Source organism: Aotus nancymaae, unplaced genomic scaffold (genome assembly GCF_030222135.1).
Source record: "Aotus nancymaae isolate 86718 unplaced genomic scaffold, 86718_ANA_hifiasm-v0.15.2.pri h1tg000029l, whole genome shotgun sequence".
NCBI classification, from domain to species: Eukaryota; Metazoa; Chordata; class Mammalia; order Primates; family Aotidae; genus Aotus; species Aotus nancymaae.
In genome coordinates, this window is record NW_026988442.1 from 56,950,092 (window position 1) to 57,022,180 (window position 72,089).

Consider the following 72,089-nt stretch of genomic DNA (forward strand, 5'->3'; position numbering starts at 1 on the left):
GGACATATACTATGAAAATATTTATCTATTTAGGCACAAATTTTATAACATGTATGATTTGATATACAGTACATACAAATAATATTGTCCCAAAGTATTTCCATTGCATTTACAGTTTGGTTTTGTAAGATGTCTTTTTACCTTCCTCCTTTTTTCCTCTCCTTCAGTCTTACTTCTGTTGTTCTGCATTTTGATTTTTATTGATAAAGAAAAAATAAAAATTTTTAAAGCATGTGAGGGTTGGTAAGTAACCCTAGGAAAGCCTAGATGCAACAGAATTTTCTGATTTTATCTTTAGTATATGCTGCTGAAAATTTATACTAAGAGAAATTAATACTTGGAAGACTTTATTTCCTAAGGCCTTGGTGACTCTTTCTGGGGTAGGAAAATACATTTTCATGGTACTTTAATGAATATACGTGTAACTCTGGTGTGTGAAAAATGAAAAAAAAAAAAAATTAACCCAGAGCCTTGAAAACTGGTTAGGAAATTCCTGAGAAAGCAAATGTAATTGTGGGTTCAACTTTGCTTGAAAGTAATTTTTCAACTGCAATCAACTTTTTTTTTTTTTTTTTTTTTTTTTTGAGACGAAGTTTCGCTCTTGTTACCCAGACTGCAGTGCAATGGCGTGATCTCGGCTCACCGCAACCTCCGCCTCCTGGGTTCAGGCAATTCTCCTGCCTCAGCCTCCTGAGTAGCTGGGATTACAGGCACGCGCCACCGTGCCCAGCTAATTTTTTGTATTTTTAGTAGAAACGGGGTTTCACCATGTTGACTGGGATGGTCTCGATCTCTTGACCTCGTGATCCACCCGCCTCGGCCTCCCAAAGTGCTGGGATTACAGGCGTGAGCCACCGCGCCCGGCCGCAATCAACTTTTAACTTCCATAAGAAAGGGGACTGAAATGCAAAGAAAAGTGTTTAATCATGAATGTTAAATCAGGAAGTTACCTAAATGATTATTTGATCTCATATTTTTATTTCGTTAATGATAAAATTGTGATCTATTTAATTAAGTTAGATAAAAACTATCTGTTGATTCTGTGCTTTTCACTGTGATTCTCACTCCTTGCTTATTTTACAAGGCAGTCTTTGTAAATTTCCTTCCCTTATTTATGATGTTTTCTCTAATTTATAAAAAAAATTCTACAAACTATCTTATTAAAAATACAATTAGTGATAAAATATTTTAACCAACAGCGAATGTTAGTTTTAGAAATAATACAAATAAAAAGAAAATTTTATGGCTGTTTCCTGGAAAATAGGAAAAATTATGTTTATTGAAAAAAGAAAATGTTTTGTCAAATGCATTAGTTCGTGACTTATATCACTGGTTTTCATATCAGAGAAAAATAAATATCCTACTTTTTTTAAGCAATTCTCAGATCTGGTAACCTAAAGTTTTATCCTGGATTATAGCAGAATTTCAACAGCAGCAGCAAATGTAATTGTGAACTTTATATATTCTTTGTGGATTATCCATTAGATGGCAATATTATCATATAGAGTTGAAATTTTGAAGCTACTTCTATGCAATGCTGAGAAAGATAGTACTGCTTTTTTTATTTTCATAGTTCTAAAATAAGATTTTTGATGGATGCTACCTTATAGTTTCAGGGCGATTGTGTGCAAGACAATGTTGCTGTGTGGAGTAGACATGCTCTGTTTGAAAGCCATTTTATAAATTTATACATCTTACACAAGACCTCAAATACTTCTATCCATTTAGACTATAGTTCAAATGATGACTTCAATCTGGTAATTTTTTAATACAATTTGGTCAACACATAGTGAGATATATCTGTGCTGTAGAAGTGGGAACTCTAGATGATGACCTGTTATTCCACTCAGTGAAGATAAAAAAGTCTTTCCTTATAATTTTTTTAAAATAATAAAAAACAGCAAAATTTCAAAAAAAGAAAAAGCAGTGGTACATAATGTAATAGTGCTTGGCTACTGTGAATTGTGTGACCTTTAGACAAATACCTAAGTCCTATGGCCTCAGAAAGAGTACCGCTCAAAATGAGGTCTGTGGACCAATGCCTTGATCACCTGCATAAGCAGCACCGGCAACACCTGGAAGCTTATTAGAAATGCAGATTCTCAGGGGATGTCCAGAACTGCTGAACTATACATTCTGTGAATGCGACCTAGCAATCTGTACATTAACACACTCTCCAGATGATTCTTATGCCCCTAAAGTTTAAGAAGTTCTGCCTTAGAGTTTCCACTTGAAATTAGGGATGAGACTATGTTTCTGACTGAAGTCACTTCCAGCAGTTCAGTTAAATGCCTTGTTGATTATAAGTGTATAAGGAAGGGGATGATGATGATGAATGATGTTGAATAACTGTAATAAAATTAATGTGATTTTATTATCTAACTTACTGATTGAGTTACATTTTAATATGTCAGAGGCATAATAAGATAAAACTATTCTTTTAATAAGAAGGTGTTCTAATAGCAGATGTACATATTTTAATTCTTAGGACTAATTCAGTACCTTCTGTAAGCACACGCTCTTCTTCCTTAATTGCATTTTTCTTTTTTTGAGAGACAGGGTCTCCCTATATGCCCACACTGCTCTCAAATTCCCAGGCGTAAATGGTCCTCTTGCCTCAGTCTCCAGAGTAGCTGGGACTATAGGCATGCACCAAGGCACCAAGCTTAAACTTTATTTACTTATGTTTTTTAGATTATGATAGATTCACATGCAGTTGTAAGAAAGGATACGGAGATTCCATGAACCATTTATCCCAGTTCCCCTGAAGATAGCATCCCACAGAAGTACAGCAAAAGTTTACAGATAGTATATTGATATAGATACAGTAAAGATAGCTATACTCACTTCCTTCTTTTCCTTCCAATGTTCTAAGTGGATTGTTTACCTTTCTATTGTTGCTTTTAAAAACTGTACACATATTCTACATAATAGTCCTTTGCATAATACCTAGTGCATAAATATTTTCTTCCACTCTGTAATTTATATTTTCGTTCTATTAACAGGGTCTTATCCAAGGCAAAAGTTTTTAATTTTGATGAAGCCCAACTTAGCAATTTTTCCTTTTATGAATTGTGCCTTTGTTGTAAAGTATAATAACTTTTTGTCTAGCCCCAGACTTTCAAGATCTTCAACTGAAGGTTTCATAGTTTTACATTTAAGTCTTATTATACATTTTGAGTTAATTTTTGTATAAGACATGAGACTTCTGTAAAAGATTTTTGACATAATATAAATGTAATTTATATGTAATATAATGTAATATAATTTACACATATAAATGTAATATAATTCACAGATATAAATGTAAATTATTCCAGCACCATGTGTTGAAAAGGCTAACCCCTAACTGAATTGGTTTTGAGCATTAAAAAAAAATAAACAATAAATTTGGATGATAATAAGGAGGGTATATGAAACTGAACAATAAATTTTTAGGAAGTTATTAGAGAGGGACCAAAAGACATGGATTAGGGCTGAGAGTACATTTGTGTGTTTCATGCCAGTTTGTGTTCTTTATGAGAGCTAAAGAGGAGGGAAAGAAAGAAATACCTTTGAAGGGGGACTAATCAGGATTAATTAATTATACAAAAAAGTAGAGAAAGAAAGAATATAGTGCGATAAAACTCTATGATCTGCTTAGACATATGCATTCAGGGAGCCATCAGGAATTCTGGTGAAGGTGGGTAAGCATCTTCCTCCTTTATTGTGTACTAGATGTTCTCCAAGTTGGAGCACCAGACAATGTTTCGAGATGTGAGATGGAAGTGAAATGAAAAGTCTTTTATTTTGCTTAAATTATCTGTAGGTGCAAAAGACTCTAAAATATAAGTAGTATAAATAATAGTAATTCAATTACTATAACACATGTTTAGAAATATAATATTACTTATTTTTGAAATTCACTCTCTTCCTTGCCTCGTCCATTCCTTTCTCTTCCTGATAACGTGAAAAGCCACACCACTGTTCTGAATTGTGTGTTTATGATTCCCTTGCCCTTCATCGTAATTCCATGTGCTCTTTTCCTATACTTTACATAGTTCATTTTTATATGTACATGATGAAATTAGGCTTCCCGTATTCTTCTATAACTGTGTTTCTCAATCATATCTAAGATTTTAAATATGTTTTGTTGTTGTGCGTAGCTGTAATGCATTCATTTTCACTGTTGTATCACATTCTAGCCCATAAATACAGGTGAAACTTTTAGGTCATTCCTCTTTTAGTGGATAATAATGTTCTTTCCAGGTGTCTTCTAATGTATGGCCATTGATATTATTAAGCAGATCTCTTGCAGCTTATAAATAGCAAGAACTCCTCTAGGGTGTATTCTCAGGAGTGGAATTTCTAAGTGTTTTGCATATCTTCAAATTTATGACAATTTTTTTCCAGGCTTGTTTTTACATATTACATTATCGTAAGTTATTTGTTCTTCTGAGTGTTCCATGTCTTTTCCAATAATTGACATTTTCAGGCTTTAATATTCTTGCCTATCTAGTATACATTTGAAATGACATCTTATTGTGGTTTAATTTTTGATTTCTAATTTCCAATTTGATTAAAGTAAAACTTTATTATATTGGTGCAAAAGTTATTGCAGTTTTTGTCATTACTTTTAATGCACTAACCTAATAGTTACTAGTTGTTGCTTCCTATGTAGACTCTCAACAAGATTTTTTTCTATTTCTTAAGTGAATCACTTATCTTTTTCTTATTGAGTTACAAATATTATTTATTTATAATATATATAATATGATACACACACAACCATTTATATCCATTATAACTTAAAATATGTTTTCCTGATTTATTGGTTGTTTTTCAGTTTGTTTTGCTGTCTTTGTATGAGCAGAATTCCTTAATTCCCAAACAATGACCTGTATGGTTTTTGGTTTAATATATTTTTAAAGAAATCCTTTTTAGCCCTGAAGCAGTAAGTACATATTCCTATACTGTCTTCTCAAAGTTTTAGAATTTAGTTGTTCAAAGCTTTAGAATTTAGTTGTTCACATGTAATTCTGTAGTTAAGATAATATTTATTTTTGTCTCTGACATCAGGTAGTGGTTTAGTTTTTTTTTTTTTTCTATACGGACAATTCTTTGTTCTAGCAACAGTTATTAAAGTTTCTATCTAATACACAGTAATTTAGAAAATCAGCTCTGTTTTAATCAAGTTCTCAAGTTTATATTTCCAAATAATCTATTACTGATCTTTATTCTGTGTCCATGCATCTATCTGTCTTGCCTTGGCCAATACTACGATTTAATTTTTGGCTTTATAATGACATCTAATACATAGTAAGGTGAAGTAATTTATATTGTTCCTTTTCTTCCTTAGTGTCTGTTATTATCAGTTCATTTTATTCTATGTGTATTTATAGATTCAGTTTCTAAATTTCTATAAGAAACTGTTGTTTTCAAATTGCATTTGAATCTATATTGAATTAAGAAACAATATTTTATTCAAATATTTAGTTTTAAACCAATGAGCATAGTTTATTAACTGAGGTTTTCCTTATTTGAGTTTTCTTGAATGTAATTCTATAAAGTTTTACAACGTTTTAAAAAATATCTTGGATATTATTTGTTACATTTATTCCTAGATATTTTATGTTTTCAATGCTACTAAATAACTTAAATCCTTAAAAATTATTTGTTTCTGGTATTTGGAAATACACTGCTTTAAAAATTAAACTTTTCATTGATATATAATACTCATACATGAGAGAGTACAAATAAGTGTGGAGTTCAATAATTTTAACAATTGAATTTTATGTGTTGACTTTTAAAAATCGAGTAATCTTGTTAAATTATTTTTAATTTTAATAGTTATGTTTTCAGTTTTTTAATTTAATTAATTTATTTTTAATTTACTTTAAGTTGTGGGATACATGTGAAGAACTTGCAGGTTTGTTACATAGGCGTACACGTGCCATTGTGGTTTTCAGCACCCATCAACCCGTCATCTACATTAGGTATTTCTCCTAATGTTATCCCTCCTCTAGTCCCCTACCCCTGACAGGTCCTGGTGTGTGATGTTCCCCTCCCTTTGCCATGTGTTCTCACTGTTCAACTCACATTTTTGAGTACAAAGAGGAGCTGGTACCATTCCTTCCGAAAGTATTTTAAGCAATAGAAAAAGAGGGACTCCTCCCTAACTCATTTTATGAGGCCAACATCTTCTTGATACCAAAAGCCAGCAGAGATATAACAACAACAAAATTTCAGACCAATATCTCTAATGAACATCAACACAAAAATCCTCAATTAAATACTGGCTTACTGAATCCAGCAGCACATCAAAAAGCTTATCCACCACGATCGAGTTGGTTTCATCCTTGGGCTGCAGGGCTGGTTCAACATATGCAAATCGATAAACATAATCCATCCCATAAACAGAACCAATGACAAAAACCACATTATTTTCTCAATAGAGGCAGAAAAGGCCATTGATAAAATTCAACACTCCTTTATGCTAAAAACTCTCAATAAACTAGATATTGATAGAACGTATCTCAAGATAATAAAAGCTATTTATGACAAACCCACAGCTAATGTTATACTGAATATGCATAAACTGGAAACATTCTCTTTAAAAACTGGCACAAGACAGGGATGCCTTCTTTCACCACTCCTGTCAACATAGTATTCTGGCCAAATAACTTAACTTTAAAGTTAATTTTTAATCCCAAAATATTAAATAAATTATTTTTTCTAATATTTATTGATGATCCATTATAATCTCATCATACTGGATTTGAACACTGTGCTAAGCATTGGAGACAGTTCTAGTCAATTTAATTAAACTATGTATTTTGAAATGTATTCTTGTGGTTAAAAATATGTTTTATTTTTATCAAAAAATCACTTTTTATTTAATTTTATGTATTTTTATTATTTTTATGTATTTTTTTATGTATTAATTTTATGTATTTTTATGTATTTTATTACCATTTTTTATCAAAAATTTTACCACTTATATTCAGCTACAAAGAGTAAGCCATTAACTCATATATTTTAAAAAAATACTTCAGATTAATTTTCTATCTCAGCAGGCATATAGGCAGGAAATTCTTAGTTGATCTTTTCCCCTGCATTTATTGCTGCTGGGAATTTGTCATCCTTCCTGACTCATAGACTCTCAAGATATTGTCTACTCTCTAGTTCCCAGTAGTTTTCTTCTTCTTTTAAATTTTCTCTTGAGCTCTATTTTGCAACTAGATCAATTTTGCTGTCAGCAGCTTGTCCTGCCACTATAGAGAACGTCTCAAATAATGTACTTTTGCCATTAACCCTACTTCTGTGTAAATTTAAGTTTCTTCTAACATACTTTAAATTTTTACAATCAAATAGTATGTTTACTTTGTTTACCTCTTTTCAAACTATTATCTTCTAGTTTATGCCTGGATTAGAGTACAGATCATTAATTTTCTGAAAATAAAAGTGAAATTCTAAATTACTTTTTCATGCTGATATTTTTAATACATAGTAGTCATTTACACTAGGCTTTATTTGTTTTATCTTATTTATTTAATGTCCCCTGCCTTATTCCAAGGAGGATTTAAATTACTTTAGGAGTTTAGATAATTATTTTTTAGTCTTGTCCAGAATAATAATCTTTGGGGATACCATTATTTTTCTGAAAAGTACAATCTGTGTTCCATAGACCTGACTTGAAAAAGGCCTCATATAACACATCTATTATAATATTTGGATTATAGTACTGATTTTGCATATGTATAGATATCCACTTCTTCATTTTACATGTTAATTATATACCAAAAAAAACTTATAGTAAAATGAAAGCAAACCTCTTCAAAATGCACTTTTCTATTTCCCACAGAGACCAATTAGTTTTATTATACCAAGACATTCCTGAAATTTATGTGAAAACATTGAAAGATGAGTTATCAGAGAGAATTGCAACTCATTCCCTCCGGATTTAATTATAGGATATAACTCAAAATACAAGGCAATGCCTGTGGAAGAGAAGCAAATCTCTTTGGATTTGAGTAGAAGTTAGCTGTGTCACATTTCTCCTCTTTGTATTTCACCTGAAAATGTTCATTAATTTAGAAACTACACTATTTTTTTTGACAAAGTACATATTACATGGTACCTCCCTGATTGTAATATTCATTAGTTTTATATGTCAGGACTGTTCCTGAAGAAATGGAATTGCAATAAAACTACAAACCAATGGTTGATTTTATAGTCAGTTACACGTGTCTAAATCAACTACTGGCACTTTCATTTATCATATGCCTTAATTCTCCTTTTCACTCTTTCCTAAATTGTTGTATTTTCTTAACTGAGTTACTTAGACATATTAGTACCACACTTGAAAACCTTTAAAGTATCAGGATGTGTTTCTCTTTACAAATGTTAAGCTTATTGTTAAATAATAGTACGTTATTATACACAACTTTTTGCACCCTTTAGCTATTCTCTTCAATGTAACATAAAATCAGAATTGCTTAAAATAACACATTGATGAACAATCATACACAGATACGCTTTTTCATCAATCAACTGCAGAATAATCACAGTAAACAAAGTCATCAATATAAAAAACTGGAACAAAAATAATCTTGTCCATAAAAATCCTAATACTACATTTTCTTCTTGTTTTTTTTCCTTTTTAGTTCTTAAAGACAAATTAAGTTCTTAGAGACAAATTATTTTGAGTTGAAAGAAAACTTATTTATTCTCATTTTTATGTGTGCAAGGGTTGGCCGAAAATCGCTTGGACAAGGTGAATGGTCTCTTCGTGTTCCATTATGAGACCCAGACAACGTAGGATGTATTCCTCTCCTGGCAAACCAACCATAGCATCATAATAGAATCCAAGCCCTGTCTCTACTTGCAGCAACCTCATTACCTTCTATTAGCCAAAGTAGGTCACGTGGCCAATCTCAACATTAGCACAGGAGGAATTCTATTTCACTCCCAGTAAGAGAGAAAAGCTATTTCACTCCCAGTAAGAGAGAAAAGAAAGTAAAATTTTCTGAAAAATAATCCAAATGATCATTTGTATACATTTATTCTGTATTCTCTGCCTTGACTCTGTATTGTAAAATATGGTTTTGCTTCAAGACTTTTATTCCATAGATGTCTTATTCCATCAAACTGATTTTTGTTGTACTGCATGATTTCTTCGTTTTGTTTTTTTTTTTGAGACAGAGTCTTGCTCTGTCACTAGGCGCCAGGCTAGAGTGCAGTGGCATGATCTCGGCTCACTGCAACTTCCACCTCCCGGGTTCAAGCAATTCTCCTGTCTCTGCCTCCCAAGTAGCTGGGACTACAAGCATGCACTACCACGCCCAGCTAATTTTTGTATTTTAGTAGAGATGGGGTTTCACCATGTTGGCCAGAATGATCTCAATTTCTTGACCTTGTGATCCACCCACCTCAGCCTCTCAAAGTGCTGGAAATACAGGCGTGAGCCACCGCACCCGGCCAGGTTATTTATATTGTGATTATAAATATACAGTAACTGTTCAATGTTATTAATCTAAAATGAATACATTTAATGAGCTTCTTTTCAAACATTTTTACTCTCCTACTTTTTCTTTCATTCATGAATGTATCTGTTACATTCATTTCAAGAACCTGTTTTATGTTAGACTATTTACAACTTCATGAAAATATGCTTTGAACTGAGACAGCTTTGGAGATTCATGTGTGACCTCACCAATAATTAATTTAGAATTCTCTTACCCTAAACTAATATTGAATTATAGCTTTGAGAATCTATTTTATCTGTCTAACTATCTTCTATCTATGCCTATTCTCCTCATACTTTATATTTTTTAACAAGTATGACTTTTAAAGATACAGTCTGGTGATATGGCTTATATCTAGATGAGAACAATCATATAATTTAATTTTTCTCCATTTTGAACATTAAATGATTCTCAAATAAAATGAAGGTCTATATAAATTCTGTTCAAAGCTTCTACCAAAGATGGAGCTTGTAAGTAAGCAAATCAAAATATGTAGTTCTTTGTCAGGTAATTATTATTTTGCTCTTTGTAGGTAAGAGAGACAATATATTTTGGAGAGGCAATTTCCAAGGTAAGTGGTGTTTTGCTCCAGAAAATGTGATTTATAATGTGTAACTTTTATAGAGATTTTCCTGCTCATTGTTTTTCATTTGAGACGTTAGACGAACCATTACCTTTTGGATCTTTCTCGCAATTTTTGGCACTAGTACAATATTCTTGATGAATCTTTCCCTGGGCATAGAATAGCACATGGAAGGGTAGGGAAATTTTCTTATGCACCATTAAATTGGAGATTCTTGAAAAGAGTTATACTTTTTCTAAGCTTCTGCTTTAACTAGAAAAATGGTTTCTCTCCTTTGTGGTACCTGTTCTTGATTGACTAAGTAGTTGTCGAATATTTGGTTACTGGTGATATTTACTCCAGCCACAGTCTTCAGGAAAAAATGAGAAGCAAGTGTGATATTCAGGAATCTGCTTACTTTGTTATCTCCTCTTAGTAGAGATTTTCCAAACCCATTAGAGAGGGATTATTGCTTGCATTTTAAGGATTTTAACATCTCTCATGGCTCTAATATATCATATAGTATTCTAGAACCAGCCCAATAAAACAGAAAAGGGATGTCCAGTCCTTTCTGCTTCCATATATGAGTAAAGCAGTGGTATTAAGATGTAGTCACATAGAGAGACGTACCTTCTGAACTTGAATGAAGGAGACAATATTGATTATTAGAAATAGAACAATCTGGCCAGGTGTGGTGGCTCACACGGGCAATCCCAGCACTTTGGGAGGCGAAGGCAGGCGAATCACCTGACGTCAGACTTTGAGACCAATTTGGCCAACATGGTGAAACCCCATCTCTACCAAAAATACAAAAATTAGCCAGGCATGGTGGTGCATGCCTTTAATCCCAGCTACTCGGGAGGCTCAGGCAAGAGAATTGCTTCAACCCAGGAGGTGGAGGTTGCAGTAAGCCGAGATCGTGGCATTGCACTCCAGCCTCGGCAACAGAGAGCAATTCCATCTCCAAAAAAAAAAAAAAAAAATCACAAAAAAGCAAAGAAATAGAACAATCTAGTGTCCCAGTGCAAAATAGATTCAGTGATATAATATGAAGATTAGGAAGAATGTCATCTTTCATAACTATAAAATCTATGTTGGTCATATCTTTCTCCTGTTATTACAGTTTCTCTCTTATACACAAACTTACATTATTTGTCTATTGTACTCATCAGATGCTAAATGAGACAAAGATATAAGAGAGCCATTCACATACTGATGTTGATACTGGCTATTTCTAGTTTCTAAAATTCCCAATTTATGTAAATCTTGGCATTTCCACTCGTCTCTTGCAATTTTGCTTAAAGTTACTTCTTTCTTGCTGCTTTCCCAATGATTATAAATTACTAAGAGCATCAGTTTAAATTATGTGTTATTTCTGCTAAACATACATACTTCCATTGCTACGAAAGTTATATTACCAAGACGGCCAAATAGAAGCTTCCACCAATTGTCCTCCCCACAGGAATATGAAATTTAACAACTACCCACACAAGAAAGCACCTTTCTGGAACCAAAAATCAGGTGAGCAATCACCTGGTTTTAATTTGATATTGCTGAAAGAGACACTGAAAAGAATTGGAAAGATAGTCTCGAATTGCTGATACCACATCTCTTCCATTCCTCAGCAGAGGCTGCATGATATGGATAATCTGTATGCTTGGGGAGGAGAAGTGCAGTGATTGTAGGACTTTGCATTGGAATTCAGTGCTGCCCCATCATAGTGGAAAGCAACACTTTGTAGAACTCAGCTGATGCCCACAGAGGAAGCATGTAGAATAGCTCTAGCTGAAGAGAAATTGTCCATCTTCTTGCTTGGAACTTGAGTTTCAGCAAGCCTCACCACTGCAGGCCAAGGTGCTCTGGTGTTCTAATTAAACTTGAAAGGCAGACTGGGTGGAGTGGCTGACTGGGGGCAGTAGCTCAGGCCTGTAATTATAGAACTTTGGGAGGCCAAGGCGAGTGGATCACTTGAAGTCAGGAGTTTGAGACCAGCTTGGCCAACATGGAGAAAACCCATTTCTACTAAAAAATACAAAAAAAAAAAGGTCTGGACATGGTGGCGTGCACCTGTAGTCCCAGCTGCTAGGGAGGCTGAGACAGGAGAATTGCTTGAACCCATGAGGTGGAGGTTGCAGTCAGCTGAGACTGTGCCACTGCAGTCCAGCCTGGGAGACAGAGCAAGACACAGACTCCGTCTCAAAAGAAAAAAAAAAAAAAGAAAGAAAAGAAAAGAAAGAAAGGCAGTCTAGGCCACAAGATCTGTAACTCCTAGACAAGTCCTAGTGCTGTGTGAGGCTCCGAACCAGTGGATGTGGGAGACAAGTGACCTAGTGAGACACCAGTGGGGGTAGGCGGAAGGAGTACTTGTGCAACTCCTCTCCCGACTCCTGGCAGCACAACTCACAGCTCCAAAAGAGATTCTTTCCATCTGCTTGAGAAAAGGAGGAGGAAGAGTAAATGGAATTTTGTTTTGCAACCTGGATACCAGTTCAGTCACAGTAAAATGGGGCACTGGACAGAATCAAAAAACACCCATTTCAGGCCCTTGTTCCTCGTCTTTTACATATACACGGTGAAAAGGAAAGAAACCCACTGCTTTGAAGAGAAAGATCACATTCTGACAGTTATCACCTACGTACTAAAGAGCCCTTGGGCCCTGAATCAGCAGCATTAGTCAGTTAGTATATGCCATGGGCCTTAGATGACACTCTGAGATGTGCTGGCTTCAGGTGTCACTCAGCATATTCACAGCTGTGGTGGCTATGGGGAGACATTGCTCTGCTTGAGAAAAGCAGAGAAAAGAGTAAAGTGACTTTGTCTTGCAGCTGCAGTGGGGCAGAGTACCAAGTGGGCTCTTGGGGTCACCAGTGCCAGGTATTGGCTCTGGAATGGCATTTCTGGACCTTCCCTGGACCAGAGGGGAGCTCACTGCCCTGAAGGGTAAATCTAGGCCTGGAAACATTTGGCCTGGCAATCAACACCTGACTGAAGAGACCTTGGGCCTTGAGTGAACATTGGTGGTAGCCTGGCAGTATTCCCTGTGTAACGGTGGTGGCAGTGGCCATAGAGCAAGGATCCTCTGCTTGTGGAAAAGGGAAAAAAGAGGATCCTCTGTTTGTGGAAAGGGGAAAAAAGACAAAATAACTTTGTCTTTTGGCGTGTCAGCTCAACCACAGTAGAATAGAGCACGAGATAAATTCCTAAGGTTCTGGACTCCAGACACAGGCTCCTGGATGGCATCTCTGGACCTACCTGGGCTTGGGTTATGGGGGACTTTCCACCCCAAAGAAAAAGAGACAAGCCTTTTTGGCTTTGTCATCTGCTGATTGTAGAGCCCTAATATTTTGAACAAACATCGATGTTAGTGAGGTAGTAGTTACAATGGGCCCTGGATGAGATCCAGTGCTATGCTGTGCTTTCTTCAGATCTGACACAGTGCAGTCCCAGTGGTCGTGGCCACAGCACCTTGGATTGCCCCTCCCACAGCTCCAGGCTCCGCACAGAGAAAAATACATAATTTGTTTGGGGGAATGTAAGAGAAGAGAACAAGAATTATCTGATAATCTAGAGAATTCTTCTGGATCTTATAAAAGAGTATTAAGGTGGTACCTCTGAGTCTGAAAGAACCAAGCATTACTGGGCTCAAGGTGCCCCATAGTGCAGATACAGTTGCAGTGACTGAAGTTGTCACTTCACCCAGTTCTCTTTGAATATCTGGAAAGCCTTCCCAAGAAGTTAGGCTACTACAAATAAGCTCAGACAATGAAGCCCAGACAATGAGGACAACAGAAATTCTCGACTCTTCAATGCATAGACACTGACACATATCCCAAAGCATCAGGGCCATCTAGGAAAACATGATCTCACCAAATAAACTAAATAAGGCACCAGAGACTAACCCTGGAAAGATAGCTGTTTCAGGCAGAGAATTGAAAATAGCTGTTTTGAGGACAATCAATGAAATTCAAGATAACACACAGAAGGAATTTAGAATCCAATCATCCAAACTTTACAAAGTAATTGAAATAGTTAAAAAGAATCAAGCAGAGATTCTGGAGCTGACAATGCAATTGACATACTGAAGAATGCATCAGCAACTCAACTGAAGAATTGATCCAGCAGAAGAAAGAATTAGTGACTTTGAAGTTAGGCTCTTTGAAAATACACAGACAGGAGAGGGAATAAAAGAATAAAACAGATTGAAGCATGTCTACAAGTTCTAGAAAATAACCTCAAAAGAGAAAATCTAAGATTTATTAACCTTAAAGAAGAAGTAGAGACATAGGAGCAGAAAGTTTATTCAAAGAGATAATAAAACAGAATTTCCAAAACCTAGAGCAAGATATCAATATTCAAGTATAAGAAGGTTATAGAACACAAGGAAAATCTGACCCAAAGACTGCCTCAAGGCATTTAATAATCAAACTCCCAAAGGTCGAGGATAAAAAAAGGTTCCTAAAGCAGCAAGTTAGAAGAAACAAATAGCATACAAAGGAAATCCAATACATCTGACAGCAAACTTTTCAGTAGAAAGCCTACAGGCCAGGAGAGAGTGGCATGACATATTTAAAATGCTGAAGAAGAAAAAAAAAGATTTGTCCTAGAATAGAACAGCCAATGAAAATATTCTTCAAAAAAGAAGGAGAAATAAAAAACGTCTCAGACAAACAAAAGCTGAGAAACTTCATCAACACCAGACCAGACCTACTAGAAATGCTAAAAGGAATTCTTCCATCAGAAAGAACAGAATATTAATGAGCAGTAATACATCATCTGAAGGTAAAAAACTTACAGGTAATAGTAGGCATGCAGAAAAACACAGGATATTATGGCACTCTAATTGTGATGTGTAAACTACTCATATCCTCAGTAGTAAGATTAAAAGATAAACCAATTGAAAATAAAAACTACAACAACTTTACATAAACAGTACAAGGGGATATAAATACAAAGAGCAATAGGTTAAAAAGTGAAAAGACAAAGTGTAGAGTTGTTATTCGTTTTCTCTCTTCTTGTTTGTGTATGAAATTCATGTAAAATCATCAGATTACAATAATAAATATTATTTGCAAGCATCATGGTAACTTCAAATTAAAAAAATACAGAGGATACACAGAAAAATAAAAATCAAGAAACTAAATCACATAACCAGAGAATAAAGAGCAAGAAACTAAATCATATAAACACAGAAAATCACCCTCACTAAAACAAAGACAGGAAAAAAAAAAAAGGAAGACAAGACAAGAAAACAATCAGAGCACAAATAACCAAATGGCAGGAGCAAGTCTTTAATTATCAGTAAGTAAGATGATATGATCTTACATTTAAAAAAAACCTAAAGATTATACACAAAAACTATTAGAACCGATAAACTCAGTAAAGCTGTAGTATACAAAATCAACATACAAAAATTACATTTCTATATGCCAACGGTGAACAATCTGAAAAAGAAATCAATAAAGTAATCCCATTTGAAATAACTACAGATAAAATTAAATCCCAGGAATAAAATTATTCAAAGAAGTGAAAGATCTCTACAATGAAAACCGTAAAACACTAATAAATAAATTGACAAGGACACCAGAAAATGAAAAAATACTCGGTGTTCATAGATTGGAAGAATTAATATTGTTAAAATGTCCATACAGCATTGAATCTGCTGATTCAGTGAAATCCCTATCAAAATGCCAGTGACATTCTTCACAAAAATAGAAAAAAAAAAACTGTAAAATTTGTATGGAACCACAAAAGACCCAGAAAGGCCAAACATATCTTGAGCAAAAATAACAAAACTGGGGGAGTCACATTACCTGATTTCAAATTGTACTACAGAGCTATATTAACTAAAGCAGAATACTAGTGGCATAAAACCAGACCCATAGACCGATGGAGCAGAATAGAGAACCCAGAAACAGATCCATACATCTATGGTGCACTCATTTTTAACAAAATTTCAAAAACATACACTGAGGGGGAAAACAGTCTCTTTAATGAATAGTGTGGATGAAACTGGATATCCATATGTAGAAGAATAAAACTAGACCCCTGTCTCTTGCCATATACAACAGTCAAATCAAAATGGATTAAAAACTTAAATCTAAGACCTCAAACTATGCAGTCACTAAAAGAAAACACTGAGGAAAGCATGTCATTGGACTACACAAAAATATCTTGAGCAATTCCCCACAAACACAGACAACCAAAACAAAAGAAAATGGACAAATGGGGTCACATCAAGTTAAAAAGCTCTACACAGCAAAGAAAACAATCAACCAAGTGAAGATACGACCCACAGAATGGGAGATAATATTAGCAATATTCATCTACGAAGGTATTAACAACTGGAATATACAAGGAGCCCAAACAATTGTATAGAAAAACAATCAAATAACTGATTTAAAAATGGACAAAAACTCTGAATAGACATTTCTCAAAGGAGGACAAACAAATAGTAAACAGGTATATAAAAAGGCGCTCAACACTATTGATCATCAGAGAAATGAAAATCAAAACTAAAGTAGAATACAGTCTCACCTCAATTAAAATGGCTTTTATTAAAAAGCAATAACTGATGTTGTCCAGCATATGGAAAAAGAGGAACCCTCGTACACTACTGGGAGGAATGTAAATTACTACAACCACTGTGCAGAACAATATGGAAGTTCCTTCAAAAACTAAAAAATGTAACTACTATATGATCCAGCAATTCCACTGCTAGATATATACTCCAAAGAAAGGAAATTAAGATATTGAAGTGATATCTAAAGTCCCATGCTAATTGCAGCACTATTCTCAATAGACAATATTTGGAAGCAACCTATGTCCATCAACAGATGAATGGATAAAGAAAATATGTACATATACACAATGGAGTATGATGAAAAATGCATTTCTTGTATTTGCAACAACATGGATGAAACTGGAGGTCATTGTGTTGAGTGAAATAAGCCAGGCACAGACAGACAAACTTTGCATGTTCTGAATTGTTTGGGGGAGCTAAAAATTAAAATAATTGAACTCATGGAGATAGAGAGTAGAAGGATTACCAACAGCTGGGAGGGGTTGCATAGTGGAAGATGTGGGGATGGTTAATGCATACCAAAAATAGAAAGAATGAATAAGATCTAATATTTTTGATAGCATAACAGGGTAACTATAGTCAATAATAATTTATTTATACAGTTTTAAATGACTAAAAGAGTATAGTTGGATTGTTTGTAACACAAAAGATAAAGGGTTGAGGTGATATATATTTCATTTACCTTAATGTAATGATTGTTATGCATTGCATGGCCATATCAAAATATCTCATGTGTTTCATAAGTATATACACCTAACATGTACCCACAAAAATAAAATATAAGAATTTAAAAAGGCAACTCTACAATATCAGCCTATTTTTACTGTATGTAAAGAGATGTCATAAAAGAAAAAAAAGAGCAGATTAAATTACATTCTGTTTATTTGTGTGTTAAGTGCAGTTCAGGTCACTTTGCCTTACTTTCATTTTTTCTAGCTCTGGTAATATGCTTGGCAAATGTCAGTTACTAAATACATACCTGTTGAATTAAAATGATTTAATCTATAAAATTGGGAATCTTGAAAACTTTTATTTTCAATTTTGAGTTTACTAATATTCATCCTACTCATAATTGCTTTTTCTTACCCTGAGCATTGTTCAAGATCTGTTAGAGTGAAAAGGTAGGAGGAAATACCATTTAAAGAAAAAGGAAGAAAAAAATAGATGTGTATATCTTGGCTACCTGTGAAGGATGTAAACATTTCTTGTGTGTAATTAGAATTTTAATTTTCAAAAATCTGAGCCAGAGAAATGGAGTTATGGGACAGCTCACACAAGTAAGGACAACTGAAGAACTGCTCTTTGAATAGCATGCAAGTAAAAAAAGCCAATGTGCTAGGGTAAGCAAGGTGGGGGAGGGTGTCCTGAAGATGAAAATATTAGAAACTATAAAGAATTAGCTATTTAGAGGAATGCAGAGGTACAGCAATATAGCATAACGTAGGTTATATTGATTCATTTTTAAAGAACTTCTAAATAGCAAATAAACTATCGTCAGAGTGAACATACAACCTACAGAATGGGGAAAAAGTTTTCCAATCTATCCATCTGGCAAAGTCTAATATCCAGAGTATACAAGGAACTTAAACAAATTTACGAGCAAAAAAACTAACCCCATGAAAAAGTAAGCAAAGGATATGTACAGACACTTCTCAAAAGAAGACATTCATGCAGCCAACAAACATATGACAAAAAGTACATCACTAATCATTAGAAAAATGCAAATCAAACCACAATGAGATACCATCTTACCCCACTCAGAGTGTTGATTATTAAAAAAATCAAGAAACAACAGATGCCGACGAGGGTGCCAAGAAAACGGAATGCTTTTACACTGTTGGTGGGAATGTAAATTAGTTCAATCATTGGTGGAAGACATTGTGGAAGATCTCCTCAAAGATCCAGGAGAAGAAATATCATTTGACCCAGCAATCCCATTACTAGGCCCAAAGAAATATAAGTCATTCTTTTATAAAGGTACATGCATGTGTATGTTCATTGCAGCACTATTCACAATAACCAAGACATGGAATCAACCCAAACACCCATCAACAATAGATTGGATAAAGAAAATGCAGCATATGTATCCTATGGAATACTATGCAGCCATAAAAAAGAATGAGGTCATGTCCTTTTCAGGGGCATGGATGAAGCTGGAAGCCATCATCCTCAGCAAATTAACACAGGAACAGGAAATCAAACACCACATGTTCTCACTCTTAAATGGGAGCTGAACAATGAGAACATTTAGACACCTGGTGGGTAACAACACACCCTGGGGCCTATCAGGGGTAAAGAGGAGGGAAGGCATAAGAAGAATAGCTAATGGATGCTGGGCTTCATACCTAGGTGATGGGTTTATAGGTGCAGCAGACCACCATGGCACATATTTTCTTATGTAACAAACATGCACAACCTGTACATGTATCCTGGACCTCAAAATAAAAGTTGAAAATTTTAAAAGTATAAAAAAAAAGAAGTAAAATTTTTAATCATTGTTGACTTTATATTTGTAGAGATTGAATAAAGTTAGAGTTTTAGAAGCTTGCTCAGGCTTCAGGCATTGACATTTGAGGAGATGGAAATAACATTCACATAGTCATGGATCATGGGCCACATAGATCATCGTATCTTTCTATAAATATTGTTTACTTTTTCATGCCTGCTAGCAAAAATTGATGGAATCATTTTGGAACTATCAAGTGTTATAGCTTTCGGGGTATGGTACTTGGACATATTTAATAGAAAATCAGAAACACAGGAATGGAAATACAAAATGCTCTTGTACATTGGCATGTTTGTGGGTCATCAGTTTCTAGGATATAGTAAAAGCAAAAGAGTATAAGAAGACTAGGAATTATCATATTGTAAAATGGAGCAAAGAAGAAATACCTTATAGAGGGGAATAAAATCAAGTGGCCAGAATAGTAGGAAAATATACAGAAAAAGTTGATATTAAATCATCAGCATCAAATTAGGCCACATATTATAGAGGAATTAAAAATGGTCATTAATAATTAGAATGTAGCAAGAGGGATTTCAGTAAAATTATAATAGAAATCAAATTTCAGTGGTTGTAGAAACTAGTAGAAGAAAAAATAGAAATCAGAACAGTGATGGTAAGACTATTAGAAAATACCGATGCTTAGAGGGCATTAAGGGAAAAAAAAAGAACCAGTACACTACTCCCTGTATATTTTCATTTTAATTATAATTTTCTTTGCATTGAAAACTAGTATCTAGATAAAATTCTATGCATCGCTAACACCATAGAAAAAAAAGAGTGAAGCAATTAAAAAAAATATGTTTGAGGTTAGTTTGCCAATTAGCCAAAAAATACAATAGTATTTCTACTCCTAGCTGAAAGACTAGATTCTTATGACAGGGGTGCCACAGAGAGGAATCACATTTATCAGAGTGAAGAAAAAGCAGGTAAAATGAAACTCTGAAAGTTTTACTTAAAGTTTTAGTATTACTTTGACTCTATTTGCACAGTTCAGTAGCTAAGTATATAACTCATTTGTATAAAATTAATAGCACCGTCTTTCTCTTACAACACTGAAGTGACTGTTATATTTTCCCAACTAATTTTCTGTGGTTGTTTTACTCAAAAAGCACTTGAATGAGTGTTTGATTATAGTAGGTATTATGTTAAAAATTGAGATTGTATGTGAAAACATATACAATAGTCTCAGCCACCCTGAAACTTAGAATGTTGAAACATATTCATAATTAACAATAAAAGTGTGTGAAGAGTTCCACTGGTAAATGCTATGTAACTTTATTTTTATTTTAGCTTTTTTGTTTGGTTTTTATATATTTTTATTTATAGTTGACACATTATAATTGTATATGTTTTGTGAGTACAGTGTAATGTACTGATACATACGTATATTGGGTAATGGTCAAATTAGGGTAATTAGTGTATCAGTTACCTCAGACTTCCATTGTTCCTTTGTGATGAGAATATTAAAAAATTTTCTCATCTAGCTCTTTTGAAATATACATTATTGCTAACTATAGTTACACTACTGTGCAATGGAACTCTAGAATTTATTCCTTCTATCTAACTGTAACTTTGTGCCAATTGACCAAATTCTGAAACTTCCCACCCTCTTCAGTCACTACTACTCTACTCTACTCCTATACCAGATCAAATTATTTAAACTCCACATACTATGTGGTAATATCATACAGTATTTGTTTTAGCGAGCTTGGCTTATTTCATTTAATATAATGTTCTCCAGGTTCATACATGTTGCTGCAAATGGCAGGATTTCATTCTGTTTTATGACCGAATAGCATTCCATTGTGTAAATATAGCATATTTTCTTATTCCATTCATTTGTTAATGGACTCTTAGGTTGATTCCATATCTTGACTGTTGTGAAAAATGATGCATTAAACATGTGTGTGCAGACATCTCTTCAACAAACTGATTTAATTCCCTTTGGATATATACTCACTAGTAGGATTGTTGGATCATAAGGCAATTCTATTTTTAATTTTTTGAGGAATTTCTATATGTTGTTCATGGTGGTTGTACTAATTAACATTCCAACAAATAGTATATAAAAATGTTCCTTTTTTCATATCCCTGCCAGCATTTCCTTTTTTTGGACTTTTTGGTAATAGCCATTCTAACTGGGATGAGATGATACCACATTCTTTCAATTTGTATGTCCTTTAAGATTGGTTATGTTGGGATTTTAAAAATGTACTTCTAAATTTGTTAGTCTCCTTTTGACAAATGCCTATTCAGATTATTTGCACATTTTAAAATCATATTATTTGTTTGTTATTGAGTTGTTTGAATTACTTTTATATTCAGAATTTTAACCCATTGTGTGATGCATAGTTTAGAAATATTTTCTCTTATTTTCTAGGTTGTCTCTTCGCTCTGTTGATTGGTTTCTTTGCTGGCAGAAGCTTTTTAGTTTAATGTAGCCACATTTTTCTATTTTTTGGTTTTGTTGACTGTGCTTTTGTGGTCTTTTTCCAAAAAGTCACTTCCCAGACCAACTGCCCTACTAGGTGAAATGGTTTAGGACCTTGGTCTGGGCAGTTACTTTTTGAAAAAGACCTTGAAAACTTCTAGTAGTTTTATGGTTTTGGGACTTACATTTATGCCTTTAGTCCCTTTTTAGATGATTTTTTAAGTGGTGAGAGATAGTTTCATTCTTCTGTATATGGCTATCCAGTTTTCACAGAACCAATCATTGAAGAAACTGTTCTTCCTCAATGTGTGTTCTTGGCATTTGTCTCAAAGACCAGTTGGGTGTGCATGCACGAATTTATTTCTGGGCTCTTTATTTCATTCCATTTTTTTCTAATTTTAGTCTGTTTTTACACCAATACCATGCTGTTATAATTACTATAGTGTTCTAGTGTATTTTGAAATCAGGTAGAGTGGTGCCTCCTGCTTTGTTCTTTTTGCTTAAAATTACTTTGGGTATATGGAGTCTTTTATGGTTCTACATGAATTTTAGGATAAGTTTTCCTGTTTTTGTTAAGAGTTTCATTGATATTTTGATGGATATTTCATTGAATTTATAGATAATTTTGGGTAGCAAGGACATTTTAACAATATTTATTTTTTGAATTCATGACATAAGATATTTTTCTACTTATTTATTTTGTAGATTTTTTGTAGTTTTCACTGTAGATATCTTTCACCTTCTCAGTTAAATTAATTCCCAGGGATTTTATATTTTTGGTCACTATTGTCTTTGTTTGTTTGTTTGTTTCATTCTGTCACTCAGGCTGGAGTGCTATGGTGCAATCTCAGCTCACTGCAACCTCCACCTCCCAGGTTCAAGCGATTCTCTTGCTTCAGCCTCCTGAGTAGCTGAGATTAGAGGCACGCACCACCACCCAGCTAATTTTTTTCTATTTTTAGTAGAAACAGGGTCTCCCCATGTTGGTCAGGCTGGTCTTGAACTCCTGAGCTAGTAATCTGCCTGCCTTGGCTAGGATTACAGGAGTGAGCCACTGTGCCCAGCCTGCTCACTATTGTAAATGGGATTGCCTTCTTAATTTCTTTTTCACTTTCAGCATGTACAAATAGTATTGATTTTTGTATGTTAATTTTGTGTCTTGCAATTTTATTGAATTTATTAGTTCTAACAGATTTTTTTTTCGTGGAGCCTATAGGATTATATATATGTAACATCATGTCACCTGCAAACAGGAACAATTTAATTTCCTTCTTTCTCATTTGGATGCCCCTTATTTCTTTCTCTTGCCTAATTCTGTGGCTAGAACTCTTACTGCTATGTTCAGTAAAAGCAATCAAAGCAAGTATTCTTGTCTTAGTCCATATTTTAGAGTAAAAGCTTTCATCTGTGTTCAGTATGACACTAGCGGTGTTTTTCTTATATGAGGCTTTACTGTGTTGAGGGACATTCCTTTTATACTTAATTTGTTGAGAGTTTTAAGATGAAGGGAAGTTGGACTTTTTCACATGCTTTTTCCTTGCATTTATTGATATAATCATGTGGTTTTTGTACTTCATTCTGTTAATGTCAATGTCACATTTATTGGTTTGCATATTTTGAACTATCCTCGCATCCCTGGGATGAATCCCACTTGTACATAATGAATAATCATTTTTGGAGTGCTATTGGATCCTGTTTGCTACTGTTTTGTTGAGAATTTTTGCATCTGTGTTTTTCAAGAATATTGACTTGTAGTTTTTTTTTTTTTTTTTCTGCTTCTTTGTCTGGTTTTGGTATTAGGATAATATTGACCATGTAGAACGAGTTTAGAAGTATTTCTATTCTTCAATTTTTTTGAAGAGGTTGAGTATAATTGGCAGTAGTTATTATATACATGTTTGGTAGAATTTAGCAGTGAAGTCATTATGTCCTGGTTTTTTATTTGATAGGAGATTTTCTGTTACTGATTCAATACAATTACTCATCATTGGTCTATTAAGCTTTTCTATTTCTTGATAATTCAGACATGGGAGGTTGGATATGTTTCCTAATTTGTTCACTTCTGAATTTTCTAATTTTTTGAGGTATATCTGTTCATAATAGTCTCTTATAATCCTTTATATTTCTGTGGTATCAGTTGAAGTTTCTTCTTTTTCATCTCTGATTTTAATACTCAAAAGTCTTCTCTTTGTTTCTTAGTCTAGCTTCCAGCTAAAGGTTTGTTTTTTCTTTTAGAAAATAAATTCTTCATTTCAGTGATCTTTTGTATTTTTGTATTTCTGTGTTTTTTGTTCATTTCTGCCCTGATATGTATTGTAATTTTTGTCTACTAATTTTGGGCTTGGTTCGTTCTTGATTTTCATTTCTTGAGGTACAATGTTAGTTTGTTCACTTGAGCTATTTATTTATTTATTTTTGCTGGAGTCTCACTGTGTTGCCCAGGTTGGAGTGCAGTGGCCTGATCTTGGCTCACTGCAACCTCTGCCTCCCAGGTTCAAGTGATTCTCCTGCCTCAGCCTCTCAAGTAGCTGGATTACAGACACCATGCCCAGCTAATTTTTGTATTTTTAGTAGAAATAGGGTTTCACAAAGTTGACCAGCCTGGTCTCAAACTCCTGACCTCAGGTGATCCCCCCATCTTGGCCTCTCAAAATGCTGGGATTACAGGTGTAAGCTACCACTTCCCTCCTCTTTTTATTGGTCGATGTAAGAATTTACTGTTATGAACTTTCATTTTAGAGATGCTGTTGCTATAATCCTATAGATTTTGGTATGCTATGTTTCCACTTCAGTTTGTCTCAAGAAATGCTAAAATTTTGAGACATTGGTTGTTTGGGAGCATGTTGTTTAATTTCAATATATTCCTACAGTTTTCAGATTTGTATTTTATTCCATTGTGGTCAGAAAAGATTCTTGATTTAATTTTGCATTTAAAAAATTCACTGAAATTTGTTCTGTGACCTAATAGTCTATCCTGGAGACTGTTTTGTCTTCTATTAGAAGAATGGATATTCTGCAGATGTTAGATGGAATGTTTTGTACATGTCTGTTAGGTTCATTTGGTCTGGAGTGCAGTTTAATTCTGAGGATTCTTTGTTGATTTTCTGTCAGGATGATATATCCATTGCTGAAAGTGGGGTGTTAAAATTTGCTACTATTAATGTACTGAGGTCTATCTCTCTTTAGGTTATTAATATTTGCTTTATATGTTTAGATGCTTCAATGTTTTATGCATATAAAAATTGTTACATATGCTTATAATTACATAATGACCTCTGTTTTTTACTATTTTTGACATAAAGTCTGTTTTATAAGATATAAATATAGCTACTCTTGCCCTTTTTGGGTTCAGTTTGCATGTATCTTTTCCCATCTCTGCAATTTATGTGTATCTAGGTGAAGTGAGTTGCTTGTAGGAAACATCAAACTGGGTCTTATTTTTTATACATTCAGCCACTCTGTGTCTCTTAAGTGTAGAACTTAATCCCTTTACATTCAAGTAATTATTGTGGGTAAGGACTTAATCCTGCCATTTTTTTTTTCATTTTCTAGTTGTTTTGTAGATCTTTTTTTATTTTTTCCTCTCTGTCATCCTTTCTGATTAAATAGCTTTATTTTCCCTAATACTGTATTTTAATTGCTTGCTTTTTAATTTTAGTATATTTATTATTATTATTTTTGCTTTGTGCTTACCATGACGATTACAAAAACATCTTATAGTTACAACAAGTTGCTATAAATTGGTAACAGTTAAACTTTAATTGTAAGAAGAAAAAAACCAACAACACACACACATACATACACACACACACACACACACCCCTGTACACTTCAATTCCATTTACCCTCCAATTGTAAAATGTGAACTTTGGATATCACATTTTACATATCTTTATAATGCCTATCTCTTAACAAGTTAATGTAGTTATTATTATTTTTAATAATTTTGTCTTTTAGTCACTAAACTAAAAATATAATTGTTTACATAACACTAAAATAGTGTTAGAATAAGTATTAAAGTAAGTACAATTTTGTCTATATAGTTACTTTTACCAGTGAATTTTTTACCTTCAGATGTTTTTCTGCAACAGGTTAGCACACATTTCTTTCAGTTTTAAGAACTCCCTTCATCATTTCTTGTATGACAAGTCTAGTAGTAATGAATTCCTTCATCTTTTGGTTGTCTGGGAAAATATTTATCTTTCCTTCATTTCTGAAGGATAGCTCTGTTGGGTACAGAATTCTTGGTTGATGGTTCTTTACCCTTCTTCATCGTTCTGAATATATTATCCCGTTTCCTCCTGGCTGGCAAGATTTCTGCTGAGAAGTCGGCTGCCAGATGTATTGGAGCTACATAATATAGTTTTTGCTTCTCTTCTCTCACTGATTTTGGGACCCTCACTTTGTCTTTGATCTTTAAGAATTCGATATGTCTTGAGGTGGTCTTATTTGGGTTAAATCTGATTACTGACCTTTGATTTTCCAGACCTAGATATTTATATACTTATCTAGGTTTAGAAAGCTTTCTAATATTTCTTAAATTAGAATTTTACATTTTGTCTTTCTTAACTCCACCTTGAAATCCAATAACACAGATATTTGCTTTTTGATGTAGCATCATAGATTTCATAAGCTTTTTCTGTTATTTTTTATCCTTATTTATTTCTTCTCTCACTGTGCATTTTCAAATATTTTATCTTGGAGCTCACAGATTCTTTCTTTTCTTTGAACAATTCTGCTGTTGATGCTCTTTACTGGATTATTTACTTTAGTCTTTGTATTTTTCACTCCAGGATTTCTGTTAAATTTTTAAAAATTATTTCAACATATCTGATAAGTTCTTCAATCATTTCTCTGTGTTTCCTTGATATTCACTGAACTTCCTTAAAACAGGTATTTTGAATTGTTTGCAAAATCACACATCTCTGTAACTTTAAGGTCAGTCTCTGACTCCTTATTCTGTATGTTTGGTGAGGTCACATTTCTTTATGTTTACGGACATGCAATATGTTCTTCACATGGAGGAATGCGATATTTTAGTCTTCATATTCTGGGTTTGTGTCTGACCTTCTTCTGTGGGTCTTTTAGAGATTCTAAGCAGACTGTTATGTTCCATGAGCCCATGGACACTGCAGCTGTCTCAGCACTGGAGGGTGCTCTAAACTCATGTTTCTTGTGAGTCTTGCTAGGGCTCTGAGATTGGCACGGTTCTGGTTATTCCATCTGGGTTTTATCACCTGTGGAAAAAGCAGTGAGGGTATCTAGACTGGCCAGGACCCTTGCCTGGAAGCCTGTTCCAGAGGCTCAAACAGGTGTGTCTCCCAGAACTACTCTGTACACTTGGGACTGCAGAGAGAGCACCTTTAGCCAAGACTGGACCTCCAAGATCTGCTATGGGATAAAAGCTAGAGAATGTGCCCAGGTGGCCTATGTGGATGAGCCTTTTAGTAGTTCCTTGCAGAGGCAGAGGTTTTCAGACTGCAGAAAGTGGGGCTAGAGCTGCGCCTGTCCCCGCTCAGGATCTGCTGTTACATAGAGGCTGTTCAACCCTAGCATATCTCATTGGTTCAGTTGAGTGCTTGTTTCTCAGCATGCCACTTCACAGGTGGAAAAGATCCTCCAACTGCAGGGAAAAGGTACAAAACTGAGACTGGGTCCCCTGAGGATCAGCTGTGGTGCAGAGGCTGACAATCCTTTTACATTATATAATTCCAGCAGAAAAATCATGTTAGGTTGAGGTCACCTGTCAGGGTAGGTATGGTGGTGTACACTTGCTATTTAAAGTATGCTATAATTGTGATAGTTAACTTTGGGACTGAAAGTTGAAACTGACTTTCAAGGAGAGGAGGTCACACTAGGAAGGATAATCTTAATTGGAGAGTACAGAGCTTTTTTGTGGTAAATTTAGGAATTAAGTAATATAGATCTGAGTGTGGTAGTGGTAGAAATTAAAAAAGAAAGTTATTCAGAGAGATTGAAAGGAAAGAGAAAGGTTCTGAGAACTATTCTGATAGGGTGCATGAAGAAGAGAAAAAAGTAAATGATGACTCTAAGGAATTGAGACTGAATGGATAGATGACAAGAAATCAGATTTTTTTGTTGTTATTTTAGGCTGGAAAAAAACAATTTTATTTTAACCATTTAAATTTTATGATAAAAACAAGATGTTATGTAGAAATGTTCAGAAGAAAATCATATCAAAGAAAAATACCTCACTGACAGAACTGATTGCATGACATACTTCTTACCAGCAAATTTTACTACTAATTAGTGAACAAATATAAGAGGACTAGCATTTCTTGTCACAAAAAATGAAAATGTCAAGGCTCAAGGTACTTGAATTAGTTCAATGTAATTCTGCATAGTCAATATAATTATTCATAGTAATATTATGGCCTTTGATGTTTAATTCTTACTATTTGGGGAAACTACATCCTTATTTAGCAGTCATTTTTCTTTGAGCTTTATAGCTAGTTTGCAGGATCCCAGCACTTACTAACCACTGCCTAGGTTCTCTAATCAAGACTTTTCTTGAAAATCTTTCACTGTGTGCCTTCAAACAAACATCCATAATGTGCTAATTTAAAGTTATCTCTATATTTAACTTGCATATAAAATATTTAAAGACAATGTAACAGTATATGTTATGCATAATGTGAAGGTAATTAGAAATACATAGATGAAACATCAGAGCAAGAATGGAATAGGTAAAATTTAGCCACAAAGGAATAATTACAACAAAAATAAAGGTAGAAATGTGATGCTGATAATAATAATAACAAATTATTTACTATAATTATTTCCATTTTGTAATTGAGGAAGCTGGAGTGTAAGGAGCAGATTGAGAAACTCACATAAGTTTTTAAAGGCTATCTGGTTCTGCATCTTAAATTCTTCACTGTCTCCGTAACATAGCATCTGATGGCACAATGTAGCAGGGTTCAGACCTCACTATGTTAGAATCTGTCCAGCTGCAAGTAAAAGGAAACTTGACTAATGGTGCTATACACCATAGTGGCCCATTTTCCTCATGTTTCAGAAATTCTAGAGATAATTGGTCCCATGCATGGGCCCAAGTCTTTTATAAGTTTCCACTCTACCACCCTCAGTGTGTCACTATCATCTCTCCTTGTGGCCATAGAACATCACTGTAATGGGTACAGTTGTACACAGTCGGGTACAAAATCAGAATGAAAGAGGTTAGGGACCTCCGTTTCCTTCTCCTCTCCTTTCTTCTCTCCTCTTTTCTCTATTTTTTTCCTTTCTTCTCCTCTCATAAGCCCTCTCCTCTCCTCTAAGCCCTCTCCTCTCCTCCCTCCTCTTTATCTCTGTTTCTCTCTCTCACACACACAGACACAAACACATCATGATGGAAAACCTTTGACTCCCCAAAAATTATGCTCTTATATTTTTATATTTCCTGGTCATAAATTGCCTCCTAACATGTGGACGAGCGATGGGAGGTGGGTATTGGTTGTTACACAGCAAACGTTTATTATCTCTCTGGTGATTTTTAGCTTCCAAAGGGAAAAGTATTTACTTAGAAATGTGGTTAAGAATATACACTTTAGATCCATAATTCCAGGTGTTAAATTCCAGTACCAAAGCTTATAAAGGAGTAACTTTGGAAAATTTAGATAAATGCTCTGTTCTTCAGTCCTTTATTCTGTGGATTTGGATAATAACGACACATCTAGTAAATTGGTCCAGTAAAGCAGCTAGTGCTGTTACGTATTAGTTTTGTTTGTTACTATTACTGTTATTATTCAAACATATGTCACTTGAAATATATTAACTGCATGTTCTATATGCATTTTCTTGCTTTTTCAGTTAAGGTCAACTTCAGGTGAAATCTACCACTGAATCTTGTCTTTATTGCCATCTGATACTTTGCTCAAGCTATATATATAGACTTAAAGTTGTGGTGTTTTAAGAGTTTATCAAGGTATGGAGATACAGCAGAAAAGAGAACTAAGAATGGAATTCTCACATCTTGAGGCTGGGAAAATCTAGGCCAAAAATTGATAACAAAATTTCCAAAGGTAGATTATTTCAGTGCTGGAAGATAATTTGAATCAGAGGCACTGAAGAGGTTGAAGAAATAAAGGTTTAGAATAGGCCATTAAATTGCATTCTGCAAGTTTGTGACACACTAGAGAACACTGATTCATTGGGGATATAAACAAATTTGAAGTTAGTTAGTTAAAAGTAGATTTAGGGAGCTAAGTGAGAGAAAGTCATTCCTGAGAAATCTTCATAAACAGTAGTGCTTTCAGGAGTCAGGATTGAGGGGAAGGTAGGATGTACAGAAGATATGATTCAGCTTTCACAGAGAAAGGTGGTGGCAAAGGAACTAGTCAGATGCCCTAGTCCTAGTCAGAAGACATAAGCCAGAGATGGACCAGTTCCTAAGTGTGACTAGGCAGTGTGACTTGTCATATGGCAAACAAGAGTTAAGACTGATGGGAATATAAATTGTAACTTGAATGATCAAATCTTAGCAAGTGCTGAAATTCATGGCTCACCTCTGTTGGATTAGATATTATTAGTTCTGAAGTTGGAGGAAGACAATCATAATTGTTACCAAGATATCACAGCTAGAAAACTTCACCGGGCTTACTATTCCTAGGGTTTCTAATACTCTGTGGCATAATTGGCTCAGAAACCACCATGGACCTAAAACTGTAAAAAATCATCTGTAATCTTAAAGAAACTGAAAAATGACAGTGCAAAAAGAGATAGATTTCTTTTCTCACATACACAAGACAGATCATTTTATATTTAGAATGAAATTTGTGAATTTTCTGGTTGATGACTGAATAAAACAGATACGATGAGTAGATTTGTGATTGACATGAATGCTAATCTTATACCAAGTAAGTTGCCTTACATTACAACAGAAAAACATGAAAGGTCATGTTTGATGAAAATCAGCTTTGGAATAATCCACAGTTCATGAATAATAACCGTCAATAAAAGTAAATGTAAATCACAGAAATGTTACCAAGAGAGGGAAGTAAGCATCAGTGTTTGATATGGTAGTCTATTAACTGACGTAATGGAAACGAAAAGCTTCTATTGAAACACATCTCTAGGAAGGAAAATGGGCCAGGTGTTCATAGTTCCTCTGTCATTTAAATTAACTCACAGAGATTGAAAGGACAGTGATTTCTTCAACTAAATATGTACATTTATTTAACAAATGTTTAGAAAAGTCAGAAAAAGGAAAAGTCAGAGAAAAGTCAGGGTGCCTCATTTAATTTCATTTTCCTTATTGGTGTTGATTAGGATTTACCAACTTTCACATTTGGGCTAGTAAATTTATCCCTTTATTATTTTTTGAGAAGAATCATTCAAATTTCATAGTGATAAAATTTCTTATACTTTTTTGCATTTTGAGTACATTTATCTTACTAATAAAAGGTGAATAAAATAGAAATATTTAACTTAATTATTTAACATTAAGTACATATCCTTATGATTACCACCCAGAACAAGAAGTGAAAGATACTGCTGGCACCTCAGAACTCTCTTCTCCTACCATGTATACCTTCCTTATCACATTCTACTCATTCTGTAAAGGTTTCCATTCTCCTGAATTTTATGTTTTTTTAAAAAATCGCTTTGCTCTTGTTTGGTTTGGTTTTGTAAGAGAAACCCATATTATTAGTTTTGCCCATTTTTAAGCTTTAGTTAAAAGAAATAATGAAGTATATATACTTTTGTGCCTGTTTTTTTTTTTTCTCTGTTGAAACGAACAGTAGTTCACTATAGGGCTTCAAACAGCAGACCTGCGCAGACAGAAGACTCAGTGAATTTAAAGTTAGGACAACTGAAATTATCAATTTCAAGACTTGTAGAAAAAAAGAATGAGAAAAAATGAACAGGGCCAAAGGGAATCAAGAGACACTACCAGCACTACCAAAATACCCCCTGTGTAAGTCCCAGAAGGAGAAGAAATTGAGAAAGAGTGGAATATAATAATGATCATACACACACACACACACACACACACACATCTATATTCATGATATAATCATCATTATATTAACATATCTATATGAATGCACAGACACCTAAATATATAAAGCATAATGACTGAAAACTTTCTAAATTTGAGGAAGGCAGCTATATATATCCAAGGATTGAAATGGAGTTTAAGAAGGATAAATTCAAAGATATTTATACAAATAAATACTATAATCAATTTGTCCAAAATCAAAAACAAAGGAAGCCCACCACCAGAAAACATTCCCTAGCAAACTCTATGAAACGTTTAAAGAATTAACATCAGTCCTACTCAAACTCTTCCAAGAGAATAGAAGTGGAGAGCACATTCCTGACACATTCTATGATGCCAGAATTACCCTGATATCAAAGCCAGGCATAGTTACCACAAGAAAAGGAAACTACAGATTAATATACATTATGAATACAGATGTAAAAAACACTCACCATAAAACTTGCAATCCTAATTCAAAAGCACATTGTAATTATTATAAACTATGACCAAGTGGGATTTATCCCAGGCATGCAAAGTTGTTCCGCATGTGATATTAATCAGTGTTTTGTACCACATCAGTAGAATGAAGGAACACACACACAAACATATACATACAGACACAGAATCATCTCAATAAATGCAGAAAGGCATCTACAGAATTCAACACTCCTTTGTAATAAAAATACTTATCAAACTAAAAATAGAAACTTAACATCTTGAAAGGCGTTTACCAAAAATCCTATTATACTCACTGATAAAAGACTGAAAGCCTTCCCCTAAGATCAGAAACAAGATTAAATGCCCATTATCCCCACTACAACATTACACTGGAAGTCCTAGATAAAACAATAAGGCAATTGTATGAACACCATTGCAATCAAGTTAGAGAATATTTCCATCACCTTACAAATTCCCTTGTGCCCTTTTACAGTAAATCCGTTTCCACAAAAGCCATGTCCTGACAACACTGATTTATTTTCTTTCCTTCAATTTTGCCATTTTCAGAGTGTCATAAAACTTGAGTAGCCTAGAGTTTGGCATGATGACTTGACAAAATGCATTTAAGATTCATCCATATTGTCATCCACATCAGTGCTTTGTTTCTTTTTATTGTACAGTGGTATTCCATTGTGTAAATATACCATAGTTAATTTGTCCATTAAACAACTGAAGAACACATGTTCTAAGTTCTGGCGATTACAAATACAGTCATTTTAAACATTAGACTACAGATACAGTGGTTTCCTCCTTATCAGAGCGGGCTACATTCTAATAACCTCAATGAATGCCTGAAACCATGACTAGTACCAAAGCCGATATATATTATGGGTTTTTTTTTTTTAAATTATACTTAAATTCTGGAGTACATGTGCAGAACTTGCAGGGTTGTTGCATAGGTACACACATGACATGGTGGTTTGCTGCCTCATCCCCCTGTCACCTACATCAGACATTTTTTCCAATGTTTTCCCTCTCTAACGTCCCCACCCCCTGCTATCCCTCCCCTAGCCCTCCACCCCACAACAGACCCCAGTGTGTGATGTTCCTCTCTCTATGCCCATGTGTCCTCATTGTTTAACACCCATCTATAAGTGAGAACATATGGTGTTTGGTTTTCTCTTCTTATGTCAGTTTGCTGAGAATGATGGTTTCCAGATTCATTCATGACCCTACAAAGGACATGAACTCATCATTTTTTATGGCTGTATAATATTCCATGGTGTATATTGGCCACATTTTCTTTATCCAGCCAATTACTGATGGACATTTGGGTTGATTCCAGGTCTTTGGTATTGTAAACAGTGCCACAGTGAACATACATATGTGCATGTGTCTTTATAATAGAATGATTTATAATCCTTTGGGTATATACCCAGTAGTGGGATTGCTGGGTCAAATGGAATTTCTATTTTTAGATCCTTGAGGAATCACCACACTGTCTTCCACAATGGTTGAACTAGTTTACACTCCCACCAACAGTGTAAAAATGTTCCTATTTGTCCACATCCTCTCCAGAATCTGTCTCCAGATTTCTTACTGATTGCCATTCTAACTGGCATGAGATGGTATCTCAATGTGGTTTTGATTTGCATTTCTCTAATGACGAGTGATGATGAGCATTTTTTCATGTTTGTTGGCCACATAAATGTATTCTTTTGTAAAGTGTCTGTTCATATCCTTTGCCCACTTTTTGATGGGGTTATTTGTTTTTTCTTGTAACTTTGTTTAAATTCCTTGTCGATTCTGGATATTAGCCCTTTGTCAGATGGGCAAACTGCAAAAAATTTTTCCCATTCTGTTGTTTGCTGGTTCACTCTAATGATTGTTTCTTTTGCTGTGCAGAAGCTTTTAAGTTTAGTTAGATCCCATTTGTCTATTTTGGCTTTTGTTGCCAATGCTGTTGGTGTTTTAGTCATGAAGTCCTTGCCTATGCCTATGTCCTGAATGGTGTTGCCTAGGTTTTCTTCTAGGGTTTTTATGGTGTTAAGTCTTATGTTTAAATCTTTAATCCATCTGGAGTTAATTTTAGTGTCAGGAAGGGATCCAGCTTCTGCTTTTTGCACATGGCTAGCAGTTTTCCCAACACCATTTGTTAAACAGGGAATCCTTTCCCCATTGCTTGTTTTTGTCAGGTTTGTCAAAGATTGTAGACTTGTGGCATTACATCTGAGACCTCTGTTCTGTCCCATTGGTCTATGTCTTTGTTTTGGTACCAGCAAGGCTGGTTAAACATATGCAAACCTATAAACGTAATCTATCACATTAACAGAACCAAAGACAAAAAACCACATGATCATCTCAATAGATGCAGAGAAGACCTTTGACAAAATTTAACAGCACTTTATGATAAAAACTCAATAAACTAGGTATTGATGGAACATGTCTCAAAATAATAAAAGCTATTTACGATAAACCCACAGCCAATATCGTACTGAATGGACAAAACTGGAAGCATTCCCTTTGAAAACTGGTACCAGACAAGAGTGCCCTCTCTCACCATTCCTATTCAATGTAATATTAGAAGTTTTAGCCAGAGCAATCAGGCAAGAAAAAGAAATAAAGGGTATTCAATTAGGAAGTCAAATTGTCTCTGTTTGCAGACGACATGATTGTATATTTAGAAGACCCATCATCTCAGCCCAAAATCTCCTTAAGCTGATAAGCAACTTCAGCAGTCTCAGGATACAAAATCAATGTGCAAAAATCGCAAGTGTTCCTTTACACCAATAACAGACAGAGAGCCAAATCATGAGCGAACGCCCATTCACAATTGCTACAAAGAGAATGAAATACCTAGGAATACAAATAACAAAGGATGTGAAGGACCTCTTCAAGGAGAACTACAAACCACTGCTCAACGAAATAAGAGAGAACACAAACAGATGGAAGAACATTCCATGTTCATGATTAGGAAGAATCAATATCATGAAAATGGCCATACTGCCCAAAGTTATTTATAGATTCAATGCTACATCAAGCTACCATTGACCTTCTTCACAGAACTGGAAGAAACTGCCTTAACCTTCATATGAAACCAGTAAAAGCCCTCATAGCCAAGACAATCCTAAGAAAAAAGAACAAAGCTGGAGGTATCATGCTACCTGACTTCAAGCTGTACTACAAGTCTACAGCTAACAAAACAGTATGTTTTTCTGAATATATACTTATGATAACATTTAATGTATAAAATAGGCATAGAGGGATTAAAAACAACTAATAATAAAATAGAACAATTACAATAATATACTATAATAAAAGTTATGTGGACATATCTCTCTCTCTGTCTCTCAAAATATCTTATTGTACTGGACTCACTCATCTTGTGATGATATGAGATCATAAAATTCTTATGTAATGAGATAAAGTGAGGTGAATAATGTAGGTGTTGTGTTATAGCACTAGGCTACTACTGATTTTCTGAGTACAGGTAAAACCATGGAAAGTGAAACTGAGGATAAAGGGAAACTAATATAGTTTGTGTTAATATATGCATGATTTCATCTATTTCTTCTTAAGTGAACATTGATAATTTATGTCTTTAAAGTTAGTCCCTTTTGTCCAAGTTATCAAATTCATAGGCATAAATTTCTTCATAATACTCTCATCTTTTTTGGTATTATATGCATGATATATATTTGTTCTGTAATTATTCTAATACCTTTTTAAATTATTTTTTCAGACAGTTTAACGTTTACATTCAATTACACTAATTTTTTTTTCTTTGCTGTGTTTCTTAGCAATAGACTTCTTTGTGTCATTTGGAAATTTGATTTACCAAATATTTTGAAGAATATTTTCCCTTGCTGTCCATCTCAACCATATTTCCCCTTAAAATTTCAGGTGGTTCTGTGGTCATTATTATTATTTTTGGGACTGAAGCGTTGGTGATTTAGGCCTTCTGCATCTCCATGGATTTTGTAATTTTAAAATAACAATCAGACACATTATAGCTTTAATTTCTGGTTGCATGGTTATATATCCTTTTTTCTATGAATATGTTGCCATACTTTATTATGAGCCAGAACCTCAAGAATTGGTTCCTAACTGCTCTTTTTATATATTTTCATGAACTGGAGACCCCATCAGCAGCCTCTCCTTGGAGGACATAAGCTTTCAATTCTCAGTGATTTTTGCTTTCCACCTCAAATGGAGCAATTTTTGTCCACATTATCTCACATTATACCACATGTGACCAGAAGTTTAGTTTTAGTTTCCAAAAATCCCCACAGATCATTCATGTAAAATAGTTTGTTCAGTGTCAAGTGCATGGAAATATTTACCTTTCTTTTTGAAAGTCATATATTTCTAATATTCTTTTGATTTGTTATCTATATATGTGTAAAAGAAGAGTTGCCTTAAAGTATCTCATAGAGCCATGCTAGTCAGTTCAAATTCTGTTATTTACTAAACTTTCTAGTCACAAATTTTGTTAAATTGAGACGCTGCTGGAAATGCTGTGGTTATAAGCATAGCAGAATAATGTAAAGCAGTTTAGATGCTATTTGGACTGTGCACATAGGTTAAAAACGAAAATAAAGGAAAAAACAGTTATTTGCTAGAAAGGTAGAAAGGGGAAATATTATTAAACAAATGAACTGATTTAAAAAATAAATACTGATGATACCACTTAACAATTTAGAATTTGTGAGTATAATTATGTCAATCACTTTGAATAAAACCATTTAGAAAATGTTCTAAAGGAAATAATTCTTTAAGAATCAGAAAACTATTGGAACAAAGGGAGACATGAGGCCAGATATGAATCATGCTTCTTTTTCCAAAGAAAACTAACAATAAGGATAGTTAATTAGATAGAAGATAGCATCCCAATTCTATTAAACTAATATATTTGTACTTATAGCCTCATATGAATTCCTTGCTTTTGTCTAGAGTTTTATGAACCTTACTGTTTGTGAAAGTATTTATGTCAGTAATGTGGCGATAGAGTATATTACATCTTTTATGCATAAAACCTTTGAAGAAAAAAGGTTTTTTTTTTTAGTTTCTGGGTTTTACTTAATAGAATACTTTATTCAAAATCTAAGGCCATTGCCACAGAAAGCAGGAGAGCCTGAGAACTGCATGGCTGGGTCTGGTGTGGTTACCTCACACTGCAGCCACAGCCAACACCAACTCACACCAGTTGGGACCCAGATGGTTAGCCTACCATGGAGGCAGCCATTGCTACACCACACCGGTTGCCGAGGGGCCTGAGAATCTACTAACTTGCCTGGCTGACTGCTGCCACTACAGGCATTTGAGCAAGCCATCAGGAGGCTCAAAAACCAACCCACTTGTTCCTGCTAACAACAATGCCAGTGTACACATACCTGGAGTCCAGGATCAGATCAGCTCACTGCTGCCACCACTGGGTCCCAAGACAAAGCCTTCCAGCATCCCTTCCCCCAGCAAACCCTCACCATAGCCTACACTAATAATCACACCCTAAACCAATAAGAAATCACAGATGCCTCTGATACTGTTTACAACTGAAGAATTCATACAGAGACTATACTAAGCCAAAGGGCCATACCCAACCAACAACATTAATACATCTTTAGGAAAGTATCCTCTTCTGTGAAAATAAATTCAAAAGATTGGAATAAGTAACTACTACACCAGTACTACACCAGATGTGCAGATAATAATATAGTAATGTAGGGATAAGAAAGCATGAAAAGCAAGGAAAAAAAAAAAAAAGACACATCCAAAGGAACACAATAATTCACCTGCAACAGATAGCCAATTAAAAATAAATGCACGAAATCCTGAAAAAAAGAGTTCAAAATTATGATACTAAAGAAGCTTAGTAAAGTTCAATAGAGTCCTGAAAAATAACGCAATATTTTTTTGTTTTTTTGTTTTTATACATATATATGTGTGTGTGTGTGTGTGTGTGTGTGTGTGTGTGTGTGCATGTATAGATATAGCAGAAACTCTGAAACTAAAGCATTCCTTGAATAAAACACAGAACCCACTTCAAAGCATTAACAATAGACTGGACCAAACAGGAGACAGAATTTTAGAAATTGAGCACAGGAATTTTGAAATAATTCTGTAAACAAAAACAAAAACAAAAAGAATGAATAAAGTCTGCGTGATATATGGAATTCCACAAAGCAAACAAATATAGGAATTACTGGTATCCAAGAAGGTGACAAAAGGATGAAAGGGTTTGAAACTTATTTTATGAAATAATGGGTGAAACCTTCCCAAAACTGGCAAGGGATTAAGACATCCATATACAGGAGGCCCAGCAATCACCAATGAGATGTAATCCAAAAAGTCTTCTCCAGGGCACATTATAGTCAAACAGTCTAAAGTAAATAACAAAGAGAACATCTAAAAATAGCAAAATAAAAGCATCTGTTTTCTTATAAGGAATCCCCCATGTCACCCAATTTGAACTGGCTTACTTCCAAAATACAGGTAATAATGCATGCTGGTGAGGATGTAAAGAAAAGAGATCCCTTATACACTTGAGGATGGGAATGTAAACTACAATAGCCACTATAGAGAACAGATGGGAGGTTTCTAAAAAATTGAAAAGTAGAGCTGTCATATGATCCAGGAATTCCACTGTGGGTCTATACCCCACAAAAAGGACATCAATGAATCAAAGAGACATCTGCACTCTCATGTTTTTTGTAGTTCTGTTCACAATAGCTAAGATTTGGAAGCAACCTAAGTGTTTATCAACAGATGAACAGATAACAAAAATGTGGTACTTATACACAATGAATTACTATTAAACCGTGAAAAATGAGATTATATTATTTGCTACAACATGGATTGAAATGCAGGTGAGTATGTTAAGTGAAGTAAGCCAGGCACAGAAAGACAAACATTGCATGTTCTCACTTATTTGTGATATCTAAAAATCAAAATAATTGAACCTGTAAAGATAGAGTATAGGATGATTACCAGAGGCTGGGAAGGGGCAGAGAAAGTGAGGTGGGGATGGTTAATGTGTACAAAAGACGGAATGAATGAATAAAACCTAATATTTGCTGGTAAAAGAGAGCGACCATAGTCAATAATAATTTCATTATACATTTAAAAGTAACTAAAAGGGTATAAATGAATCATTTGCAACCCAAAGGATAAATGTTTGAGGGAACGAATGCCCACATCTTCCATGATGTAATTATTATGCACTGTATTCTTGTATCAAAATATCTGATGTACCCCATAAATATATACACCTACTATGTACCCACAAAAATTAAAAATTACAAAAAGAAGGCAAAAGGTGGTGGCTTACGCCTATAATCCTAGCATTTTGGGAGGCTGAGGCAGGCAGATCACAAGGTCAGGAGTTTGAGACCAGCCTGGCCAACATGGTGAAATCCCATCTCTACTAAAAATACAAAAATTAACCGGGTGTGGTGACATGGGCCTGTAATCCCAACTACTCAGGAGGGTGAGGCTGGAAAATTGCTTGAAACTGGGAGGCAGAGGTTGCAGTGAGCTGAGATCATGCCACTGCCCTCCAACCTGGGTGACAGAGTGAGACTCCATCTCAGTAACAAATAAATAAATAAATAAACCCCCATCAGACTAATAGTGAACTTCTCAGCAGAAACCTCACATACCAGGGAAGAATGGATATATTCAACGTGCTAAAAACAAACAAACAAAAAAAAAACTGCTATGTAAATGGACTACATGCAGCAAAATTATCTTTCATATGTAAAGGAGAAATAGTCTTTCTCAGACAACTAAATGCTGAAGAAATTCATCACTACTAGACTTGCCTTAAAGGAAATGCTCAAAGGAGTTCTAAACCTGCAAATGAAAGGGTGACAGTTATTATGAAAACACATGAAAATATAAAACTCACTGGAAAGACTCAAATGAGGAAGAGAAAGACTCAAGTAATACTACTGCAGAAAACTAGGAAACCACAATGATAATCAATAAGAGAAAAAGAAAGGAACAAAGAATATACAAATCAAGTAGAAAACAATTAACAATATGAAGGAAAAAAACCCTCACATAGCAATAATAACTACGGAGGTAAATCAATTAAGTTCACTTAAAAGATATAGTATGGCTGAATGGATTTTTAAAAATCCAATTATGGGTCGGGCGCGGTGGCTCACACCTGTAATCCCAGCACTTTGTGAGGCCGAGGCGGGTGGATCACGAGGTCAAGAGATCGAGACCATCCTGGTCAACATGGTGAAACCCCACCTCTACTAAAAATACAAAAAATTAGCTGGGCACGGTGGCGCGTGCCTGTAATCCCAGCCACTCAGGAGGCTGAGGCAGGAGAATTGCCTGAACCCAGGAGGCAGAGGTTACGGTGAGCCGAGATCGTGCCATTGCACTCCAGCCTGGGTAACAAGAGTGAAACTCCATCTCAAAAAAATAAAAAAATTAAAAAATTAAAAAATAATAAAAAAAATAAAAATCCAATTATATACTGCCTGCTAGTAATGAGCTTTACCTGTAAAGAAACAGAGTCTGAAAGTAGGGGTTGGGAAAAGGTATTTTATGCCAACAGAAAACAAACATAAGCAGGAGTAGCTATGTTAATATCTGATAAAACAGACTACAGGTAATAAATAAATAAATAAAGTTATTAGATAATGATAAAGGATCAGTTCAGTAAAATAATATAACCATTATAAAATAATGCACCCAACACTGGAGGACCCAGATTCCTAAAGCAAATATTACTAAATCTTAAAAAAATGACAGGTTTGAGTACAATAATAATGAGGGACTTCAACACTCCCTTCTCAGCATCAGAGAGGTTATCTAGACAGATAGCCAACAAAGAAACATTGAACTTAAACCAAACTTCAGGTTAATTTGATCTCACAAGCATTTAGAGAACATTTTATTCAGCAATTACAAAATCTACATTCTTCTCATCAGCACATGAAACATTCTTCATCACTCAATGTATGTTAAACCATGAAACAGTCTCAACAATTTTTTGTAGTATCAAAATCATCTCAAGTATTTTTTTAGACCACGGTGGAATAAAACTAGGAATCAATACCAAGAGGAATTTAGACACTATAAAAATACATGAAAATTAAACGGCGTACTTCTGAATAACCACTGGGCCAATTTTGAAATTCAGCTAGAAATAAGAACATTTCTTGAAACAAATGATAATAGAGACACAACATACCAAAAACCCATGGGAAACAGCAAAAGCAACAAAAAGAGAAATTTATAGCAATAAACATCTACATTAAAAAAAAAACAACAGAAAGATTTCAAATAAGCAATGCAATGGTGCATTTCAAGAAACTAGAAAATCAAGAACCAACCAAAACGAAAATTAGCAGAAGAAAATAAATAATCAAGATCAAAGCAGAACTAAACAAAATAATGACTAAAAATATTGCAACGAATTAAAGAAACAAAAATTGGTTATTTAAAAAGATAAATAAAATTAATAAACTGCTAGTTAGACTAATCGAGAAAGGTAATGGGAAGGCGAAAATAAAATCAAGCATGAAAAAGAAGACATTACAAATATCTCACAGAAATACAAAAGATTATCAGAGACTGCTATAAACAACTATATGCTAACAAACTGGAAAACCTAGAGAAAATTGATTGAAAATCTGGCAACATACAGCCTACCCAAGTTGAATCAGGAAGAAATAGAAAATCTGAACAGACCAATAATGAGTAGCAAGATTAAATAAGAAACAGAAAGTCAAAAAAAAAAAAAAAATAAAAGAAATAGAAAGTCATCCAATATAGAAAAGCCACAATGAGATATTATCTCAATCACCTCAGAATGGCTATTAATAAAAAGAAAAAAATATCAGATGTTGGTGAGGATGTGGAGAAAAAGGAACTCAAACTGTTGGTAGGAATGTAAATTAGTACATTTTCCATAGAAAGCAGTATGGAGAGTTCTCCAAAAAAAGCTAAGAATAGAATTACAGTATGATCAAGCATCACACTACTGGTTATACAAAAGAAAAGAAATATGTACATCAAAAGGATTCCAGAACTTGCACATCTATTGAAGTACTATTCCCAATAGCAAAGATACGGAATCAATCTAAGTGCCCATCAATGAATGGATGAACTGATAAAGAAAATGTGATATAGATACACGTTGAAATACTATGTAGCCACAAAAAGAATGAAATAATGTTATTTGCAGTAACATGGATGGAATTGGAGGTCATTAGGTCAGTTAAAATAAGCCAGGCACAGAAAGACAAATGCCATGCGTTCTCACTCATATGTGAGAGCTAAAAATTTGATCTCACAGTCAAAGAGAATAGAATGATAGGTACTGGAGACTGAGAAACATTGATGGCAATGAGGGGATAAAGAGTGGTTAGTTAGAAGTACAAATATGCAGTTAGATAGATAAAGTAAGTTCTAATGTTCAGTAGCCAACTGGGGTGACTATACTAAGCAACGATATTATGGATATTTGAAGTCACTGGAAGTGATGACTTAGAATGATACCAACACATAAAAATCAATCAAGTTGATTTACTCTGACTTTATCATTCTACATTTTGCATGTAACAAACACAAACATATGCTCTATAAATATGTAAATTGATATACCAATAAAAGGGAAACTAATCTTAAAAGAAAGCAACATGTTTTTAGTAGATTAACAGTAATCCAAGTGTTGAGTTTTTACTATTCATTATTCTTGCCATTTTTTTTTTATCTTTTCCTGTTAACATTATAGTAGCACTTTAAAAAAACTATGTTAAAGGCATCTAAGCTTTCAAAAATATGGCAAAAGTTTCTAAGCACAATAAGTTAGAATAGAATTTATCTTCCAATATAGCCTGAGATTGTATTTTAATATGTATTTTAAACACTTTATCACTAAAAATTCTTGCCCTATAGTTTTTGTCCCTTTGTAGCCTGGAAACTGGGGAAATCACTACTAGTCCCTAAATTATTCCACTTACTTGTCTTTGCTCTTAGTCAAAATATTTAAACCTTTTTCCACTGTTATCTCAAATGTATGTGGAGAACAATATTTATCTCAAATAATAGTAAAATAATATTGTAAATAAGATAAAGCATATGAAAATGATTGATAAGGTGAAGTAAATTCTAAAACCCATGGTTTTATGAAGTATAACAGACTTGCTGTGCGGAGTCTGATATAGGTATTCTGGGTTTTAGGCTGCGCTTAACGCGTCTATTAGCTATGTGAGTTCGGCCAAGTTACTTCACCTTTTGGTTACTAAATTACTCTGGAAAATGAGAATAAAACAAAGTGGAACTTCATAGAGTGCTTACGATTATTAAGAGAGCTAATACATGTATGGTGTTAATGCAATGTCTGGGAGGTAGTAGGCACTCTGTAGATGCTCATTTTGTATCATTAATATTTTATTTTCTTAAAGTCACTGGGCATGAAGCAAGGACTTCTTGAGCTTCCTTCCTGGTCTAAGACCTATATTATATTTCTTATACATGATATTGTTTTCTTGGACTACTCTAAATTACCATGAATTTATGGGAAAATGTTATACAGGTTGATTATGACACAGAGAGAAAAACCAGTACCAAAATATAAGGAATTCAATCTAAGCATATTTTTCATTCAAGATGACAGAGATATATGGAAAACAGCATACCTCATGGTGACAGATTTACACTAAAGAGTTATAGCAAATGTCGTTGGGACTCAAGTGTGCTATTATTTGCTGAGATAGATTATGAATTTTGAAAATACCAAATAAACAATATTTACTTTTTGAAGAAATGTTAGAAATTCAGGCTTAAATTTAAAAATAAAAGTATGATGTGTACATTTCAGATATTCTAAATACTTTGATATTAAATTTGGATTATTGTGTTTAACAATAATAAAATTATAATATATAAATTAAATATATATAATAAAATTATAACATATCAATATTATATATAAAATTATTTGTATAGCAATTACACAAACTTGTCAGAGAAGCACGGCAAATAATGTGAAGAATTTCCGTAATAACAAATTAATTGTTGCAGTAGATAACCCAATTAAGAATACGTTTTGATAGACAATCTTTTATGCATTAATTCTAAGTAATAACTTATGACTTATCAAAGCATATGTGCTATCTACAGATTTTAATAATTTTACTTCTTAAAAAGGCTTTTGTCCTGATTTTTGGAGTCTCATTAGAATTTATATAATTTTACACAATATTAGAAGGTGATAGAATAGCAATAAACTGAAATTGAATTTAAAACTTAAAAATTATGTCTAAGCAGTAAGACAAATGTTAATTCCTGATGAGAAAAATATACCTTGCTCTCCAAAAGAGAAAGGAAGCAAACGGTACATGAAGGCAACAGTTCATGTGCATGCAATTCTGACATTTTAAATAATTTTGACAACTTTAGGATTTTTTTTAAAGGGAAATCAAATGTTTACCCCTAAAATTGATCCTGGTTGATACACTCTGATATTTTTCTTGCCCACCTGGTTACAAAGGTACAGACCAAGTTCTTAAAAAAGTATGATTCTTTTAATAACTTTAGAAATGATGATCTATGAAGTAACAAGAAAATGAAAGTAACTTAGAAATGAAAAGTTTTTCTGAGAACCACAAGATGTGAGAACTAAGGATACAAATGTCATTAACAAGATAACTTTAGCCTCATATTTACTGATATGTACAAAGGATGTTACATAAAATCATGTGTTGTTCTGTGCTATCCTGGAGCAATAATAATAATAATAGCAACAATAGCCCTTAATTGCATACATCTTATATGTCAGATATTTTACATGCACTGTTACATTTAATAGTAGTAGTAGCTCTATGAGTGTGGGAATGAGAGATCTGAGGAACTAAAGAATTAAACAATGTTCTAATTGTCACAGAGTATGGGGCAGAACAGGGATTTGAACCTAAGAATATGATTTGAGTCACTATCTTATATACTACTTTTAGAAAAGTGACTATATTTTGTTCAAGAACTAATTTTAAGACACAATAATATGGCCCCCTTATTTTTCCTAATTTGAATTGTTGACAAGTATAAACCACCTAGGGTATCCTCTTTTCTTTAAGCCTTATTGGATGTATTAAAGACAGAGAATACAAATTGGCAGGATAGCCTGGTGGCAACAATATGGATTTAAAATTTGACAGACTCGTGTTTATATCTCCAACCACCTTTTATATGCTTTTATATGTGTATAACTTTATGAAAATTTTGTACCATTTTTGCACCTCAAGTTCCTTATAGGTGAAATGGAACAACTCAAACCTATGCCACATAATTACTGTCAATATTATTGAAGTAATGAGTATCTGTGAACACAGCGCTATAGCAGATGGTCAGTAAATAATAGCTTCTATTGCTGTTTTTATGATTATTAGCCCCAAACACAATGATCATTTTTTTTGCATCTTTTGAATCCTATTTAGAGTTCAAATGCTATAAACTATAATCCTAGTTTAAATATATTGATCTTGGAACATATTTTTAAAGTTTAGGTAAAAAAATTCACTTTCTTTGAATATTCTCATTTGGAAAGCCACTTATCTCCTCTCACAGGAATATGCTAGTAAATAAATAAGCCATTTGAGTCCAAACCATATGCATTGCCTAGTTGAATGTTTCTCCAACTATTCCACTTAATGACTAAGCTACTTGAGAATTCTACTAGCTCACAAATCATGGTATACTTAAAAAAAAATTGTGACAATAAATTACTTTTATATTACTTAGAAAAAACCAGTATATAATATACTGGTGGCATGTGATCATAGAGAACACATGTGAACTATAAAGTGTGAAGTATTCAGTGATTCACACAATATATATGGCCAACAGGATCAAGTGGAAGATGACAAATAAATATTCTGCTAGAAAAATAATGTAAATGTGTTGGCATGCTGAACTCCCTGAATTAAAAATGTCCTCAAAACCAAAAAATTCCACTTGAGAAATATATTTAATAGCATAAAATTTTAAAAATTGATTTCAAAATACATGACTACTCTTCATAAAATTACAATGCTTTTCTTGCATTGATTTTAATGTGATAGTTCTAACCTCATTTCTTAGGCTATATTTTATACAAAGTTGATAATCTAGGATTTAAAATGCTGTTGCCATAAGGAAGAGAAGGGATTGAAACATATATTTGAGTTTACAATTTGATTTTAATGAAATCATCTGGCTGAATGTAAAAGCAACATCTGCATCCTTGTCTTCTGCAGGAAGCTGTGGTTAATTTTTGTGCATAACAAAGAATAGAGTAATTAGAATGTTTGATGGGTTTCTTTAAAAGATATTTTCACTTCCACAAAGAGAATATATAGTTCTCTGATCAAAATGTTGGGAAAACCTGACATAATATATGTGATTTTCTCCACAATAGTAAAACAAAAGAAAGGCGATTGTTTTACCGCAGTGTTCAAGATCAGTGCAATTATCATTGTTCTCTTAGATTTATATAAATCATTTTTGTAATATCAAGGACTATCTTGAATACTCATTTTGCATATACATATTAGAAACATACAGATTCTCACTGTTATTAGTTATAACAACTGTGCTTGGTCTAAATCAGAGTTTCTCAACCTTGGCAGTTCGGTATTCGGGGTTGGATAGTTCTTTGTTGATTGAGGCGGCCCTCCATATTGTGGAATGTTTAGCAGTAGTCCTGGCCTCTACCTGCTAGATGCCAGGAGCTATCCCCTAGATGTCAATATCAACTCCCCTCACCCAAGTGTTGACAATCAAAGCCTTTGTTCTAAACAATGCCCAATGTCTCCTAAGAGTCAAAATCACAGTCAATGAGAATCAATGCAAAATGGAAATTTTAACCCTTACCTTTTCAAATTTATCATTTATTTGTTCATGCATTCATTTATTGGAAGTACATTCTGTAACAAACATTGTCCAATGCATACTTGAATAATGAGGTAATCACAGCTTTTGTTGAAGTAGGGGCCTGATAAGGCCATTTTTATGAACCTACAAATCCTTCTGGGTCAAAGACTTATCTAAACTTTTAACCTTAAACATTTCTTGTCTTCTTCAGTGTGGTGATAGAATTCATTCTTAATGCAATTAGGTTTATTTTTTACTGGTTATATTCCTTCATAGGTTCCCACCACATCCTGATTGGTTTTATTTATTTATTAAGGGGTATGTGAACATTAATATGGTTTAGAGTCAATGCTACACAAATTATACACATAGTAATGTCCCCTTCTTTTCATCTCTTTTACTCAATTCCTAATTTTTCTTGTTTTCACTCTTCCCATCCAGGCCCTGTAACTAACAAATCTCTTTAGTTACTGGTTTAAGCTTTATGCATTTCTTTTGCACAAATGAGTGTATGTGTGTGCGTGCACACACACATTGTTTGTTTCCTTACATCTCTTTCTTTCTTACACAAAGGATAGCATACTGTATATATTTGTTTGCATTTTGCTTTTTTCTACCTAACTGTATATCCTGAAAGTGACTTCAGTCACTAAATCAGTTTATAGAGATTACCTTATGCTTTTCTACAGATAATAGTACTTGATTGTATAGATGTATCATAATTTAGTCAACCATTCTTCTAGATATAGGAATTTAGAATGTGTCTAATAGTTTTTGCAGACAATGCTGCCATGATCTGTTGGTATATATGGGTTTAAGCCTATCTTTAAAGAAGTTTTTTAGGAGTGGGGTTATTGGATCAAAGGGGTTAAGTGCATTCGTAACTTCATTAGCTTTCCTCTCTTGAAAAGTTGTAGCAGTTTGCTTTTCCACTGACAATATAGAAGTATTGCTGTTTCCCCACAGCTTTACCAACACAATTTCTGGTTTTACTTTTTAATTTCTGCCAGCTGATAGACGAGAAATGGTATTTGCGTGTTGTTTAAATTTACATTTCTCTAATTATGAGAGAGTTTGAATATTTTCATATATAAAATATATATTTTGTTTAACATATATTATGTGTGTGTTGTGTGAGTGTATGTGTTGTGTGAGTTTGTGTGTGTGTATTCGTCTTTTCATGACTTTTTGCCATTTTGTTTTCTACTGGGTTTTGGACCTTCATTCCAAAATGATGCTTTAATGTCTCCTTTATGATAGTGTTTATTTCTATGTCTCCTTAGTATCTCCTGCAGAATTTTAACTTCATAAACATGATCGTTACATATGAGTCTGGCTCCAGGCCAAAATCCTATGTGGGATCTTTAACCCTAGCCATGAACAGTAACAAAGGATTTACCTGGTACATTTCACGGGGGAAAGATACAGTTTCACACAGTACTCTGTGCAGTGCTGCAGTCTCTGGAGAGGGCTGTCATTAAGTTCTCAGCTGTACGCTAGCCCCCCACCTCCCCAACCATGTGCACTCATCTACCAGAACCTTCCATGTTGTTCAGTTTGGCTATTTATTATTCTCTTTGACCACCTTGACACCTGGCTGGTCTCCACAGTACCTATATTACTAAGTGCTGTATCTGTATTTCTAATACTGGCTTTTTAACATTCATGAATGTCCTTGTTTTTCAAGTTTAATGCTTTTGGAATTGATTTGTACTTTGGTAGTAGAATTGCTAGTGTAGTTCTCTTTATAGTTCATTTCCAACATGTATTTGTTCGCACCTTTATTTTTAGTCTTTTTAGATCATTTTGTTTTGTTTCAGGTTTGTTGTCTCCTGTAAAAAGTTTATACTTGAATCTTGATTTAAGACTTAAATTGAATTTTTTTTCTCTCAGTAGGCAAGTTAGGCTAATTCAGATTTATTGGCAAGACTCATACATTTGATCTCAAGTCTGTCATAAAATATTATATGTCTTTTGCAATGATAACTATATTTTTCCTCTGGGAGATGTAGCATACACGTGTGTGTGTATGTGTGTGTGTGTGTGTTATAGTGGTTACCTTTACACTTAAAACCTTTCCAATGCCCTTAGGCTCCTGCTTGCTAATTTAATCTTTTAGTTTCTTTTTTAATATGATATGCTTTACGCTCTTTTATTATAGCAGATTATTGTATTTTCCTCTTTCCTTCTTCTTCCTCCTTCCATTTTTTACTTGCTTCATTTCTATTTTGTCAAAGTCCTTACATTTGCTTATCAGTCTCCCACCCTCATGTTTACCATTCTTTTTATCTTAGATGTACATTTATATAATGTCTATATATTGCCATTACCCATCATTTTGCTTAAATTTTCCATCATCACTGTGTTGGAAGAAGTTTGTCATCTAGAAACCTAATGGGTGCACAATTCCCTAAGTCGCGTGTGTTTTTTTAAAAATGTTGTTTAACTATACCTTTGATACTTGAAGGAAAACTTGGCTGAAAATAAACTGTTTGTTGCAAAATACATTTTCTTAATCTGTTATTAATGTTATTGCCTTGCTTTGAACATTGGTGTATAAAAAAATGACGTTTGTCTATTTGTTTTACCTTTGTAAGTCATTTACTCTTTATGCCTGGTGAGACTGAGGCCTTTATCTTTTGAAATCGAATGCTTTTAGTAAGATGTGTCTCAGGGTACACTTTTCTGTGTTAATCTTCCCAGGTATCCAGTGAGCATTTTCAATGAGTAGATTGAAGTCTTTTTAAAATTTTTAGAGTATTTGCTTATATCATTGTTTTAAATATTATTGCTCTTCATTTTTTTCTCAGACTATAAAATATGAATAATTTTTCTTGTTTCATATTTCCAGTATGTTCTCTTTCCATTTTTACTTATTTCTTTATGTCATTCTCTTAATGTTATCCTGCTTTTCTGTGATGCTGCTTATTAAGTTTACTTTTGCAACTCTTTTCCTCTGAGAATTTAACATTTATTTATTTATTTATTTATTTATTGAGATGGAGTTTTGCTCTTGTTGCTCAGGCTGGAGTGCAATGGCGCGATTTCAGCTTACCGCAACTTCTGTCTCCCAGGTTCAAGCAAGTTAGCCAGAACAAATATAAATGTTATACAATATGTATATGTAACACAAATGTTACAATTATTGTGAGACTGACACAATGCACCCTAAGTATTATAAAACTTTTAGCTACTCGTTATATGATGAAAGTTTAAGTGCATTTTTTCATCATGACCACCACTCTTTGGAAATACTAGATTTTTTTCATGCTCCTCAAAAGGCTATGCACATTAAAATAACTTATGTAGTCTACTAGTCAGGTTAAATTCCTTGATCTTCACCCTATGAATCTGAATTGGAGAGACCATTACTTTGAAGGATTATTGTGAAACCAGCATGTATTACAATATCAGACACATAGAAACTGCTCAAAAATGGTAACTATTGGCCAGGTGTGGTGGCTCACGCCTGTAATCTCAGCAGTTTGGGAGGCTGAGGTTGGCAGATCACCTGAGGTCAGGAGTTACAGATCTTCCTGACCAACAAGGTGAAATCTGTCTCTACCAAAATATAACAACTTGCCGGGAGCTGTGGTGCAAGCCTGTAATCCCAGCTACGCAGGAGCCTGAGGTAGGAGAATTGCTTGAACCCGAGAGGCAGAGGCTGCAGTGAGCCAAGATCATGCAGAGATCGCTGCACTCCAGCTTGGGGAACAGATCGAGACTCCATCTCAAAAAAATAAAAACAACAAAAAAAAAGTAACTATCTATGTTATTATTAAGCACATGATTTTTATAAAATGCAGTTATAATATATTCTCTCAAGTAATTACCAACTGATCCTATGGTAAGAGCTATTATACAGAAGCTGGGTCATGCTTAAATTATTTAAATACAAAAAAATACATTACAGTAAAAGTGAGACTTGTAAATAAATAGTACATATGGAAAAATTTTTTGCTAGAAATATTAATTGGGCCTCTATTTTGGCAATGAATCAGTGTATTATATAAATTTCTTAATCCTACGAAAGCATTTAAAGTTAATGTAAGAACTTCCAATAGTATATTTTCCTTTAAAAGCATAGTATGAAGCAGATTAATTAGTAATTACACTGTATTTGCACATGTGCTCCTTGGTAGTTATTTTATTCCACACTACTTCCAGAAAGTAAAAATATAATAAGTAAAAAATATTTTAAAATAGTCTGGAGGTATTTCCTTAATTGAGGCATGACAATTTTCTTATTTTTCCTGTTTTAGACTCTAGCATAATAATAATCATGTTTACCTATATCTGGTACATAAGGTCTAAGAACTCAACAATTGTGAAAAATGTGAGCAAATTGAATATCATGCAGCTTCTCTATCTTCTGGTTTTATGCAGGAAAGCTGCATGTTACATCTGATGGTCTTGATGTAATAAACCTAAATTAGAAAATTTGCCAAACTGAATTATAATATTCCTAATACAATAAAAAGCAAAGCTACTATGACATGAAGTTCATTTGAGACTATTTGTGTCAATTTTTTGACATAGTATTTTAAACTTATTTCTTATTCTTTCAGATAAAATGATAAACATTATTTTATTCAAAAGAAATTATAGATTTGCTTTCCTTTATAATCTTTTAATGAAAGAAATTGTGAAGAAGCTTACATTTTATACTGTGTTAGCTTACAATGGCATGTATTAGCAAGTATAATTAGAAAATACAAAAGGAGAACTAATAATTGTTGTTCTAAGAAAATATGAAAAAGCAATAAAAAGGAAAAGGAAGAAAAATAATTTTAAAGTAGTGCTATGCAAAAAAAAGGTCTGGGTTTACACAAAAAAAAAAAGGTCTGGCTAATTTGGTATTTTTAGTAGAGACAGGTTTTCACAGCAGCCTCTGCCTCCTGGGTTCAAGCGATTCTCCCACCTCAGCCTAGTAGCTGGGATTATAGGCATGCACCACTACATCTGGCTTATTTAGTATTTTTAGTAGAGACAGGGTTTCACCATGTTAGTCAGGCTGGTCTTGATCTTCTGACCTCAGGTGATCTACCCAACTCAGCCTCCCAAAGTGCTGGGATTGCAGGCATGAGCCACTGCACCCAGCCTAGGGACACATTCTTAAACAACAGAAGGATATGTTAAAGATTGTGAATGTCCAAAATATAACAAAAATTAAACTGTCAGAATCTGAGAGTTAGGAAGCTGAATTTCATAAACTTCTGAATAGTTAGATATTACAACTATATAGATTAATTTCTAATTAAAACATCTAATAAATATTATTTCAAGATATTGTGTAGCTAGGAATATATTCTTAAAGGTATTTGGAGACACTTCTCCCATTCCCAGTATCAACTTGGCAATTTTTTTTTAAATCTGATATTATACTGATACTCTTGTTTCTTAGATATAAAATTCTGCTCAGCACATGGAGATGTTCATGACACCAAAAGAACATATATAACAAAAAGATTAAGAAGTCAGTGACAAAATAATATACCCTATCCGGACAAGAGTTCTATAGTTGACTATTGTGTTTGCTTTGGTATTTATATCAATTCTATAAGGCTTTGCATTCAATAACTTAAAAGTGGATATTCATTACTGTGAAATAAATAATATATTTTGGATATATTTTTAAGGCCATTATGTGAATATGAAATACAGAAGGGAATAGTACATTGGCTTTAAGTGAAAATACGGGTAGCAAGAACATGAAGTGAAAAGGAGATTTTGTATTGTTTTGTTTAATTTTCTATTTTAAAGTCAAGATCAAACAACTCAGCTCTATCACCTCTTTTGTGTCTGACACTGAAAAATTCAAAATATCAAAAGCATAGTAAGGCTTATAGACAAGTAATATATGCCCAGATTATCTTGAAGGAATAATACAGGTGTTCCTATGGTGACTCCATTTCTACAGCCTTGGTATGTCAAGTATGTGTGTTTTGGGGCACTATTATTGGGAGTCAATGTAGGTAGGAATTTTAAGAAGGACGGAGACTGTAAGACCCATCTGGGAGGGCAGCAGGGTGTAGCGACTGGGGGCACATGATTTGTATTATACAATTTTGAGTTTCTTCTAACCTCTGCTATGTAAGAAGTTGAGTGACATTGGCAAGATGTTTATCTCTCTGACTGATATGTGGTAGACAGAATAATGGCTTCCCAAAAATATCTACTTCTAGATCAGATATGGTGGCTTACACCTGTAATCCCAGCACTTTGGGAGACAGAGTTGCATGGATCACTTGGGGTCAGGAGTTCAAGACCAAAGACATCTACTTCTTAATTTCCAAAACCTGTGAATGTATTATCTTTAATGGTAAAAGGGATATTAATATGTGAGTAAATTAAAGATATTATCCTGGATCTAGGTAAGCCCAATGTAATAACAAAGTCCTCATAGGAGAGGGGTAAAAAAGGTCAAAGGCAAAAGGAGTTGGGATAGAAGCAGAGGTTGGAGTGCTATGCTTTGGAGATGGAGGAAGGGCCAGGAGCCACAGAATGAAGATGGCTTCTAGAAGCTGGGAAAGGTAAAGAAAAAGATTCTTCCATGAAGCTTCCAAAAGGAACACAGCCTTACTAACACTTCGTTTTTAGACTTTGGATCTCCAGAACTGTAAGAGTATAATTCTGTAGTATTATAAGGCACTATGTTTGTGGTGATTTGCTGCAGAAGCAAAAGGAAGTAAATACACCGTACTTTCTCATCTGTTAAATTAATTATTATCCACTAATACAACATGTAATGCATTGCAGGTGCTCAATAAATGTTGTCTATGATGATGGAGGCTGTTGTTTTTAAAGGATGCTGCACAAATACGGGATCCAATGGCGAGCAGTCCACTGGATTTAGGTAGAAGTGTAGGTAAAGAAAATTAAGAATAGAACTTTTCCTTCAATTGGAAGTTCTTCAGGGGCCTCTAGAACTTGGAAGTGTGAAAAAAAAAAAATCCCTTCAGAGGGGGTAGGGGGATTGGGGAGGGGCAACATTAGGAGAAATACCTAATGTAGATGACAGGGGGATGGATGCAGCAAACCACCACGGCACGTGTATACCTGTGTTACAAACCTCCACGATCGGCACATGTACCCCAGAACTTAAAGTATAATTTAAAAAAATAGAATACATACCAAGTGAAAAAAAAAATCCCCACAGAGTATTTAACTGCTAAGTGATAGTCATCAGTTTTGCAGAACCCATTAAGAGAGTAGAACTTATATTGCATATTTGAAAGAGGGAATGAATGATTTCTTTCTAAAAAGTACCAGGAGGAATTACTGATGACAACTTGAGTGTAATTTTATAGATTTTGAAGTTAATTTTTACACAGGTTCTAAAATTATGAAATCTTGACTAAAATAGATCTGACACATTGCCTTAAAATAACAGTACATGATAAAATTAGAGACAAATTATACATACAAAATCCATTTTCTCTTGAAAGGAAATGGAAATTTTAAACAGCATAAACTGACAGCTTATTGCAGTGTAAGTATGGAAATAGATTAAGTTAAAATAGATTTCTCTTCTTACCATATTAGATTTTCCATGTTTCCATAACATCAAATAACTCTAGGCCTAATGTTAACGTGGGTTATCAGAATCAGTACTCATCTTCTGCTAAGTTTTATAACTGAACTTCCTTTTGTGTCTACTGAGATCAGTTCCTAAACCTGCAATATCTTACTGATTATCTTTTATTACTTATCTTATCATTCAATAAGCTTATAATGCCAAATACTAATTAATCTTCACATACCAATTTTTCCTATCATAGGTTCCATTATTTACTTAGTTATCCAAACTAAAAACAAAAAGTCTTATTCTTCTTAGTTTCATCTTTCTTTGTCTTGCTGTATCTTGTTTGTTTTCAAGTACTACAGATTCCCTTTTTTATGATAACTCCATATCTCTTCCTCTCCAGGCAACCTGCTGATATACAAGCTTCGATTCTTACCACAGCAAAATTAGAATGCTAAAAAAGCCATATTGCATGTTGTAAGTTCCTGTAGCTGCCAAATTCTAAAGTTATTTTCCTCCAATCCATCATCAACACTTATGCCTTAATTATTGCTTGTATCATGTTACTCCACTACTGAAAAAGTCTTCTGAAATACTCACGTTCAGAAAGAAGTTCTAATTTATCACTGACCTCACAGTCCAATATAATACCGTCTCATTGTACAGGAATGCAACCACACTTTAGGGATCAACCCTTAATATATTTGATTCTAGTACCTTCTCACCTGAACTTCGTTTATCTATTTTTTCCTGTCATCCTCAATTGACATGTCATAAAGATAATGTCTGTGTAAGCCTGTTTATAGATGTGCTGAAAATAAAGAGCTTACCTAACAATATCATAATGTAAGAGATCTTTTGGAAAGTACATTTTATATGGTTTTATTTGGAAATAATTTCAAAGATACAGAAAAATTAGCATAAATATCACAGGGAACTCCTACATCTCTTTAATAGATTAATCAATTATAGATATTTTACTACATTTACTCTGCCACTCATTCTTTATGTTCATTTGTTATTATTATTTTTTTAATCCATTTGAGAGTATGTTGCTGCAGTATGCCTTTCTATTCCTAAATACTTCCGTGCAATTTTATCTTCAGAACAAGGACATTCACTAACATAATCATAGTTCAATTATTTAAATTATCTCAATTATTCTAATAATATTTTATAGCAAATTTTTTTCTCGTCCAAAATCTAATTCAAGATTATGCACTGCACTTAGTTTTTGCGTATCTTTTAGCCTTCTTTGATTGAACTGAATCGTCAAAGTGTCTTTTGTTTTATGATATTAACATTTGTTTAAGGTACAGGTATATTATAAATATGTCTGTGATATACAGAATAATTGATTCACAAATATGTCCACCTACTAATCCCTATGACTATGTTATATTACAAGGCATAAGTGACTTTGCAGATGTGATTACATTTAGGATCCTGAAATGCAAAGATTATTTTGTATTACCCAGGTGGGTCCAGTGTATTCTCAAAGGTAATTATAAGAGGAGGCAAAAATAGTGGAGCTAGAGATTCATAGTTTTCAGCTGGAAATAAAGATGGGAGAGGGAAAGGAAGAGGGAGGGGGGAAAGGGAAGGATTTCAAGATGCTACACTATTGGCTTTGAAGATGGAGGAAGGGGCCATGAGTCAAGAAATGCAAGCAGCACCTAGAAGGTGAAAAAGGCAGAAAACACAGATTGCCCCTGATAGCCTTCAGAAGCAACATAGCTCTGCGGGTACTTTAATTTTAGCTCCTTCAGGCCCACTTCAGACTTGTGACCTCCAAAGCCATACGATAAATCTGTATTGTTTTAACCACAAAGGATTTGGCAATTTGTTGCAGCAGCAATTGGAAACAAAGAGTCAATCAGTCTTGATTTGTCTAGTATTTTCTCATTAAATTCAGGTTATGCATTTTGGGGAAGGATACCCTAGAAGTGATTTTGTGTCCTTCTCAGTGTATTGAGTCAAATGAGGCATGGTAAGGATTTGTTCCAATGTTGATGATGTTAACTTTGTTATTTAGATAGTTGGAGATGGAGTCTCGGCTTTTACCATCTGTACAATACAACTTAGTTTTTTATAGTATGTTGCTTCATACTAATGACTGTTACGAGCAATATACTATAATCTTTTCAAAGAAAAATAGGATGGGCTTTTTGAAATGAGGGGCTGTACAATAAATGCCCTCTGTCACTGCCCCCAAGAGTTAAACTGTGAAAGTACTAAGTATACAACAGGTAATTTATACATATTCTTACAGACAAATCCTTACCAGATAAGCTAAATTTTGCCTTATTTCTATAATTAGATGACATTGAGTAAAATAAAATTTACTCAAAATAATAAGCAAATATATAGACAATCTTGCAATTTTCTGGTCACAGATCGGCATTTATGCTTATTTTATAAAATAGATCAGAGATAATAAGATGGTAAGTCAGCACAAACTCATTAAGGCATGAACAGTAGATGATTTGTATAAGCTAGGTGTAAATATCATCTAAAAACCAAATGATCTTTAATATATGAACAAATACCTCTTGTTCATTTTACTACAGGAGAGAGAAAATGTGAGATACTGCATATATACATAGTTTGTTTCCCCTCCAATTATTATTCTAAAACGTGGAGCTTTTAATTAACTGTAATTAGCAATTATTCTATGCAGAAAAACATTAATCAATACATTAAATTTGAGTAGTCTACCATATGGAACTGTATTTAATTAATGTAAATATGCTATTTAATAAATAAATATGACCTTTTTTACACTTGAATACGGAAAGAGGCAAATCAGAAGCAGAATTCTAAGAAAAACTTATTTTATTTTATTTTATTCTTTTTTTTTCTTAGGTGGGGGTTATGTTGGTGTCTATTGAAAATTCCAAATTATTATATGGGTTATGCAAAAGAACATTTCATTTTGAGGAATAGTATGGTTTTGCATTTATGCAGTATTTTCTTACAAAAGAACCACCTCAGTTCTGTGCAGACATTTTATTATTTCACAGAACATACTCAAAATATTTAAAAGTGCTGTCCTACTATTCACAGGATATGCTGTGCTAGACAAGAAGGAAAGACTTCATTTCAAGTGAATGATTTAGGCTAGCACATTTTAATTTCCTTTCTCTAAAATTTTCAGGGTAAATGACAAACACTTTGAGGTCATTCTTCAAAATATAATGCAGAAGGGATTGAATAAAGAAAAATATTGCCAAGTCTGTGGGATTATACATTCAATGGAAAAGTCCACCTGAAAATAAGTTTAATAGAATTGTCAAAGATACCTCAAGTTAGAGTGCCAGACACTGCAATTGAAGAATGACCATTGCAAAGAGAGAGAGGAGTGGGTGAGGTATGTGTCAACTCCAAGATGGAAGTATGTATGTGGAGTGAATTTCAGTGCCAGAAACCCTGATGCAATGTGGTCTCTCATTAGAGGCACAGAGAGCAGTGTGTAAGGGGTTACTACTGAAGCAGGCTCTCCACGAGATCAGTTATGCCCATCAGAGAGAAGAGTTTGGCTCCCAGACTAACTCCCAACTATCAAAATTAATCCCCACAGCAATGACTGTGCATTCCATCAGCACACTGTTCTTTGAGGAATTTTTTCTCCATACCTCTGTACTTCACAGAAAGAGACAGTTTCTGATTATCAGTATGAGAATGCGGAAAACATAATCCTTCCTCTTCCCTCTCCATGTAAGAGTAATTTTTTAAACTACACCAATAAAAACTCTAAAAGGACTAACTGAATTATAATGAAGGTCCAAACACACTCTTATTTCTGAAAGAATAAGCAAAGAGAAAATTATTGGGCATATATATGCACACACATATATGTATATATATACACACACACATATATGTATACGTATATATACATATATATGTGTGTATATATACATATATGTGTGTGCATGTGTGTGTGTATATATATACACATATATGTATATATACATATTTTAAAGAAGGCAATTTGCATGAATTTGTAAATTCACTTAACGAAATATTAACCTCTAAAGAAACTAAAAATCCAGATTTCACAAATTTGCAACACATCCATGTAACAAAGCTGCACTTGCATCCCCTAAATCTATCAAAAAATAAACAAATAAACAAAGTAGAAAAGGAACACATAAACAGGAGAAAGTTTCTATAAATATCCTTTTTGGTAATCTCAATGAGGCCGAAAGTGTGAATAAATCCATTAAAAATTCTGATAGCAAATAATAACTATTAAAGATTAAAATAGTCAATTTTTTAAAAAATCACTTAATGTGACTCATGCCTGTAATCCCAGCATTTTGGGAGGCTGAGACAGGCGGATCATCTGATGTCAGGCATTTAAGACCAGACAGAGCAACATGGGGAAACCCCACCTCTACTAAAAATACAAAAATTAGCAAGAACTGGTGGCGCATACCTGTAATCCTAGCTACTCCAGAGGCTGAGGCAGGAGAATCGCTTGAACTGGGGAGGTGCATTGTTGCAGTGAGCGGAGATCGTGCCACTATACTCCAGCCCGGGCGACAGAGCCAGACTCTGTCTTCAAAAAAAATTAAAAATTAAAAAAATTAAAAATCACTTAATGGGAGCTATTAAGTAGCAGAAAAGACTGAGATTGATTCAGCGAAGTAAAAGTTCATCTCCAGAAATCCCCTAAACACTGAAACCGGTCAATAAGATTTCTGAGGACAAAAAGAAAAGGAAATGTGAAGATAAGTCATCATTGACTTAATATATGTATAATATGAATGCAGAAGGAAAAGGGATCACATGAAGAAATGCCAGCAATCAAATAGAAAGTAGAAACCTCTTGAATCAACAGGGCCCACTAGGTCCTAAGGAAAGACTTTTAATAATTTGAGTCAAAGCTCTCACTGTACTTTAAATAAGACTGTGATATTGTGATTTTTAATAAGAAATATATATTTGGTCTTTGTCCCATTTGTGGCCTAGAGCTCCTGAAACTCTTGGAATTTCCAAAGTGATAAAGATGAAAGGAGATTTTTTGTTGTTCATAATAAGACCCTTTCAACTAGACCTGAGTTTATGTTAATGATGCCATTTATGGAAAGCCCCCAAAGCTGGTTAGCTTGTTGAAAGGAGAACCAACCATATGATTAGGTGGTTGGAACCTTCGTCCCCATTCCACACTCACGTCGGGGACAGAGAAATGGCGGGAGATTGACCGAATCACCAATGGCCAATGGTGTAATAAAAAATTGATCATGCCTACTTAATGAAGACTCCATATAAACCCCAAAGGATGAGCTTGGAGAGTTTCCAGGTTGGTGAAAACACAGAGGTCATGGAAGGGTGGTGCACCTGGACAGGGCATGAAAGTTCTCTTCCAGATACCTATGCATCTCTCCTGGCTGAATGTACCTCAGTTGTACTCTTTTACAATAAATTAGTAATCTAGTAAATAAACTCTTTTCATAACTTCTGGGAGCTGTACTTGCAAATTATTGTGCCTGAGGAGGGGTTTATGAGAAAGTCCAATTTATAGCCAGTCAGTCAGAAGCAGAGGTGACAACCTAGGCTTGCGACTGACATTGAAAATAGAAGTCAGTCATCTGAGACTGAGTTCTTAACCTGCCTGTGGGGTCTGTGCTAACTCTGGTGTGTTAGAATTTAATTAAATTGTAGGACACCCACTTGGTGTTTGCCAGAAGATTAAGTTGAATTTTTTAGAAAAAGCTCACACATTTGGTGTCAGAAATGAAGTAGTGAGAGTAGTAGTTGAGCAGAGAAGAAATAAGAATTTTGCTTTCAGATACCAAAGCAAATAAGAAGGCCAGGACAATGTACTGAAATGCTGATTTGTATTCTGTTTCCGTGTATTTTTTACTCTCCTTTTTCACATTCATTTGTTTACCTTTGCCTCAAGCTGGTCTGTGTAGTCATGCCTGACGCAGAATTATCTGAGGAAAACCAAAACAAAATAAGCAAAGTATACCAAACAAATAAAAATGTATCTTGTTTGTTAAGAGCATGCTTGATTAAAAAAATTGTGTTTAAGGACTCTATAGAAGAAGGGAAGAGAGACAAGTGCTTATGAAAGGTGGATTGGGAAGTGGAATAAATCGAGAGGTAGTTGGAACTGTGTTATGATATATGTAGCTACTAAAATTAAAGGAAGTGGCAGATTAGGAATCTGTGTTGACATGAGCCACAGGGGTAAAGTTAAAGTGAGAAGCCCATGCATTAGGAATCTAACTTGTGAACAAAGAAAAAGTATTGGCATGCAGATAACTTGACACACGGTTGAAACTTTAAAACCAAAAGCAAACTAACCTTTCTTCTTTTAAGCCAAAAGCATACCATAAATTATTACAAATTGAAAATTTACTTAAGTAAATTCAATGTCTTTTTGTGTGTGTGTGTGTGTGTCTGTGAGACAGTCTCACTCCGTCACCCAGGCTGGAGTGCACAGTGGTGTGATCTCAGCTGACTGCAACCTCTACCTCCTGGGTTTAAGCAATTCTCCTCTCTCAGCCCCCTTAGTAACTGAGGCTACAGGCAGGTGCCAACCCACCTGACTAATTTTTGTATTTTTAGTAGAGACGAGGTTTTGGTTTTGCCATGTTAGTCAGGCTGGTCTTGAACTCCTGACCTCAGGTGATCTGCCTGTCTCAGCCTCCTAAAGTGCTGAGATTACAAGCATGACACACTGTGCCCAGCCTCAATGTCTTCTTAATTTCCAGTCTTGTTGGCTATTATCAGACAAGTTTTTACTGAAATTGTTTGCTGAAGTCACACATGCATCCCTTTAATGCATTTCAATTTATTTTCTTCCTAGAGAAAGAACAAAGTTTAACATTACAGCTGTGTCCTGGTCTTTAAGGTATTTCTTGTTAAGTGATGAGTGAAACATTTTTCAATATCTTGTAGTTATAATTATTATACCATTTTCTTAGAACTAACACATGTTTAACTTGTCTGACTAGCTCAGAGCCCATAGCAGCTTCTATCTAATCAAGAGTCCTTCCATTGGCATTTTATAAAAGGCTCTCTACTTCAAATCTAGACTTTGTAACCTTGTCTCAGGGGATTTTCCCAGTCCTCACCTTCTTTAGAGTTATTTTTAGTTGCTGGTTGCTGAACTTGCCTTTGCTCCTTTGGATTGACTTTGTTGTTGTTGTTGTTTTTGTTTTGTTTTGTTTGTTTGTTTTTTGTATGCTTCTTTATTTCATAGCCAACTTGGCCTCTACAGTATAGCATATAGACCAGATTCTGGTGATACAGGATTCTCACTCCCATTCATTACAACTTCATGAGGGCCCATATATATTACACACTTTTTAGAAAGAAAATCAAAAGTACTGGTTCACACAATTATCTAAAAATGCATGAACATAAATGTTTCTGGACAGAGAGCTGTATTTTGATATAAATAGCTTCTGGAGGAAGAGTTGATGAGAAGTGTATCTTTCAATGTTTAATCACTCTTGATGAATTCTACTATTTCTGCATACAGATGATCTTATCTATTTCTTTGATAGATGAAAACATGAAGTATTGGTAAACATCTATATTACAATGATCCTTTAAATGTTTAAAGCACATTTTTATTCATGGTCAAATAATGCCATCACAGCTTTATCTTAATAATTAAACATATATTGAGGTTTTAGTATCAAATAAATACTACACTGTTTTTCAAAGTATTATGTTCATTTTTAACCACAATCCTATAATTAATATATTATTACTTTTATATTACATTTGATACTTAAAATGGTTGGGAAATTTTCCCAAGATGGTATTTACATCCTTTAAGAGGTACTCATCAATCAGATGAAGAATTGAAAACATGGTCTTTATGGCTCTAAAGACAGTATTCTTTACTGTGTTTACCATACTCACTTGATAGAAAAAAAAATGTGATCTTGAATTTATATTAAAGATTGCTTTGTTCAATAGGCATAAGACAAGGAAGCTTCTCCCTCTGCTCCTATTTAACATAGTATTGTTGTTATGGCCAGGGCAATCATGCAAGAGAAAGAAATAAAGCCTATTCATATAGAAAGAGATGAAGTCAAAGTTTCTCTGTTTGCAGATGACATGATTGTCTAGAAAACCCCATCGTCTGAGCCCAAAATCTCCTTAATCTGATAAGCAACTTCAGTAAAGTCTCAGCATGCAAAATCAATGTGCAAAAATCACAAGCATTTGTATACATTAATAATAGACACACAGAGAGCCAAATCATGAGTGAACTCCCATTCACAATTCCTACAAAGATAATAAAATACCTAGGAATACAACTTACAAGGGATTTGAATGTCCTCTTCAAGGAGAACTACAAACTACTGCTCAATGAAAATAAGAAAGGACAAAAACAAATGGAAAAACATTGCATGCTCATGGATGGAAAGAATCAATATTGTGAAAATGGCCATACTGCCAAAAGTAATTTGTAGATTCAATGCTATCCCCATCAAGCTATCCTTGACATTCTTCACAGAATTATGAAAAATCTACTTTAAATTTCATATGAAATAAAAAAAGAGCCCATATAGCCAAGACAATCCTAAGCAAAAAGAACAAAGCTGGAGGTATCACACTACCTGACTTCAAACTATACTACAAGGCTAAAGTAACCAAAACAGCATGGTACTGGTACCGAAACAGATATATAGACCAATGGAACAAAACAGAGGCCTCAGAAGTAATTCCACATATCTACAATCATCTAGTCTTTGACAAACCTGACAAAAACAAGCAATGGGGAAAGGATTTCATATTTAATAAGTGGTGTTGGGAAAACTGTCTTGCCATATGCAGAAAACTGAAACTGGATCCCTTCCTTACACGTTATAAAAAAATTAACTCAAGATGGATTAAAGACTTCAATGTAAGTCCTAAAACCATAAAAACTCTAGAACAAATTCTAGGCAATACCATTCAGGACATAAGCATGGGCGAAGACTTCATGACTAAAACACCAATAGCAAAGGCAACAGAAGCCAAAATTAACAAATGGAACCTAATTAAACTAAAGAGCTTCTTCACAGCAAAAGAAACTATTATCAGAGTGAACAGACAACCTAGAGAATGGGAGAAAAATTTTGCAATCATCTATTCATCTACAAAGGGCTAATATCCACAATCTACAAAGAACTTAAACAAAGTTACAAGAAAAAAAGCAAACAACCCCATCAAAAAGTGAGTGAAGGATATGAACAGACACTTCTCAAAAGAAGACAATTATGTGGCCAAGAAACATATTTTAAAAAGCTCATTATCTCTGGTCAGTAGAGAAAAGCAAATCAAAACCACAATGAGATGCCATCTCACACCAGTTAAAATGGGGATCATTAAAAAGTCAGGAGACAACAGATGCTGGAGAGGATGTGGAGGAATAGGAACACTTTTACACTGTTGGTGGGAGTGTACATTAGTTCAACCATTGTGGAAGATCATGTGGGATTCCTCAAGGATCTAGAACTAGAAACACATTTGACCCAGCAATCTCATTACTGGGTATATACTCAAAGGATTATAAATCATTCTACTATAAAGATACTTACACACATATATTTATTGTAGCACTGTTTACAATTGCAAAGACTTGGAACCAACCCATATACCCATCAATTATAGACTAGATAAAGAAAATGTAACACATATACACCATGGAACACTATGCAGCCATAAAAAAAGGATGAGTTCATGTCCTTTAAAGGGACATGGATGAAGCTGGAAACCATCATTCTCAGCAAATTAACACAGGAACAGAAAATTAAACATTGTATCTTCTTACTCATATTTTGGAGTTGAACAATGAGAACACATGGACACAGGAAGGGGAACATCACACACTGGGGCCTGTCAGGTGGTAGGGGGCTAGGGAAGGGATAGCATTAGGAGAAATACCTAATGTAGATGATGGGTTGATGAGTGCAGCAAAACACCATTGCACATGTATACCTATGTAACAAACCTGCACGTTCTGCACATGTATCCCAGAACTTAAAATATAATTTAAAAAAGTGTCATATACATATACATATATATATGTATATACATATTTTAGATGATAATGGTGCCATACAAACATCATTAGATAATTTTTATGATGTTTCATTTAGAAAATCATTAATATTTTTATAATTCTTGGACTGTCATTTTTGAGCATTCAAATTACATGAACAAAAAATGTTTTACCAATCCAAATCTTACCTCATACAAAGCAAAGATCTATTCAAAATTATATTATGACTTTCTCTACATAAAAGCCTATAAATTAGTTTGCCATATTTTATTCCTGTCTGTGTTTGTTACTACAGCACTCAAATATAATTGTGTTATCCATACTAATAGGACTTATGAATACATTCATCATATGTCTGCATATTCAGGTAATATGTCTCTGTATTATATTATATTATATCACAATCAGATAAAGTCATAGTTAGAATGAATTCTTTTATCATTTGCTTACCTTGTTTCAACTTTAGGGATTCAATTACAATCAGTCTTTATATGCATGGTTTTCCTTAGTAACCAATACTACCTTCCTATTAGGCAAGATTCTAATGACTAAATACTTCGATAATTACATAATTATTTTTATATTTTAAAGTTTGTCGACATTAATGTTAGGTATTGGGAAGGAAATTTTTGCCAAGTGCTCTACAATCTTCATAACAAAGTCTTATTTATCCACAGCAAAGACATGATTATTTCAAAGATCTCATTTTCATCTGTTTCATGCACTTATGTTTTCAAAAGGACCAAAGAGTAGTATTTGCTGATTTTGCTTTACCAGAGGGTCTATTTCCTGCAAGGCTTCTGTTGTTAATAAATAATGAAATGACTGAAAACTAAACAAAGGAAAGGCCAGAAATAAAGGTAACGTATAAACTTAAAACTGTTGTATCACTGATGGGCATTTGGGTTGGTTCCAAGCCTTTGCTATTGTAAACAGTGCTGCAGTAAACATACCTGTGCGTGTGTTTTTATAGTAGAATTATTTGTAATTTTGGGAGTATATACCCAGTAGTGGAATTGCCTGGTTAAATAGTATTTAGGTTCTGGATCCTTGAGGAATCGCCACACTGTCTTCCACAATGGTTGAACTAATTTCAGTCCCACCAACAGTGTAAAAGTGTTCCTATTTCTCCATAGCCTTGCCAGCATCTGTTGTTTCCTGACATTTTAATAATCGCCATTCTCAGTGGTATGAGATGATATCTCACTGTGGTTTTGATTTAAATTTCTCTAATGACAAATGATGATGAGCTTTGTTTCATGTTTGTTGGCCACATAAATGTCTTGTTTTGAGAAGCATCCGTTCATATCCTTCTCTCACCTTTTGATGGGGTTTTCTGTATTTTTTTATTGTAATTTTTTTAAGTTCCTTATAGATTCTGGATATTAGACCTTTGTCAGATGGGTAGATGGAAAAAATTTTCTCCCATTCTGTAGGTTGCCTGCTCACTCTGATGATAGTTTCTTTTACACCATGGAATACTATGCAGCTATAAAAAATGAGATCATGTCCTTTGAGGGGACATGGATTAAGTTGGAAGCCATCATTATCAGTAAACTAACACAGCAACAGAAAACCAAACACCACATATTCTCACTCCTAAGTGGGAGTTGAACGGTGAAAACACATGGACGCGGGGAAGGGAACATCACACACCAGGGCCTGTCCAAATGATGGGGGGTAAGGGGAGGGAGAGCATTAGGACAAATACCTAAGTCATGTGGAGCTTAAAACCTAGTTGACGGGTTTGATAGGTGCAGCAAACCACCAAGGCACATGTATACCTATGTAACAAAACTGCACGTTCTGCACATGTATCCTGAAACTTAAAGTAAAATAAAAAAGTTAAAAAAAAGTTCTGATAATGATTAGCTTTCTGGAAACACAGGGATTTTTAGGACAGAAACATTCATAAATGTTAAAATAAAGAAGAAGCTATTATGAAAAAAAAAATCTCAAAACTGGAAAACAGTTGACAAGGTATCCCCAAAGCCGTATCAGCCATATATTTTTCCTTTCATAAGAAGAAAGCCTGCCTTCTTTGCAAAGCATTTGAGATGTAATTTATTTGATGATAAAAGCAGAGATAATTTTATAAAATTATATGTTTAGAGTTCAAAGGGACATTTAGGATAATCTGTGCCAATGTCTTTCCGACAAAGATAAGAAAATTCAGACACAAGACGGTTATGTTGCTCAAGGAAAGGAGTAGAGTCACTCAATGGATTGCTCCTTTCATTGATTTTTGGAACATGTGTCATTGACTCCTCTACAGATGTCTTTATCATGTTGCTTCTCTCATTACTTGTGCTTTTTCTTTACTTTTAAAGTCTTCCTATTCATTCTCTCAAACACATTAATGTCACATCATATACAAAAATAAATTTTATAGAGTTTTGTAATCCTGTTTTTAAAATAGTACTTGTCTTGATTTACATAAATATGATAAATTTTGTTGAAAATGGCAAAAAATCAAACATATAAAATATTTGCTATTGTGTAGAGATTTATTAGTTATGTTAAATATATCCCATCTTTACAATTAGATGAATAGTTACATTAGGAAGGAAAATTATATGTGAAACCAAAGTACACTTTGATTATGATAAATTATATAATTGATGAACACCTTATAGGCATTTATACATTTTAATGATTCATTAATTTATTAGAAAACTTTTTTACCTCTGAAAATCTGTGCTCCAGAAATGTACATTTGAAAACACTACTTAGTACAAACATTTAATGCAAAAATATATTGACTTATAAACCATTCTGTCTAGCTAAAATAAAAACAATGAAGTCCTAAAATGAAAGGGCAATAGAAAATTAAGTTGCAGCTAAATATTTAAATTTTCCTAGGCTCATGACTTGAAAAGTGTCTTAGAAATAATCTAGGTCAACATCCTTCTCCTACTTCAATATTGTAATTAAGGAATTCCAATTCAGTGTTTAGCCTGTACATGACACTCAGAAGATTAAAATCAAAATCTGGCTACCTTTTCATTATGTATTTTGCATTCATTGCAGCTTTGCTGTCTGGATAGATATATGAAATTTAAAGACAGCAATTTATTCCCTTTCCATCATTCTTCATTTTCCACAGATAAACACTTTTTATTTTTCTAACTTTCCAACTCTTCTCCCATATCCTAATATTTCAAAGCTTTATAATTCTATTTACATATATTAGTGCACACAGTTTTTTAGTTTAAATTTGGCTCTTAAATTGTGAAGTTCAAATTAAACATAATGCATTAGATGCATTCTTACTTAGAGCAGTGTGTAGGCAGTGTTGGATTTTTCTACACATGCATTTGTCACAGGTAACTTAACTTCAAATTAGATCTTATTAGAGACATACACCCTTATGACTAATAGTCTTCTTATAATCAAGTCATCTTTCAATGTTATGCTTACACAATTTATTTACTTTTTAATCTGAAAATAGAATATTATACTTTTTCTAGACATAATGAAATGAAAACAAGACATATGATTTATCCTAAAAGAATTTATGAGCCAGTAGGGGGCACACAGGAAACACTAGCAAACACTAAACGGTGAAATATTCTCTGAATAAATGAATGAACTAAGGATATTGCAAAGAAGAATTAAATAGTTTCCTTAATAGAAATATAAATAACATGATATAGCAGAAAAAGGGAAAGAGAGTTTTATTTCAACATAAAATTTTAAGAAAATTTTTATTACATAAGAAATTTCACTAAGTTTGGAAGGAAAAATATAATAGAAGCATTTTATCGAATTATAGTTTTTGGTTTATATGTTTTTCTCTCTTATTTGATCATGTTTCTTTTACAGTAGAGTCCTAACCTAATATTTAATGTCTTTTATACCAAGTATAGTGCCTGGCCTAGTGCAGTTACCACATTCATGTTGAATTAATGAGTAAATGATGGACAATGTTGATAAAGGACATAAGGTTAGAAAAATGTTAGTAATAAAATGGCATGATAGATTCTATTTCCACTGTAACTTTAATGCAGCTTTCATGAGGAGCTTGGTTAGAAAAAGACCATCAAAAGGTCAGTTAATGTCAACATCATGGCAGTTGTGTTTGCCATGGTGAGAATGTTACTGTGTGGAGGTACGACATGATCTTAAAGACAGGTGTGACATGATAGGCATTGTCTTCTAGGAATATACCACTCAGTAAAGAAAAGGATATACTTGGAAATTACTTGAAGAGTGGTAAGATGAGATCAGAAACTATTGTACCCATGAAGACAGAATGAAAAGGGTTAGAATTAGGGCAATATCATGAGATATTTTTAAAACATTGTGTTAGATATAATTCACAACATGGAGATGCAAATTACAGATTTCATGACTGACATTTTAGTTGAAATAGTAGGAAAACAGAAGTTTAGAAGTCTATCCTGTGTATCTAAGGATACTGATATGACTCAAGAAAGTCCTGATGTTCAATACCCTATTTAGTATATTAAAGGCAATGAAGTTTTCTAAATAATTCTTGTATTGCATTTACACGTACTCAAAGGTAAAGTATTTCTTCTCCTGTGTTCCTGGTCATCAATTCACTTATTTATGAAACCATTTATTTATTCACTCTTTTAAACACATTTGAACAATTCTATATGTTGTAAAATATTGTAGACTATAGTGATGCAATGGGGTACCAGACAGCTACATTCTACATGGAATTGTTTTCAAAGTTTCCTGATGTCAGTTTGTCTTCCAGGGACACTCGGAAGAGGGAGAGCTATTGAATTTCTATCCTGTTAACAATAACTCTCACTAGGTTTTTCTAAATTCCAGTGCCTACAAATTGCCCAGACTCCCTTGTGAGCCATCCAACTGTATCCCAAATCCCTAATAAAACAATAACTTGAATAAATATACTACTGTATATGGTGTATATTTATAAACTATGATAGTATCAAATGGGCTTACAATTTTTGTAACTTGCTAATTTATTTTTGGAATTATCTAAATTATATGATCTAAAGGGAAGTGATTCCTGTAAAATTTCATTCTCCAGAAAATGTATCTTATGGCACACTGAATGAAGAGCAATAAAAACACTGTTAAGCAGAAATTTTTATCATTTATTTGTTTTATCTTTTGTCTCAGAAGAAAGTCTAAATATTTGCTAGCTGCATTAACACCATATTACAAGAGCAGAGAGAAAAACAATCTAGAAATTTATTAGCATATATTAAAATCAGTGAAGTGTTTGTTTCATTTTGTGATTCAACCAAATGAAAGTCCATCATATGTTTGGCACAAAATCTGAGCTTATCATGTTAGTATGTTCATAATAGTTATCCAGTAAATACTGAGTAATAAAGTAAGTCTAGTGACATACTTTTACTGTTAGAGCCAGAGTGGAAGAATGTCTTAGAAATTAATTTCAGGTCGGCCGGGCGCGGTGGCTCAAGCCTGTAATCCCAGCACTTTGGGAGGCCGAGGCGGGTGGATCACGAGGTCAAGAGATCGAGACCATCCTGGTCAACATGGTGAAACCCCGTCTCTACTAATACAAAAAATTAGCTGGGCACGGTGGCGCGTGCCTGTAATCCCAGCTACTCAGGAGGCTGAGGCAGGAGAATTGCCTGAACCCAGGAGGCGGAGATTGCGGTGAGCCGAGATCGCGCCATTGCGCTCCAGCCTGGGTATCAAGAGCGAAACTCCGTCTCAAAAAAAAAAAAAAAAAAAGAAATTAATTTCAGGTCAATGTAATTTGTAGTAGCCTTTGCCCATAAATCGAACAAAAAGCACTTAGATTATCTGAAATCCTTCAGTTTTACATGTGACCATTAGAAATAACAGTAAAGTACATATTTCAGGTATATTTATTAAACTAGCAAGAATGATAATCTTTCTACAAACATGCTTATTATAAGGCATAAACCGAGGGCTCAAGACACCTCAATGTGAACTTACATAAATGGATCATACTATATCTAGTATTAAGAAACTTGCTCTCTTCATTTAGTATAGTGGCTGTAGCTGTGTCATAATTTATCATAATGTATCACAGTTTATTGAACAGACTGTGTTTCCATATATTTCATTGTAACCATGCTGTTGTAAATCTCTTTCTATACACATATACACACACACAGTCAGAAGTTAAACTGCCAAAGCAAAATGTTTGCATTTTTCATTTCCATAGACAATCCTAAGTTCCTTTCAAAATAGATAGACAATTTTTTAAAATTACACTTTAAGTTCTGGGGTACATGTGCAGAACTTGCAGGACTGTTGCATAAGTACACACAGGCCATGGTAGTTTGCTGCCTCCTTTCCCCCTTCACCTACATCAGGCATTTCTCCCAATATTATCCCTCCCTAGTCTCCCCACCCCCTCATCCTTCCCCTAGCTCCCTACCCCGCAGCAGACCCCAGTGTGTGATGTTCCCTGCCCTGTGTCCATGTGTTCCCATCATTCAACACCCACCTAGAGTGAAAACATGCGGTGTTTGGTTTTCTGTTCTTGTGTCAGTTTGCTGAGAATGATGGTTTCCAGATTCATTTAGGTCCCCGCAAAGGAAATGAACTCATCCTTTTTTATGGCTGCATAGTATTCCATGGTGTATATGTGACACATTTTCTTTATCCAGTCCATCACTGATGGGCATTTGGGTTGGTTCCAGGTCTTTACTATTGTAAACAGTGCCGTGATGAACATACATGTGCATATGTCTTTATAACAGAACAATTTATAATCCTTTGGGTTTATACCCAGTAATGGGATTGCTGGGTCACATGATATTTCTATTTGTGGATCCTTGAGGAATCGCCATACTATCTTTCACAATGATTGCACTAATTTACACTCCCACCAACAGTATAAAAGTGTTCCTATTTCTCCACATCCTTTCCAGCGTCCATTGTCTCCAGATTTTTTAATGATTGCCATTCTAACTGGCGTGAGGTGGTATCTCAATGTGGTTTTGCTTTGTATTCTTTAATGACTGGTGATGATGAACATTTTTTCATTTGTTTGTTGGCCTCATATATGTCTTCTTTTGTAAAGTGTCTGTTCGTATTCTTCACCCACTTTTTGATGGGGTTGTTTTCCTCTTGTAAATATGCTTTAGTTCTTTGTAGATGAAAACTTATCCATCACAATCAAGTAGGCTTCATCCCGGAGATTCAAGGCTGGTTCAACATATGCAAATCTATAAATGTAATCAATCACATAAACAGAACCAAAGATAAAAATCACATGATCATCTCAATAGATGCAGAGAAGGTCTTCAACAAAATTTAACAGCGCTTTATGCTAGAGACTCTCAATAAACTAGGTATGGATGGACTGTACCTCAAAATAACAAAAGCTATTTATGACAAACCCACAGCTAATATCTTAGTGAATGTGCAAAAACTGGAAGTATTCCCTTTGAAAACTGGCACCAGACAAGGGTGCCCTCTCTCACCATTCCTCTTCAACATAGTTTTGGAAGTTCTAGCCAGAGCAGTCAGGCAAGAAAAACAAATAAAGGTATTCAATTAGGAAAAGAGGAAGTCAAATTGTCTCTATTTGCAGACAACATGATTGTATATTTAGAAGACCCCATGGTCTCAGCCCAAAATCTCCTTAAGATAGGCAATTTTACACTCTCACCAAAGCTATGTGACGATATTCATTT